This window comes from Tachysurus fulvidraco, chromosome 11 (assembly GCF_022655615.1).
Source record: "Tachysurus fulvidraco isolate hzauxx_2018 chromosome 11, HZAU_PFXX_2.0, whole genome shotgun sequence".
NCBI classification, from domain to species: domain Eukaryota; kingdom Metazoa; phylum Chordata; class Actinopteri; order Siluriformes; family Bagridae; genus Tachysurus; species Tachysurus fulvidraco.
The window spans coordinates 4,739,855-4,811,943 of record NC_062528.1 but is presented as its reverse complement, the minus strand read 5'-3'; the positions used below and the strand labels follow the sequence as shown (position 1 = coordinate 4,811,943).

Below are 72,089 nucleotides of genomic sequence, written 5' to 3'. Positions count from 1 at the left end.
GTGTTGAAGATATAAAAAGTTGTTCCTAGACTCTTTTACTCACACTCAAAGTAAATATGTTTTATTTATCACACTTTTTAAGTCCATTAAGCCAAAGTAAAACTGACTGGAATAAACACCACCCACTCAGTAGTGCTCACGGTCTCCTCACTACGATGGAACTGTTTTTTCTTTTAGAATGGTACCATGTCACTGCTCAATACTGTGCAGAATAACAGAAAAATGTCAGCTGTGTGTCAACTTTATGTGCTGTTTATTAACATTTTTGTGAATGACAATTCAACAATCTTTCCATATTTACTACAAGGCCTATACATATGTTATAGTCAGTAGAAACTCAAAAGTGGAAATTTCAGACAAACAAACAGCACATTATTTGAATTATACATAAACAGGGCTCCCGCAGACTAAGGGCACAATTGACCCAGATCAGCTTTTCTCTGGTTAAACTGTAAATTCTGTCTATTATTATTAGTCACTTCCTGGAGCAAAAATTCCCAACTGTAGTTTTGTAGAAAAAACTGCGTATACACATGGTAACTTTGATTAACTTTGAAAAAGGGAATAAGGTGTACGGTTTGGCTGATTAGGTCCAATGTATTTCAGGGGAATGTATGTAGGTTTATCAATCACCTCTAAGCCAAGGTAAGGCTGCAAAACGTCCGGAACACGTACAGTTCCTTCCTAAAACAGAAAAAAAAAAAAATTCAATTGAATCTTTGCAATTAACTACAACCATATATATATTAATAAAATAATGATCTTATATTTATGTTTTTAATATTTTTAAATTATCTTTTTTTTTATTTTTTACAATACACATTCAAAATAATTCAAAATAACTACATAAATTCACCCAAAGAACGTCCATTCGTGTTATTGTGATTGTGAATACATGAACAATAAACTAATAAACTAAAAAAAAAACCTTAGATTGTGTGTGAGTGTAAAGAATATTAACATCCTCACTTTTGTTTGATGTGTTTCCAAAATTGCAATAATGGTACGTGGTATAGCACAAGCTGTAGCATTCACCTACAATCAAAACAGACATATTGCTGTTATTATTCCTGGGATTCTCTGTGCAGTTAAAGGTGGGGTCTCCGATTTTTGAAAGCCAATGTTGACATACAAAATCACCAAAACAAACACGTCCCTAACCCAAATGGGTCCCACCCCTGTATTGATAGCTCCGCCCACACATACATACGCAACCCAGGCAACTAATGGAAAAAAACATGTCTTTATCATAGCTGAAGGGAAGAACAATACGTTTGCAGATAAACAAACAAGCAAAAATGACACAAGCATAATCATGCAAAGGACGGCATATATTAGTTCTGTGAAACAAAGCAAAACCAACGTTACTCACCTATCGAGAAGGAAAAAAGCGCAGCATATTCACAGATTGGAGTTTCCAGAGTCAATAACTCCTGAGCTAAACGCTGTTACTTGTAGTAACAGCGTTTAGCTCAGGAGTTATTGAGTCGGGAAACTCCAATCTGTGAATATGCGCCAACTTCCTGCTCCTTCAGTTCTCTCCAGCACTGGAAAGCTGATACTATATTAACACGTCCTACTTCTTGCCTTATTGTAAGCCTTTCTTTGCTTTCTTTCTTTGTTTTTATCCTTCATGTCAATGTTAAAACCGCTTTCTGCTAATGTCACACATGCACACTGAACACTCTCTCCGCACATATTGACAAGACCCGCCCCTTTCTGCTCATTGGCTACACGTTTATTTTGTTTTTGGTTTATTTTTCGGCCCGACTCAGTTTTCTGAAGCATTTCTCAAAAATAGTAGGCCCTACCTTTAAGGTATTTCCATCTATTTCAACAAGGCACCATTCTGAAATAACACAATCCCCCAAAAAATATGGATTGTGTGGATTGTGGTATCTTCACTCCGGCTGTGTGAAGGATGTTTGTAATGTTACTGACTGTTGTTTTTGTCTTTTTTTCTACACTATAGCTATTAATGTTTCTGTCATTATTTGTTGATTTTCTTGGCTGTTCAATGTGTGGTTGTTAGTATAACAACGGCCCCAGGTGTTTTCTATTGGCTATGGCAAATGCTTGTGCAATTGACTTGAAAAAATGGCTTGCTCTTCATTCAATCTGTTCTTCAATTCTTTGCTCTTCATGTCGGTTTATCTTTTTTTTTTTTACAGCATTCAAACACATAACTCAGGGTTTAAACCAAAAATAGGCATTTTTAACTATTTTTGTTATACAATTGAACTATCAGGGAACATGTGTGTACCAAGAAACTCCTGGCCATAGTCCATATAGTTTTCCAAAATATGTGATCACTTGCAAAAAATCTAATCTGTTCAGTGCATACAAAAGAATTGCCTTGCTGTTTCAATTCTTTGGGAGGGGACTGTATATCATGCTAACAACACATTATAAATTATACTGTACACATTTCCAATGATGCAATGGCAGCACAAAAATACAGCACTATAGCCTTCATTCAATTCTCAGCAGAGACAGCAAACAGATTTCACTCACTGTGTGAGCATACTTAAAACTGCCATCACTTCTCTCATATAGAATGTTCAGTCGCCGACTCTGGTAGTCAGTGCAGTTTGATGCACTGGAGATCTAATGAAGAGGTAAGAAACAGTTTAAAACAATTTATGATTTGGGAAAACATTAAGACAGAATAAGACAATTATATGTTCCTTACTTCTTAATACTTTTTATTTAATTATTTATACTCCTTTTAAATTTCTATTCTATTTTACATTCTAATTTTCTATCTTTATTCTGTCTAAAAGAGTAGCCAGACATTATTGTTTGATTCTGAAGTTCTGGAAATCATAAAACATTGAATGAGATTTGTTTATAATTTTTTGGATTAAATAAGGTAATCTTTTAAAATGCAAATCTAAATAAAATCCAGAGTTAAATTTGATGCATCAATTATAATTGTTACTATGTCTTACCTCGCCATAACTTTCACGGCCTGGCATCCAAGCTTCAATGTCATACTTCCTGAAGGCTGGTGCCCCCAGCTCCTGAGTGGGCATATCCAAAACTCTTTGAACAAATAGAAAACCTTATTTAAAACCCATTATAAAATTAAGAAATAACTGCTAAATAACTAGAAATATCACAGTTTTCAGTACAGTGGTATCCGTTCATAGCTTGTTTTTTAGTAATGGGTAACATTAGATAACATCAGCAATGCAAGATTTATATTATATGAATAGGGGAAACTCAGCAAATTTGTGGATAAATACAATTTTCTTTCATTTTGTCCTGGTGTGTTTGTTCTTTATAAATGTAGTTTACCAATTTAAAATGTTTTGCCACCATCTCAGCAACCCCCTGCTTTGAACAGACATTCTTTTCCTCTTACCTACAGAAGACTAGAAAAGCCATGATTTATTTTATATTTAATATTAATATATTAATATTAATACATTTTTCTGTGGCAATATTCTTTAATCATGACTTATTTTACCTCATAGGAAAAATCTCTCATGTTCTCTTCTTAAGATAACAAATGGGTTATTAATTTATAATGCTATGTGATCTTTATAATAACTTCAGTTATCACAATATCATACAAAATACAAGTAATAGTAAATATAAAATACTGTATGTTCAGTAATTCAGGATTTAGATGAACATTTATTCTGTGAAAGAAATAACCAAAGGAAACCTTTAGGCAAATTCATGTCACAACAAATATTCAAATACATACAAAATTACTTTAGAACCTGAAATGGAGGTTAAGCGAAGAGAAAATATCCTTCTGCAACAAAACAAATTCTTCCAACAACTGAGAACTCTCCTGGCCAGTTTCATCAGCTGTTACACCAAACATCTCCACCTGAAAGATGAAATAAAAATGAGCTAGTTCTAAGCTTTTAGATACAACAACAATATTAGAAGGAACAAAACATAACATGTATACCAACATAATCAGCTAACGTTAATCAGCTATTAATGGAGAAGAAAAGAAAACGTTTCCTCCTTTCTGTTCAGTACATTTTACCTTATTAAAGTGATGAACCCTGTAGAGACCCCAGGCTTCTCTGCCTGTATCAGTTTCTGCTCTGTAACATGTGCTACAACACACTGTCCTTTAAAATTAAAACAAAACACATGCAAAAAATAAAAAACAATTTTAATCAAATATGAATCATTCAATTTATTTTGAACAGCATTTTACAGCCAAGTACCATGTTATGAATATCAGGACATAGAGGAAAACATTTCTTACCTTACTGGCAGGTCTTTCAAATTCACAGCATGGTCCATAAAGTAACCTTAAACATGCACCAGGAAAACCATAAATTATTATTATATTATTATTAATGTTATTATTACTAATATTCTAATAATCCAGTGTGTTTTAATGGTCAATTATATATTTTTTAAAACGGCAATTCATTGTTCTTTAAAGTAGGATTAAAAATAGATTTCAGAAACTCTACAGATGTCTACAGATGTTACAAGGTAAAAATGATTATCCATGCAATTTTTTTACACAAAGAGTTTTTCAGTTTTTTACCTGCAACTCCAACTTCTCCTGTCCCAGCAAGATTAAGGTTGGGGAAGCGACTCGGATCTAGAGAGTAAACCTGGGAACGGTGAGCATAAGGCTGCATCCCACAACCTTCCTGAGTAAAGAGACAAGAACCAAAAGGGACACAGAGGCTTTAAAAGTTTGAACACAGAGCCTTATAATAGCAAACTCCAGATGAATTTGAATCATCAGCTATTGTGTGTGGCAGTTCTAGGATTGCGTAATCATCCAGAATCAATAGCCTAAAATAGATAGGTTAATGTATTTTTTATTTCACCAATAATAGTGGATCATACTATCACCTTTGTAGTTGGGAGCTGCTTTCTAGCAGTAATATTTGTGAAAACTCTGTAAAATCTTTAAGCAACTTTTTTACATGGATTTTTAAGTGTTTCTGCTGTAACACACTGTCAACATTAAAGGTAGTGCATTTTTAGAATCCTTTATTCTAAACCAAATGTCTGGGTGGTCAATGTTTTTTTTACTGTTTATCTTCTTCTTTACTTTGAAATGAAGAAGAAGAAGAAGAAGAAGAAGAAGAAAAAACAGCCTTTATTTATTTATCACATACTGTATACACTACAACAAGATGAATTGATCTTCCTTTATCCTACATATCCCAGCTTGTTGGGAAGTTAGAGGTTAGAGGACTGGCCAGGATACAGCATCCCTGGAACAGAGAGGGTTAAGGACCTTGCTCAAGGACCCAACAGTAACAGCCTGGTGGTGCTGGAGTTTGAACCATGACTACTCACAGCCATAACTTTAACCGCAAAGGTAGGTCTGGTAATATAATATTACTTTAAATGTTGCTGGATATCATAGCAAATTATGCAAAATAAAAGTGTTTAACAGCAATTAAATCATTATTTTGCAGAAGATTAATGTATTCTGCAATGGTGGGTACAGGTAAAAATTCATTCTTGACAAAAGAGAATTGTTCAAACAAACACAGTATAAACTGTCAAAAATTAAATACAGTAAAACTATATTTTTTAAGAAAGAGATAAAGAGCTACTTACAAACACAGCTCCTCTCAGCATGTCTGGAACAACCATTGGGATAAACCCCTGAAAGGTACACAAAGTATGTTTCCTATGGTTTAGCATAATTAAAGCTTATTAAGCTTGTTATGCCCAAAAAGTCTACTGGTTCTCCATACTACACAGCAGGTTCCACATATTATATATGTAGAGAGCAATTACAACTACACAATCCATATTAGTTTTTGGTGAGGGTGGCACCTTTTACTTTTTTTTCCCCCCGAGTTGAAAAAAAAGGATGGACCTAATGGACCTAAATTTAATGCAATTACCCACATCCCTCTATTTGTTAGTCACTTTTTATTCTGTTGTCACTGATTTATTTCCCCTTCAACAGATGTTATGGTTTTCTGGCATGTTAAAAATGATATGTATACATTTACATATGAAAGTGCCAGCAGCTCAATGCATTAAAGTTCCTGGTAAGTGTATATATTAATGTATATAAATAAAATATATTTTGTGTTCACATGTATTTTGTACCCACTTGTGCCTTAAAGGTTTTAATTAAGTTGTGGGTAAAAGTTTGTAAGTCAAACTAAATTTTTTTGCCAGGTTTAGAAATGCTAATTTTCTTCATACTTGTGTGAATGAAATACATATATGGCACAGCTGATTAGCATTTAGTAAAATAAAAAAAATTATATATACACACATAGTACCAGAGACAATAGGCACTAGGCACAATTGAACTAGGTGAGGTGAAAAGAAAATGGTTTGAAAACAAGGAAAAACCTTGTATATTTACATAAACATAAAAACCTTGGTTTATCCTCTCTCTAGCTCTCTAAGTTTTTTTATTAAAAATACTCAATTCTTATATTCTGAGTACTTAGCATACATCTTATCACAGGCCACACTGACCCTTTTCTGTAGGAGGTCGAGAGCAAAGTTCTGTAATGCAATCTGTAGCTGTGCTCCTGCTCCCCTCAGATAGTATGACCTGTGACCCGACACATGAGCAAGGCGTCTGAACAAGGGAAAAACAAACAGTACAAGAGGAAAGATGAAAAAGCCCATTCAGAATGTACCCTGTGTTCAGGAAAACACATGCAGCATGAAGGCAACAGGTGAGTTAAGATTTTGTCTGTATATGCAAATTAGGTATCTACTTGCCTACAAACCAATTACGTGGTAAGACATTTTTAAATTTTCCCACACACATCCTACCTACAATTAATTTCTATGTTCGATAAAGAAAAACTTTAACCATGATTTAATTTTTTTTATAATATAATATAAAATACAATATCTCATTATCTCAACATCTCATCATTGTAAAGAAACAAACAAAAAAATAATGCTTAGACAGAAAGTCGTATAAATCAGTGGTGTCTGAACTGAAGATCTTGATCTATATATGCATGATTTTTGCATTCTGCTGCTTCTGTAGGATCGGAAAGATGGATAGAGAAAGAGATGGTGAAAGTACATTACCGTTGTCTAATTAGATCCAAACTTTCTCCAATTTCAAGGTGGCCTTTGACTTTGAATTCAAACTCTGTGATAAATAAAACTTATTTGTAACAAAATCCACAATTAAGGCTTTAAAGGCAAGTGATGTGGTTAGCAAAAACCATTAATTATCCTCTCATATTAAAGCAGACACACTCAAATTATCCTGTTCAATTTAACTATTTAAAGGATACATAACCATTGCTGTATGATTGACTGTGGCGACCCCAATGGGAAAAGCCGAAAATAGAAGAAAGAAGAAATACTTAATTTATACACCTGCTTTATGTCCGACCATTTCAATCACCTTCGCCTTGCTCTCATCTCCAATGGGCTGAAAAAAAAAGACTTATTATATAGATGTCAGTCAGCTTTGAAATAAAATCAGTAATATATATATATATATATATATATATATATATATATATATATATATATATATATATATAGTTGGTATCTTTTTTACTAAAATGTTGGGTTCCTAATTTGAGTTGCAGTTATGAAGCATTTAATGTATGCGTACTCTTTCAGACTTTATCCTGATATACATAGTTCAGTGTGATTGGTGAATAAAAATGCAAATTTCTCTTTTCCTACACCTCTGCTAGTTCCACTGAATGACACAGTAAAAACAATTAAAAGAAAAGTTGGCAAAGGCTCTAACATGATTTATCTTGGTTTAATTTTTTACACAACAAAAATCTGCCATTTAAACATAGTACTCTGCAAAAGTTTTAGGCATGTGAGAGAAAAAAAAAGAGAATTCCAAATCAAATTTAGTATTTGGTATGACCACTCTTTTCCTGCAGCATCAATTCTTCTAGGTACTTGCCCCAGTTTTTGAAGGAACTCAGCAGGGGAACTAACCACTGATCTTTTATGGATGTAGGCTGCCCCTTATCTGCCTCTAATGGGATGTGGTAGCCTAGTGGTTAAGGCTTACCGATCGGATAGTCATGAGTTCGACTCCCAGGTCCACCAAGCTGCCACTGCTGGGCCCCTGAGCAAGGCCCTTAACCCTCAATTGCTCAGCTGTATAAATTGAAGTAAAATGTAAGTCACTCATGGATAAAGGTGTCTGCTAAATGCCATAAATGTAGAATGTAATCTTTGTCTCTTCGTGTAATCCCAGACAGACTCAATGATGTTGAGAGCAAGGGTCTGTGGGGACCAAACCATCACTTTCAGAACTTCTTGTTCTTATCAAGGCCGAAGGCAGTTCTTAATGATATGTTCAAGTTCAAGTTTGTTTATATAGCACATTTACAAACAGCCACACGGCTGACCAAAGTGCTTCACAGTGTGCTTGACATAAAATATATATATATATATATGCTGTATATTTGGGGTCATTGTCAGACTGCAGAATAAATTTGGGGCCAATCAGTTGCCTCCTTGATAATATTGCATTATGGATATGTATCTGCCTGCATTTCTCATCATTGAGAAGATCATTAATCCTGACCAAAGCTCCAACTCCGGTTTGCAGAAATGCAGCACCAAACTTGAAGGAACCGCCACCATGATTCACTGTTGCTTGCAAACAGTCATTATTGTCCCGCTCTCCAGCCCTGCTGCAGCCACATATATTTTAAATTTTTACTCATCAATCCAGAACAGTTCCAATGCGTTCATGCATATTTGAGTTGATTAGACTTACTTCCACAACAGAGATATGGCTTTTTGGCTGCAATTCTTTAATGAAGACTACTCCTGGCTAGACTTCTCCAGACAGTAGATGGGTGTACCTGAGTCCTACTAGTATTATTTAAATATTTAAAAAAAAAAGATTTTTTAAAAATTGTCCCAAGAGATCTAAAACATGGCAAACTTTGGCTTACCCAAGGATCCTATATGGTACAACAAATTAGTTTACAATCTATGTTCGAAATTAAATTGCCTTGTGAACCATAATTATTGAAAGATTTATTTTCAAGACATAGTCTCTTATTCCCCTATGGGAACAAAATTGAGCACAGATGATGCATAATTCTTCACTTAAAGGTTATATACATTTATGCTAAATGCATGCCTCTTTCAAATTTAGGGGAACTTATTTAGGGGTTTCACAGCAAAAGAGATGAATAGTTTTTTTGATCATAATTTGTTTATATTGACTAGAAATGTTATTAATTGACCATTTAAGAAAAGCCTTTAATAAACTAATGGTCTAAATCACTGAATTGTTCTGACCCATTTTACCTAAAATGTATAACCTTATTTGGTAATACCACTAACATCCAGTAACACAGTTTGGGTAGTTTCTCTGGAATTTTATTGTAATATTATAACATCATTTCATGTGAATATGTAAAGCCATAAGTACATATTGTGCACTCAAATTCATACAATTTACTTGAACCTTACCACATCAGGATGTGTTCTGTTGGGGAGCCTCAGAGCTAGACAATAATATTCTTCCTCTATGTCACTCTGTCGTGAATACAGCTGACTCAACCTTACTCTGATCTTTCGGCCTTCTTCTCTCAAAGACTTGTATGCCATATGCTGGAAGGAAGTAGACAGAGATGAACAATAAATTAAAAAAGGCTTCCTTAAAAATTCTAATCATTAAGAACTATTTCATTATATTATTTAGGTAGAAAACAGCCAACTCTGATGCATATGAAGTCAAATACACTTACATCAGACAGGTGTTTTTTATCATGCTCCTCCTAAACAGGAAAATAAAATATTTACATCAAATTACACAGGTAAACAGAAACTGGAAATAATCTGCATGACTTCATTTGTCTTTGTCACTGCATATGGAGAACCAGAGATTTGCAAGTGAGCAACCATTTTAATGTTTTGTCACAGAGTGCTGAACATTATCAACCGTTATGGACTTCTTGTGCCCAGGCAACAATTTGAGATGGTAATCCATTCCTTTATTTCATCTCGATTGGATTACTGTAAAGCTTTACTTTATATTTACTTTATATTGACTTTAGCAAGTCTTCTCTGTCTCGCCTTCAATTGGTCCAAAATGCTGCTACACGTCTTTTGACTGGTTCATGGAAGTATGACCATATAACACCAATTTTGGCCTTACTTCACTGGCTGCCAGTGTATTATAGGGTTATAGGGTGTATTAAAGTGCTTTTATTTGTTTTTAAATCTTTAAATGGTCAGATCCTGGCATACCTTACAGAACTGCTTCACTCCTACAGTCCTGCCTGCTCACTTAGGTCAGCTGATCAATTGCCTCTGGACACCAAAAGGTCAAAGAGACAGGCTGACAGGCACCTACCTACACCAGACAGGCACCTACTGTTTCCTTGTTAAATAAACGGTTGTAAATATAAACACATGTGCAGGTCCTTTGTGGTAATAAGCGCACAAACTTGCCCACTGTGTGTAAACTCTGCTGTCAGATTCACTTTAACACTAATAGAGCTGTAATTATTATTAAGTGACGTGACATACGGCTAAGTATGGTGAACCATACTCAGAATACGTTCTCTGCATTTGACCCATCCAAAGTGCACACACACAGCAGTGAACACACACACATACCGTGAACACACACCCGGAGCAGTGGGCAGCCATTTATGCTGCGGCGCCCGGGGAGCAGTTTGGGGGTTCGGTGCCTTGCTTAAGGGCACCTCAGTCGTGGCCGGCCCGAGACTCGAATCCACAACCTTAGGATTACGAGTCAGACTCTCTAACCATTAGGCCACAACTTGCCCCATTATAAAGTGATGCTCTCGGTACCAGCTGATGTATCTGATGTGCTGCACAATAACTGAATGTCACACTGCAGGTTTTCATGATGGTTTAAAAACAAAACTAAAACTGACCACAAGAGCTCGGACTTGATCACTGATAAGTTTCTTCTGTTCCTCCAACTCGTTTATGTCCTTTTCCAGCTCCTGCAGCTGCTTCCACACTGATATCTAACAAACAAGAGCAAAACTTCAGTTCAGTTTAATGTTATAAATAATATCATAGTTTAATGTGCACTGTAAAACTAATGAGCACATGACATTAAACTGGTCCTTACAATAGCTCGGACATCAGATGGCCCTAAATCTCCTTTTCTATTCTCCAACTCACTGATGACTTGTTCGGTGTGTTTACAGATTGTCCTCATGTCCAGCTGTGGTTTATCACTGTAACCCTCTTTAATATGCTCGAACAAACTGCTCCTGTTCTGCACACGGTCCGAGCCACACGAGCTGAAGCGTCTCTGTGTGTTACAAACATAGTTTCTGACGGTGAAAATGACAAGCGACCGAAATCGTGTGAGAGTTCCTATGGAGGACGCCATTTTACTCCAGTGCACGGCTTCAAAATGGCTGCATCCCAAACTACTTTGGGCACTACATAGTGTGCAAAAGCCATTGACTCATATTCACTTAAACTGAGCCTGTTACCGGAGGTGGTTGCCAAATTCACAGCCTCTACCCGGTTTGAACCGCGCTATGCTGTAAACCGCCTACAACACATTTTCTGACTATTCGAGATAACGTGCATTCGACTCACATAGTAAGTGGAATATGGCCATAAAATACTATTATTTATTCACATAAAGTCAAATACAATTTTAATGTGAATGGACAAAATCTGACAATAATAACTGATATGTGAATTTAATATGATTTATTGCAAAATAATACTATTTTATATTGACATTTAAAAAAGATTACACAAAATAGTGTATTCAGATTATAAGCTATGAAATAAATGTTACTAATAATATAACAGAAGTAGTTGTAGTAGGAAAAAAGTCTGGAGACTGATGGTGTAAATCAGAATCAGGTTTATTGGCCAGTTGTGTTGATGTTGACACACACAAGAAATTTAGTTCCAGCTGTTTGTGACTCTCAAACTTACAGACATTAACACTATACTATAAAAGACAAGACAATACAGACTATACAAGACAATGCAGATGTGATACAATAGACAGTAAGAGTATTAAATATGAATACAGAATGCGACAGATCAGTTATGTACATAAAGTGTGAGACGTACACCAGTAGAGCAAATAACAATATTGTGTAATATTATGCTTTTGTACAATATACAGCAGCAGTTGTGTGTAACATATACGGATGATGTGATGACTGACAGTTCTGATAATGCAGTACTTATAGATATGAAGCAGGGAATATAATTATATTAAGTTGTTAATCAGGGTGATTGTCTGGGGAGATTGTCTGTGTCTGTCAGTTTTGGTAAACAAAGCTTTGTAGCGCCTGAGAGAAGTGAGGAGCTGAAGGAGGTTGTGTCCAGGATGTGAAGGGTCACATCGGAAGAAACACAGTAAGAAACACAGTTCTTACCTCATGTCTTTTATATAAAAATAATATGACAAGAATAAAAACAAGTCTCTCTTTTTTAAAAATGGACACAAAAAGAAAGAAAACAACTCAAATTAGTTTAGTTACTTTTTAACAAGCATTTGATGTCATGTCATATTTGATCAGTTTAAATGTGCAATGAAGATTTTGTACCTCCACTGAGATGAGGATGACTCTATGAAAATCCTGAGATCTACAGATCTACCAGCTCCAGTTGGACTCTATGATACCAAGAGGAGATCTGAACTCCATGTGATCTTTACACCAATTAAACACTTGTTTGACTGTATATTTGTAATCTCACCCCCAGTTCCACCCATATGTGGATGGGTTCCCCTTTGAGTCCGGTTCCTCTCAAGGTTTCTTCCTTACCAATTTAAGGGAGTTTTTCCATGCCACTGCTGCCTGAGTCCCCTCAGACTTGCTCATTGGGGATAAATAAATAAATACATACATACATACATACATACATACACACTGTGAACTATATATATCTTAATTTTTTACTATATTAATTCTTTTTTCTCCTTATGTTTAACTTCTGTTCTATGTTTATGTTCTGTAAAGCTGCTTTGAGACGAAGCCCATTGTAAAAAGTGCTATACAAATAAACTTGAATTGAATTGAAATGTCACTTATTATATATTGTTATCAGTGTTGTAATGTATCGAAGTAAAAATACTTCGTTACCGTACTTAAGTAGAAATTTCACGTATCTGTACTTTACTTCGCTATTCAAATTTATGTCCACTTTCACTTTTACTCCACTACATTTCCTAGATAAAATGTATACTTTTACTCCGTTATATTTCCAATAAGCATCTTCGTTACTCGTTACTGCAAAATAAAATCAGTAGAAATGTGTGCGACTGCAATAAGGGAGGTTTGGCGAATCACTGCTCCTAGATTGCATTACGCACGTCCGCACACTGTACGAAGCACAGGCACGCGCAGCGTAGTCAGAGCTGGAGGCATTTATAACGGCAGCAACCAAAAGCAGTGGAATGTCACTATTCTTATTACCAGAGTTGATAGCACAAACAAAATATTAATGCAACATCAATACTAAATAAAAATAAAATTCATTCATTCATTCATTCATTCATTCATTCATTCTCTAACGCTTATCCGAACTTCTCGGGTCAGGGGAGCCTGTGCCTCATGATGTTATCTCAGGTGTCCTCGGGCATCGAGGCAGGATACACCCTGGACGGAGTAATAAAATTTACTGATTTGGTATTTGTCTTGTGAATATTTGTTTATTAATGACTGCATTCATTGGACACACTGTTTGTAGAGAATGCACACATGAACTGATTTGATTTAAGACTGGCATCATTACATCATGCATAAAATTTTGGTGTCCACTTTTGTCATTTAATAATACCATAACTTTTGGCTTACTATGTAGTCATATAATATATAATATAAAACTCTTCTTCTTTTAAATTCTCACTGAGGGCTAAAACCCCTAAAGATGAAACCCTAGAACCGCCCCTGCTCTTATGCCTACCGAAAATCACTGAAATTTTACTTTTTACTTTTACTTCAAATACTTAAGCACATTAAATATCAGAAAATTACTTTTGATACTTAAGTACAGTATATATCAGATACTTTAAGACTTTTACTTGAGTAATATTCTAAAAGGTGACTTTCACTTCTACCAAAGTCTTTTTCTAGTACGATACTTGTACTTTTACTCAAGTATTGCTTTCTAGTACTTTATACAACACTGATTGTTATGGCAGCTATTTCTTTCTCTTTTTAACATCAATACTGATTACTGTTCAATACAGTGTATGTATAGGTGGTGTTTTAGGGAAAATATTCTAGGAGACTAGTCAGAAAATTATTTAACAATGTTTCAGTTCCTCTGAGGTGCTTACTTGACTTTCATTAATCGTGATCTGGAACCACTTTGGGTGCCTCAAGTAGACATTTATTGTTGCGGATTGCCCGCTGTTACTGGTGATTGTGTTATTGACCGCCGCAGAACTCTGGTCAGGGAGTTTGAGTCATCAGATAGAGTTTAACCATTTATTGCGCAAGAATAACATTACACACAGGGTCATGTGTGCGAGGTAGTTTCTAGGAATGAAATAAAGAAACAACTGCTTAACACATAATAACCATAACATGACATGTCTAGCACAAACATTAGCCAACTGGTACAACAGACACCGTACAGAAGCATTACTCTTAACTCTCAATAAGTAACTGAGACCACATACTGCATAGTGCACTGAATTATTAAGAAACAGATGCTTGATACAATCAATAATAAACCATCACAGTAGTTACTGAACACCATTGTACAAATATTACTGATGGAAAGAAACTAGTAGCATGTTTAGCCCGAGCAGCCATACTAATGAACAGCTATGCTAGCGGCTAACCCGGGTATATAACAGGTGCACCAACACAGTTCAAATACAGATTATATATATTTAACATCTTCTAGTCTTCTTTAACAATCTCTAGGACTACAGAGGAACAGTGGAGCACACTTACAGCTTCGCAAACGTTTTCCTGCGCTCTAACATGGCATCACCTGTAATGAATCGAGAGTACCACTGCGCCTCGACTGCGCAATTTGTGCGCCGATGCCTACGTTCAGTGCGCCCGTGTCTGAGAAGCCGCGCTCGCGCGACTTGTGCCGAAAAGAAGAACATTCACAACATTTATATTTGATTTTTTTTATTTCATTAATTTAATTTAATTTTATATTTAAAATTGTTTAATGTTTGTTTTTATTTCTCCTAATCAAAGTACGTTTAGAAATTCCAAGCAACAACAATATGCATAGAATAATGTTGAATAAATAATTATATTGAATGGTCACTACTGTACATTACTTTTTCATGTGTAATACTAATATTGTTATAAATTAAGATATTGCATCTTGACAAAACTGTACAATAAATAAATGTGACAAATATTATGCAACTTATATTTAATTATATTTCATGTATCTCAAAGTCCTTCAGTTCATAGTAATATTTACAAGGGACATTAATAAAGGAATTAATGAGCCCAACACAGCTAAAGGTGACTTGATGCTCTACTTCTTTATGTTGAACAGAAAGTAGGTTTGACTATAAATGCCTATATGTGATCAGTTCATCAGTAAGCTCTTCATCATCTGGAAAAACAAACCTCAGTGTTGTTTCGCGAAATGAGTCTCCTGTAATAACAGAGTTTCTGTGTAGGCTGTTGGTTGGTGGGAAAATGCGTTAGATAGCATTTTCTATATTTATAAACTCTAACTTCACTGGCCAAGAGATGTGTTAATTAAAAAAAGAGATGGGAAGGTATTCACAAATCCATAGTACGTTTTCATGGCACTATTTGTGACATAAAGCTGAACAGTTTTGTATGAATTGTAGTATTTAAAATGTTCTGTTCGTGTTTTTTTAAGGTTACGGGAGAAAACAAAATGTTAGGAGAAACCAGGAAGAACAGAGATTAACATCACGTTTATTTTGGCCTTACGTAAATATTAGATGCTCGGCTTTTAGGCACTTAGCGGTAACAAATCCAAAAGCGGAAACGCGTGCTGAAAAACCAAAATTTATTTAGTACAAAACGAATATAAGTAACAGGAGGAATGCAGAATTCAGGGTATTAATGAGTATTAAAATTAAACGTTTTTATGTGTAAGCTATATTTTACAATGATCAGGTTTAAGATCTGTACTTCTCCAGAGTGAGCAAAAGGACAATCACTCTGGACCCCTCGCATCCAGCACACTCCCTCTTTGAACTCTTTGAACAGAGCCCTGAGCACCAGAACGACCAGACATAGGAATTATTTTTGTTCTTGTACTATATTTTTTGTTTTGTACTATTTGATTGATCTGAAGTAAATAAATAATGTACATTTCTACATTTTCGACTTTTATTTATGTTGCCTAGCAGCTATGGATTTTAATTTTACTATTATATAGGTGAACATATAGGTGCATAATATACGTGCATACATGTACCTATGTAGGTACATGTATGCACGCATATATGCGCGCATATATGTACATATAATATAGGAAAACGGCCAATTTTATATATGTCACATATATCAAAACCTATATTAAAACATATATGTTTATATAGGTTCTTTCCATGTGGGCAGTTTCTTCCCTCAAGCAATCCATCTGTTGAACACTTAACATACGCGGAACACACAACACTATTCTTTCACATTATTACTTAAAACACATACTATTTATATTTCAATTGCACATTTCACACTTGTACATTTGTACATACAAACTGTACATATTGTATATGTCATTCTGTTACACTGTGGAGCTTCTGTCACTAAAACAATTTCCTCGCATGTGAAAACATACCTGGCAATAAAGCTCTTTCTGATTCTGATTCTGATCTAAGTAAAAACCTTTAATCTGCCTCTTATCCTTACAAGGAATTTACCTGCAGTTCCTGAGACAGTGTCAGGAATGCTGAGTTTAGGTAAACTAAATGTTTTTCAAGAAAGCAGATTACTGTGTTCTCCCTTAAGCAGACCCAAAAATTATAATGTAGACATCAGCATATGCATAGGCAACCTAAGACAGATACTATTGTCTGTAGAGATGCGTTTCCCTTACTGAATTAACCATCTGATAATATACATCTATAGAGCAGGGCATAGAAGCCTTTATTATTGCCACATATACATTACAGCACAGTGGAATTCTTTTCTTCACATACCCCAACTGAGGAGGTTGGGGTCAGAGTGCAGGGGCAGCTATGATACAGCACGGAGGGTTGAGGGCCTTGCTCAAGGGCCCAGCAGTGGCAGCTTGGCTGTGCAGGGCCTTGAACCCCGATCCTCCAATCAACAACTCAGAGCCTTAACCAGTTGAGAACACTTTTTCATTTATTAAAAACCATTTTAAAAAAAACAAAGTCATTTTGTATGAAATATATTAATGCTCATGTTATTTTTGTAGTGTTTGATGAGCTGAAGAAACCCCAAACTACCATATTGTTCTGCCTAAGCAAAAGTGGGAAATATTGTTTTTTACATATTCTTATTCTTAACCGTGCTGTACAGGAAACAGTTTTGGCAAATATCTATTAAACAAAATATTGTTCACATTTTTTCGTTTGCTATTTCAGTATCTTTGTAATATGTAGAATGTTTTGTTTGGCATTGCAACATGTATTTTGCATAGCACTGTTGGTCCATAAGCATTTTTGTAATTTTGCTTCTGTACTGTGGGTTTTAAATGAAGCAAATATATTGAAACGTAAGGTCAGTTAACTGTTAAGGGAAAGTTAACTGATATGCAGTTCCTTGGCCAGTTGTGGCATTTACCCTCATCATTTTTAAAAAATAGACACCATTCCAAGTCCTGCACCCTCACAAACAGATACTGAAGAGCCCATTATTTACTGTTGGTTTGTACCTGCCTAGTTTAAACTGCACTGTTAAGAGCTGGGAGTATCAGAGCAACTCTGACAATACGATAGCATCCAAGGCTCTTCACCTGAAACCCATAAACTAAGAAAGAACCCATAAACTCAGGCAAACACATGCTCACCTCCCGTGTACATTCCACAAAATCTTTTAAGCAGTGTATTAATTTACAGCTTCCAAAAGGACAATGACACTTAAAATGGTTTGTAAATATTTTAATATTTTATTTTAACCTTAAATCTATCATAACTGTCAGTTTATTTCTATGCTTTTACTGTTTAACATAATGCAAAATGTCCTGTCAAGTCAAGTCAAGTCAAGTCACCTTTATTGTCACATCATCAGTGAAATTCTTGGGAGCAAGCTCCAGAAATTGCAGAACCATTTACAATAGAAACATAAATAGAACAACCTGCTGTGAGCTGATAGTTTCTCTTCCATATGTTAGTCACAACATTATACCTTCCCCACTAGTTCAAAACATGACGCTTAAGACAACATGACAAAGGATGAGGAGGAGATGATACAAGCGGTTTATTAGGAGCACGACCAGCAGTTTATTAGGAACGGTAAACGAAGCTAATAAAGACACGTGAGGGTAACCACCAATAACAAGACAAGGGTGGAGACACGATAATAACCAAAACAAAACACACGTGGCAATGTAAACAAACAGAGCGATGCGGAAGTGAGCGGTGTTGACTGTAGGTGCAAACTGCGTTGCAACATAGTTCACTTGCGTGTAGAGACGCCCGCAAATCTCCATAAAAGACAGCTGTGGCACAAAATACACTGTCATGTCATGATCGTATAATAATACATTTAATAATAAAGTTCTTAGTTAAAAAAAACAGAATGTTCTATCAGAGGCAGCAAGTCCGGAGACTTTTTCTTACAATAAAACCAAGTTTTTGTTAGATTAAATTAGGCCTCTCATTCAAACATGCCATTATTTCATGTTTTGTGATTCGCACAATATGATTCATGATCATACTGTTTGTACGTAGAGAAGTTGTCTGTTTCAAGCGTTGCAGATTCAATGTGTGTGTCGGGTCTCTCCATGCATTCTTAGAAAAAGACATTCCTGAACAGACATTCCTGAATTGTCACCTGGGCAAATTTCTAATAGTTTGTTATTCAAAAATTAAGCAATAAAATTTTAGGTTTAGACAGTTTGTGTTTGTGATTGTTTTTGTGATTGACTTTGTGTTGTGAGTTTGAATGTGTTTGTGATTGTGTTTGAGTTTGTGAATGTGTTTGTGATTGTGATTGTGTTTGTGACTGTGTTTGGACTGCACAGTACCATAGATCCTGTCTCACAATAATGAATAATGTGTATATAATTTCTTAGAATGAGGAAATGGTTCAACCTAGTATAAGAATGATGAGGAGGATAATCAAAGATTTTGTTCTCATCAACCATCATGGGCTTTGTTAAAGATTGTAATGTTAAAGACGCAGGTTATAAGCCTACCGTTTGAATCTTAATGATTAGCTTATGGCTAAGAATTAAGACACTTTGAAGTGGTTTTGTTTTGTTCATTAACTAAGATTCACATCATCACGTTTGACTCCACAGAATCTGTGACGCGGTCACGCGGTTTCTTCCACAGAACTGGCTGTTTCGTCTGGGATTTACGGTACATTTCAGCGGTATTTTTAGCCATAGGCTGACGCGAGACTTGGAAACTTGCGTGGGAAAGGAAATCAAAAAAGAAAACAGCTATGGCGGCCGAGATTCATTCAAGGCCGCAGAGCTCTAGGCCTATACTCCTGAACAAAATCGAAGGGCATCAGGATTCAGTTACTGCCGCGATTTTAATCCCGAAGGAGGACGGAGTCATCACAGTCAGCGAAGACAGGTAGAACCAGGGCAGCTCTTCAACACCAGTGAAGTCAGATTAGCAGTTAGGCTAACAAGCTAGTTGCGTAAACATTACAGTTACATTCGTGTTCTTTAAAGCGATTCTAAAATAACAACAACAACAACAACAACAACAATAATAATAATAATGAAATGTGTTATTATTTATTAATGTGTTTAGCGGAACTAAAACGTTAGTGAATGTTACATCAAGCAAGTTTTATTTACAGTTCCCTCTTTCACTTACAGTTGATCGTGTTCAGATTTTTTGAAGAATGAATAATGTACACTGTTCTTTAAACATTTCTTATACTGATTTAAATTATACTCAAATTTGAATACGTTTATTTCTTTAGTTATTACAAACCAACCACTATTTACATTGTAAGCCCAATAAAAAGGAAAAAGCCTGGACATAAAGAACATAAAAGATTAAACAGCAGGTTTTTAATTACATTAAAAAACACATGTAATAGGTAACAGTGCATTGTTGCTCAACTAAACATGGAGCATCACTTTCTCAGTAATTAAACACTATTTATTTGCAAACACTGTTTTCAATTTATATCTATATATTTAATGTCACTAAAGCTTTGTGGTTTTGAAATAAAGCTCCTACTTCCCCACATTTCTGTTTCAGGTCTATTCGTGTATGGCTGAAGAGAGACAGTGGACAGTACTGGCCCAGCATTTACCATACTGTGTCCTGTGAGTCCAAAGCATTCATGAATATTATGTTATACTCCCCTAGGTATGAAATTAAACTCTATACAACTATGATCTGAAGCATTCTTTCAAGCAGGTCTGTAAGATTGATGCAGTAATTTCCAAGGAATATTTGCAAAGGCCAAGCTGAGTCTATTGTTTTTGCTATATACTGAAGACATTTTAGTTGACCTCAAAATTGAATACGAGTCTATCGATCAGAATTTCAACTTTCATTCTAGGATATTGTAGACGTGTTAAACAATTTAGAACGTGGCATTTTGGCAGACAATTTTTAGCTGATCCAAAGTATAGGTATGCTTTGATCATGAGTTACAACATTAATAAAGACTAGTGAATCAGTCGTCTAGAAGCAGCCATGCAAGCCCAAGCCATGGCAATAACTCTGCTGGGCCTGACAGAGGATCTTGTATGTTTTAGCTCATGAGGAGTTCCTTTCTTCCTCCACCATTGTTTTGGAAGATGTTTGGAAGAATCTCGCTTTGAGAACTTTTGTGGCTCTCTGTATTTCTCTTATGAATTTTCAATCTAGCCTTTTTACTATTGACAAGTGGTTTTTGTCTTGTGGTATGGCCTCTTTATTTCTGCTCAAAGTTGTCTATTATTGGAGGATTTTGATACCTTCACCCTTGCCCGTGTAGGGTTTTGGTGCTGTTGTTTGTTATTATTTGCTGTTGTTCTCTTTGTTTTTTATCTGGTATAATACACCAGTGCTTTCTTTCTTGTTCAGGACATTTTCAAATTGTTGTATTGGCAATACCCAGTGTTAAAACGGCTTGCTTTTATCACGTAGTCAGTTGTTTGTTCTTCATGTTAATCTTTTTTTAACAACAAATGCAGTCTTCACAGGTGAAACCAAGATTGGATTTAAAGCTATTAACTGTTTAATCAAACCATCAGTCTCCTAATCAGTTCAGTCTAACAGGGCACACCATGGCAGCAAGAAACACTTCATTTACATTTTATTGTATTTTTGATCTTGACAAATCAGAATCAGAATCAGATTTATTGGCCAAGTGTGCTGACACGCACAAGGAATTTGGTTTCAGCTTTTTGTGACTCTCAAAACTACAGACATAAAATAGAACGTACATTTCCTGAAGAAAATGTGAATGGTGCTTGCACGTGGCAAGTTCCCCTCATCGTGCTGAGTGTTTTGATATGTCACATGTCCATGTAGGGCTAAATTTTGATTTTCATGTGATGCCACGTCATGTGACCAGAATACATGTGAGGCAGTTCCTCTCATTGTGCTGAGTGTTTTGATGTCACATGTCCATGTTGTGCAAATTTTTTATTTTCACGTGAAATCACGTGACGTCACGTCACTTCATCAAATTACACGTGAGGAAGTTCCCCTCATTGTTCTGAGTGTTTTGATATGTCACATGTCCATGTTCTAAAAAGTTTTTTGATTTTGCATATTTTGGGGCTGCGGGACAACCGGAAGGCCAGTCGGTACACCAATTTAAACCTTTGTTCAGAGTATCACCCTAAAGGAAAAAAGGCCACTTTGAGACCCGGTACCAGAAGTACCGGTACTTGGATCACTTATAAAAGTCATAGCACACCTCTCCTCAATGAGTCGGTCAATTTGACACCTCATTCATGGGTCTAGGAAGAAAGCTGTGAAACAAGTTACGCACCAAAGTTTTGTCCTGAAGAGTATGCACAATAGTAAGAATGTTGCTTTGCAAGCACCATTAATAACACTATACCAGGTGTCGGCAACCCGCGACTCTGGAGCCGAAAGTGGCTCTTTCATCCCTCTGCTGTGGCTTCCTGTAAATTTGGAAAATAAATATTTAATTTAAATTTATTTTATTTTATTTAGTTAGTTTTATAAAAAAAAAAAAAAATGTTTGTACGAGAGAAGTTGTCTGATTATGATGCTCAATATATGCGTCATAACTACCGACTTGCGAAATCCGATACACAGAAGCAGACTCATTTTTGGTTTGCTGCAGCCGGCAAGTTAAAATGTGGTTAAAATGTCATGAATACGAAAAGGACTCAATTAGACATCGAACATTTTATTTGAAAGTAACCCTCAACCCAGCATCTTTTTTGTTAAGGTTAGTTCAAACTGTTAAATATTTTAGTTTGCCTGCAGAAATAAAACTTTGTTTACTAAGTAGCAGTTCATTGATTTCATAAATGAACACACTGCAGTTTTTCTATACTTTCCATAAATGTAAAAAATGATGTATGCAATGTTATCTTCATTTTAGATGTCAAAAGGGTTTTGTGGCTCCCTGAGTTTTTTTTTTCTGTGGGAAAAGGGACCAATTGGCTCTTTGAATGTTTCAGGTTGCCTACCCCTGCACTATACTATACAAGACAATGCGGGATGGGATACAATATAGACAGAATGAGTATTAAATTTGAATACCGAACATGACTGATCAGTTATGTACATAAAGTGTGGGAGTGCAAATAATAATATTGTGCAATATTATGCTTTTTGTACAATATATAGCAGCAGTAGTGTGTGCAATATATACAGATGATGTGATGACTGACAGTCCTGATAATGGAGTACTTATAGAAATGAAGCAGTGAATATAATTTGGTAAGGGTGATAAGGGTGATTGCCTGGGGAAAGAAACTGTTCCTGTGTCAGGTAGCTTTAGTAAACAAAGTTCTGTAGTGCCTGCCAGAAGGGAGGAGCTGAAAGAGGTTGTGTCTAGGGTGTGAAGGGTCAGTAGTGATTTTCCCTGCCCGGTTTCTGGCTCTTGTGTCGTACAAGTCCTGGGGAGCGGGCAGGGGGCATCCAATTATTTTCTCTGCTGTTTTTACTGTGCATTGCAGTCTATTCCTGTCCTGTTTTGTAGCTGCCCCAAACCAGATGGTGATGGATGTGCACAGGACAGATTCAATGACTGCAGTGTAGAACAGCATCAACAGCTCCTGTGGCAGACCATACTTCCTTAATTTGCGTAGAAAGTACATCCTCTGCTGGGCCTTTTTGATTTATGTTGCACTCCCATTTCAGGTCTGGGGAAATGGTAGTGCCCAGAAACTTGAAGGCCTCCACCGATGACACCGGGCTGTTGGATATTGTGAGGGGGAGTAGTGTTGTGGGGTCTTTCCTAAAGTCCACTATCATCTCCACAGTTTTGAGTGTGTTTAGCTCCAGACTATTCTGACTGCACCATAGCACCAGCTGTTCCACCTCCTGCTGGTATGCAGACTCATCGCCATCTTGGATGAGACCGATGAGCGTGGTATCATCTGCAAATTTCAGGAGTTTTACAGTTTGGTCACTTGAAGTGCAGTCATTAGTGTAGAGGGAGAATAGAAGTGGGGAAAGGATACATCCCTGTGAATCGCCAGTGCTGATTGTGTCCGAATGCTGGAGGTGACACCTCCCAGTCTCACCTGTTGCTTCCTATCTGTCAGGAAGCTGGTGATCCATTGACAGATGGAAGGGGGTATAGTGAGCCTTAAGAGTTTGGAGTGGAGAATTTCCGGAATTATAGTATTAAAGGCTGAACTGAAGTCGACAAACAGAATCCGGGCATATGTCCCTGCGCAGTCCAGGTGTTTCAGAATGTAGTGCAGTCCAATGTTGACTGCGTCGTCCACTGATCTGTTTGCACGGTAGGCAAACTGTAGGGGACCCAGCATCTGTTCTGTTTCAGACTTTAGGTGGGCCAATACCAGCTGTTCAAAGGTCTTCATGACAACATTGTGGAGAGTTTAAAGCAGGGTGGGACTTCACACAGCTCCAGTATGTCACAGTCACAGTGATCTGTTGAAGATATGGGTGAAAATAGGAGCCAGTAGCAGCACATGCTTTGAGACAGGAGGGAGAGACCCCGTCTGGGCAGGGAGCTTTCCTTGTCTTCTGTCTTTGAAAGAGCCGATTCACATTCTCTTCACAAATTGTGAGTGCAACTTGATTGCTGGGAGGAGTTGTTAATGGGGTTCCCAGAGGTGTGATGTCAGTCAGTAAGCCGGGTTGGATGGGAGGCGTGAAGATGTTGTTCTCAAACCTGCAGTAGAAGGTGTTGAGGTCGTCAGCCAGGTCTTTTAATGGCTTGGTTCAAACAAAATCTGTTGTTTAATACTTGTTTAACACCTCTAGATATAAATATCTGGAAATGAAAAATTAAAACTCTGATCTATTGGCCCATATTCTTCATTTATCCAAATGTCTTTGTATAGCAAAAGCAGATTTTAAAAGGATTGCATTTGTTTTTATGGGTATAACAGAGAATTATATGCATTGTGTAAACAAAGCTACAGAATGTTTTACAAAAGCAGGACAATATTTATTCAAGGCTTCTTTATCACTTTCTCTTGGTGAGGACCAGTGATGGCTCATTAAACTGTATTTAAATGCCTCATTTTATGGCTTTCTCCTTTTGTTTTGCCTTGCTTGACTATAGATTTAGTCGTTAGTTTCTGTCTGAAGAACAATTCAAAATCATATGCCACAAAATAAAGCATCAGACTTATATTAATATTTATCCCTGTCTCTTGTCCATTTACATCTATGGCCTCCCCCCAGCTCCATGTTCATGCATGGCATACCACCAAGAAAGCAGGCGGATCTTTGTAGGACAGGATAATGGATCTGTTGTGGTAAATTGGTCTCTGGTCCCTTCTACTGGTCAAATTAAATAGGGAAATTATTCTTTGTGATATAGTGTATATACATTTTTTATAGTGTGTATATATTGGACTTTTTCATTTCTGTAAATTTACTACACATTTTTGCAGGAATTTCTTATTTCTGAAGACTTCAACAAGATGAACCATGTGAAGACTTATCCAGGTAACATTTATTTTAGTTAAAACAGTGTACATAGTCACAAAGCAGTTTCACATAGATGATGTTAATAAGTTAATGTTTATTTTCTCTTTGCTGAATCTAAGACATAGTTTAGAACAAAAATATGATATATACGTTGACTATCTTAATTTAATTTTTATTTCATGGTTATTTAACGATCACAGTTCTGTAACCGTTCTGCTATAGTAACTCTGACAACCACTCTGAGAGTAGAAGTTCATCTCAGAATGCACAATATGATGAACCTTGAGGCAACTCTGCTAAACTGGAGATGCTGTTGGGTTCCATTTCTGTTAGCCAAGAAGATAAATCTAAGGAAAAATAAAAAAAGTGTTCTGGTCTGATGAATCTTTGTTTCTGCTGAGGTACACAGGTGGTAGAGAGAAATTGGTACTAGCAGCATGAATCCATGCATCCAACCTGCCTCGTGTCAACAATACACACTAGTGAAAATGATATAATATTGTGGAGAATGTTTATTGGCACACTTTGCGTCCAGTAATACAAGCAATCATTCTTTGCTTGAATACCCCCATCTATCTGAGTACGGATGGTGATTATGTGCATAAATTCATGGCCATAATTTAAGCATCTTTTAATAGCATCTTCTGGCATGACTGCATCACATCACAAAGCAAACATGGTTTCATGATTTTGAGTACATGTAACAAGTAGTTTTAAATGTGGTAGAATAGGAGGTTTGCAGCATGAAAGTGTACCTGAAAAATCTGTGGGACATGACGTGCATGAATTAATTTTTGGAAAGAATTGTTTTAAGAGAATACTATTCATAGTAAGTGTATATGTACATCATCCCTAGATTTTGTGAAGTTCAGTTCTGTATTTTATAATGAAATAACGCAGTTGTAAGTGTTATAAATAGTTTTTACCTTAAAGTAGTATATTGCAAATTATATTGAACCCATTTCTAATCAGAACTCCATCACTGCAACATCTAATCCACATACTGCCTCACATATCCATGCATTTTTTTGAATACTGTACGGATAAAACTACATGATCAAAAATCTATAAAATCTTTGTGGGGTTTATCAGTTGCTTGCTCTCCGATCCTAACTGCTACTCTAGATGAAATCTTTATTAATGGCAGGTATACTTGGAGGCTAAACCTGTTAAACTTGCGCTTAAATCTGTGCTAGTATTAACTGTAAAGATTTTTTATTTTAGAATATTTAAAGTTAGGTATTTAAACAAAAAAAATTATTTAAAGGAAAGCTTTTCAATGTTAGTATTATGTATGCTTGTTTTCCCATTGTGTTTCAGCTCATCAGGGTCGCGTGTCAGACATCATGTACTCCTTGCTGAGTCAGTGGGTTGTGAGTACAGGTTTTGACAAAAGTGTTAGCTGGATGTGCACCCAGAGTGGCTCCATGCTTGGATGCCACTACTTCAGCTCCTGGGCCTCATGTCTTCAGTATCTTTCAGCCAATGCATGTACAGGATATCTTTGGTCTTCAAGGGATTAAGAATGTCCTGAATCACTTGCTCCTTTTGTGTATGTTTAGATAATGTTTACTCGTTTCATGTGTGCATTTGTAAGCTTTGTGTGTAAATTCTCCTTTGAGCTTCCTTGACTGAATGCCTAGGTATGATGATGATACCCAGCATGCATTTGTTGGTGATTACTCAGGACAAATCACCTTGCTGAAATTGGAAAGACAGACATATTCCACTATAACCACTTTAAAGGGACATGAAGGTAAAGTGCATGTAAACAGATGTATATACATAGCAGATGGAATAGTTATGGGAAGGGTAGAGCCAATTTAATCAGTCACAAATGTTGTAGTTCTCTTGGATAAATACACAAATAAACATTTAAAAAATGCAAAAATGGGTGGCAAAAATATTTTGGTGGTTATTTATATACCTAGATGGCTGACTCAAGTAAAGTTTTTGTGTGTTAATCACTGCTTGTGACTCCATCATCAGATACTGTAAATATGAGATCTGAACAGGTCTAAATAAAAACTGTATTTTTAGGAAGCATAGGAGCTCTGTGGTGGGACCCAGTGAAAAGATGGCTGTTCTCTGGTGCATCAGATCACAGTATAATCATGTGGGACATTGGCGGGAGAAAGGGCCGCACACTACTACTACAGGGACATCAGTGAGTACATGCACACAAACTCACTACACTGCCTTAACACTATACTGTCTTAAATGGTATAATAAACCATTGTTATTTCATTTACTCTACCACAAATCTTTCAGACCTAATTTTCTCATTTAAAATTCTGTTGACTTTTTCTGACCTATTCAGATGAATTTACATTACATTGTCTTAATTTATAAATGAAGACATAGCATGTTGCAATGTTTTAATTCATTTTAATTTAATCTTTTACTACATTTTTATTTTATTTAAATAGATATAACTATGAAAACAGACTTTGTGTTTTGAAATGTTTTATTCCGTTAAGATGCATTTAAATTAACTAATTTAAAAAGTGTACACATTATATTTAGGGGAGTGGTATTTATTATTTTTAAGCATGGAAAAAGCCATCAGCATCACTACATGCAGACAGACAGTGCCTTGTAAAAATCGTCTTAATCTATTTCTCACATTAACCATCATGTCTAGCAATAACCTAAAAAAAAAAAAGAGCAGCTGAATTAAAAAATGGGTCAGTAGTGGGTTTAATTTCCACGATGTTTGTGTGTTTTGCGAGGTCCACCAGGTATATCACATTTACTCTTTTTCAATGGTTCAATATATTGGCTGCTTCATTGCTCTGATATGAGAGATAACTGGACTGTTACTAGTGTAACAGGCGAGAATCATCGGAATCAGAATCAGGTTTATTGGCCAAGTGTGTTGACACACAAGGACTATGGTTCCTTTTCACATTAAATGCTGGTTCAAACACTAATTCACACATTTCTTATTTTGAAACTGTACTATCCATTCTATTCCATGGTGACTGAGTCTCTGTTTATAAGCAGGAATCAGCAATGCTGAAGAGTGGTCTTACTTGTCAAAGTATGGCGAGGAGTCTTATTTGCAGGCAGAGCTGATATCCAACAAAGTCTGGTGATCATATTTATAGACCTACAGTAGATGATTAACACATAATTAGTAAAATGGCCAAAGGGGGTGTGTGTGTGTGTGTGTGTGTGTGTGTGTGTGTGTGTGTGTGTGTGTGTGTGTGTGTGTGTGTGTGTGTGAGAGAGAGAGCCATTGTCACGTTCCTCTAACCATTCCTATTGCAACTATTGCAGTGGGACATGTAAGTCTACTGCTTTGCTTTGCTTTGCTCAACGCCAGAGACTCCTTGCGTTCCTTACGAGCCATATACACCGGACGGCCCTTTTTCTTTTGTTCCAGTCTATTTACATTACATTTACATTTAGACCATTTAGCAGATGCCCCTATCCATAGCGACTTACATTTTTATCTCATAAAAATGAGATGGTGGTATCAATTGGTAGTGGAATTCATGGGGTTGGCGAACCACGGCCAGTCATGTCTGTAAGAGGGGAACAGGGAGATATGGGATAAGGCCGATGAGGAGCGGCCACTCCCCTGCTTTGCTCCGGATCTTAACCTGTGCGATAGGGAGCAAACGGGCATTGCCATGGATACATGAGACCGTGAGAGTCCCCACCGAGGGGAGTATGGCCTGGGCCAGCATGACCGAACTCCCCGGATCTAAGAGCATGGACACTGGGTAGCCATTTACTTCCATGGTAAGGCGGGGGCCCTTTGGAATGGCAAGGGTGTGCAGGCCGCAACTCGCTAGCCATTGTTTGTAGGCCTGGGTCTTCTGTGGTGCTCCTCACACTTTGGGCCAGCTCTTGGGTCACCCTGTGCTGATGGAGGCTGGCCTGCAAAAGATGCTGTAGCATCTGTGCCACAGTGGGTACGGGAGCTTCTTTCGTGTCCGGTGCCCGCATTCTCCACCATTTTTCGTCCATGAAATTGTGGCGGTGCACATACCGCCATCACAATATGTATATATGTATACATATTGTGTGTGTGTGTGTGTGTGTGTGTGTGTATATATATATATGTTTTAGCAATAGAATATATATGTTTTAGCAATAGTTTTGAGAGAAATATTGGCCTGTTTTGTATTTCCTTGCCAGTTCACAGAGCTAATCAATCCAGTTATAAATGGTGAAATCTTCTTAATGTAGGCATTCGATTTTGTAGTTAAGATGAAGTGGTGCCTCATGCCAAGTGGTATTGAATGTTTTTTTTTTTTTTTTTTTCCTTTTAGTGAAAAGGTGCAGACTCTGCATTATCTGCAGTTGTCTAAGCAGTTGGTCTCTTGCTCTGCCGATGGAGCTATTGCAGTGTGGAACATGGATGTGCCACGGCAGGAGGTAGATACGCATCACCTTTTTATATGGAATAAAAAAATATACCTTAGTGTAAAATAATTTTTGATAATAAAAAACTATTTAAATTGTGCCTTTTTGTCAAACCCAGGGTTACCTTACAAAATGTATAAGTAAGGAAATCTATTATTAAACATGAGTCAGAGATATAGTGCATATTATTAAGAAATAACAGAGATATGATCAAATCTGACAGAATAATGATTGGCAAAAATTGCATTAGATGTCACAAAATAAACTATGGGTTAAAGAGACAAGACAAAACCATAAGAGAATATATGTTTTATTAGGTAGCTAGCATGAACCTGTAGGCCACTGTTTTATGTGCTGTGTGGCTATATATTTGTTCAGTTTTCTTGTTTAAAAAAAAATTTAGATGGCAAATAATTGTGTCCCCAGTACAGAGGAACATGTCAGACAGTGGTAAAATACCATTTTTTTCTGATACTGACAATGAAACCTTGAGTATTATGACGTGTTACTTACTAGATTTTTTTTTCATCTTAAAAAGGCACTAAAATATATATTGGAGAAAATAGCGCTAAAGCTGTAGCTTTCACGCAACCATTCCTGAACAACTTTTGCAGAGAGGCATATATATACACATACATATATATAAAAAAATATGATAACTATAAAGTATAAGTAATTAATATAATTAGAAGAATACAGGCAAACAATACAGGAAGAGATGCAACCTTGATTGGAGGATTACCAGTGCTGTTTAAATATTGTGTTTGGGTTAAAACTCAGTGCGATCTCACTGAAATGTGGTAGTGGTTGATAAGGTGTTGGTCTACCAATCAGAAGGTTGTGAGTTCGAATCCCTGCTGAATGCAAATATTTTTAATTACTGAGGGCAAGCAATTTCAGTCCAGCTTAAGGGGACAAGAGGGCAGAAACCATGCTGGCAATATGCCCACAAACCTTGAATATAAACGCTACATCAGTACCTAAATACATTCGATCAACTTGCTTTTATGGGTGTTGGAATGACACAAGAATCCTTAGAGGAATTATTATTATTATTATTATCTGTTATTATTAGACACAGGTACATAGAATTTTTAAAGATTTAAAAATGTAAAACATTTTTTTAGATATTGGACTGATTATTGTATGTCACTATCATTCTTGTGTTTGTGTTGTTTATGTTTTGTTTTTTTGTGTCTTCTATGTTTGTAAAGTTGTTGGATGTTAATGTGGCTTCCTTGAGTGCAAAAGAAATTCCCTTTGGGGCAATAAAGGTTTTCAATTACCAACCACATGGTCACCTGTACAGTCTTAAACACTAGCTGTCAACTAATGAATTTTTGAGAGTTTTGATGATATTTTGCTGTTTTCTCACTCTGCACACAGGCCCCACAGTGGTTGGATAGTGACTCATGTCAGAAGTGTGAGCAGCCATTTTTTTGGAACATTAAGCAAATGTGGGACACTAAGACCCTTGGTCTCCGACAAGTATGTTGCTAAGAGTACTATGTCTAAGAATGTATGCACATAAAGATCCCCATGTTTTAATTTTGCTTTTTTTTTTTTTTTTTTGCTGTTTTAAACAAAAATTTTTAATTTTAGCAAAATTAAATATTTATTTTCAATATTTTATCAACTTAGCGGAAGCCCATTTTGTTGCGTGTAAGTGTTGTTGAACTGATTTCATACCATCGTTTGGTTTTAGTGTGAGATTGGCTCATAATTTCAGAGTGCAGAAAACAAAACTGTTATGATCATTTTACAAGAGAATGAAATGTTATTAGAACTATGTGCATGACAACCAAAATATATGTAGATAGCTCATGTTTTCTTGTTTACTTGTTGAATGTGATACAAGTATTTAACCATGGTTATGTCGTACTAACTTTCTTAAGACAGTAATGTAAATGTTTTTGTGTGCTGCTCTCTTAATTTTTCTTTGTTGTAGCACCATTGCAGGAAATGTGGAAAGGCAATTTGTGGGAAGTGTAGCTCTAAGCATTCAACCTACCCCATCATGGGCTTTGAGTTGCAGGTGCGAATGTGTGATGACTGCTACAACACAATCAAAGAGGAAGAGTGAGTATAAAAAATACCACCACCATTTAATCCAATACACACACCCCATCATGTTTCAAACACCTCTTGTGTGTGTGTGTGTGTGTGCACACGTGTGTGTGTATTTTTGCAGTCGAATACCTATGGCTATGTTTCATGAAGGGAAACACAACATATCTCACATGGATATTGACAGATCTAGAGGCCTTATGGTAACCTGCGGGAGCGACCGTATTGTTAAGGTAGCGACTATATTTTTAAGATGTGATTGGGATTATTTATAGTGGGGTTATATTTATTATACTGGGGTTGTTGTTGTCTGTAATTGCCCATCACACAGAATAATATACAGCAGAATAAAGAAATATTGGCCCAGCTTTACGTATCTGTTTTATTATTTCCACAGATATGGGATATGATCCAGGTGGTTGGCATTTCAACAGGCTTTCACTGAGTAATAGAAACACTACAGGCACATTACAGGAGCTCTTCATGTATGAATCCACATACCTGGCCCTGTAGTTATATTTCTGTATGCCTTTGTTATTCTAATACTTTTTGCAGTCAGTGTTGTCTGAATCTTGCTTATTCCCCTCTCACTCACTCTCTCCCTCTTACACTGTCTCTCCCATTCCTTGCCTTATTCAACTCAGGTGAAGAACTACCAGTTCTCTTCAGACTCTAAGTGACCCATAAAGAGGTTTCAGAGAGAGTATCCATAGTATGCAAAAGCAAAGAATGCAAGGCACAAAGCATCTTGTCCAATTTAATGAGACTTTGGTTATGTTTGGTAAAAGTTAAATGTAAGGTTTGGCATTGATGGAGCTTTCTCTGGGATTAAACAATGCAATTAGATGGTATTAGATAGTCCTTACAGTGACTGGCAACATTGATAGGAAAAACTATTTTAGTGAGAACAGGTAGATGAGAATCACTGGTGTATTGTTGGTTTTCCATTTCATCCAAACGGTTTTTAGTAGACTTGAGGTCAGGGCTTTGTGCAGGCCCCGTTATTTTGCTCTAAATTTGCTCATTGGAGGATTTTTGGATGCCAAAATAGCAGGAGTAGTTTCTTAATTTCTCAAATCTGCCTCTTAACCATACCATGGTCAAAGTCTGAACTCAAACTGAGATTACACTTTTCTTCATTCTGTTGTTGACATTCATCTTAGCCCTTGATCTCTATCTGCATGATGTTATGCACTTTGTTGCTGCCACATGAGTGAATGATAATTGTATGAATGATTTACAGGTGCTAATAATAAAGTGCCCAGTGAGTATATATGATGCAGTTCCCACAATTTCCTCTTGTTGCATAATTTTTTATTTCCTGTTTCATTTGCGTGTGTGCAGGTGCATGTTATTTCTTAAATCATTTTTGTTCTGTAATTATGTTTCTGAAAAAGCTGCACACAATCTTTATATAGTAGTAAGCAGTTTATTAACCCAGCAATCATAGGACTTGTTTTGATATTTTCTGGTCGTGACTTTATGTGGGCTTGATCACACTGATTACCCTAGGAAATTTTGTTAACTTTAGATATGGCATATGCAGTCATTCCAAGGTGTTTGCTATGAGCTTAGTACAGTACCCCACATTGGTTTAAAATTTAAATTGTTTGTTGCAGCCTAAAGATTTTATAGTTTCATTGTCAGAAAAAAAGCTTCTTGTTATATTAAACACTAATTGATCAGCTTTGATATTTGACTCAGTTTATTTACAGCAGATTAGTTGGCAACCACCCCTGTATAATAGCTAAAATCCATCAGCAAATTACTATAGGAAACTAGTTGGACCCAGGTACACCCATCTACTGTCCGGAGAAATTTGGCCAGAAGTATTCTTTATGGAAGAACTGTGACTAAAAAGCCATACCTCCAACGTAGAAACAAGGCTAAATGACTTAACTGTGCACAAAAAAATGGGAACTGAGGTGCTAAAAATGGCATCAGGTGCTCTGGATTGACAAGTGAAAATTTTAAATACTTTGCTGTAACTAGAGATGTGTTGTTTGCAGAATGGCTGTAGAGTGGTACAATACTACACACATGGATACAGTTGGTAATCTTTTATTAATGAAAGAAAAACTGGTCACTGAAATAACTTGAAACTGACACAACTAATAAATAAAAATGTACTGAAAATTTATTAATGTAAATAAGACATTCCTTTTGAATTGTGGTTCAACAAAAGCATTAAAAAATTATGATCCTTTGACCGAAGGGACATGTGGACAGGACATTTGTCCTTTTATTAGCATCATAGGTGTCAGTATACAGTCAATTTGATTAAGATCTACAGTATAAAGTTACAAAGTAACTACCAAACTAACTAACAAAAAATCTCAACCTCATTGAGTCCGTCTGGGATTGCATGATGCATGAAGAGATCAAAGGATTTGAGGCAGCCTTCATCCACAGAGGATCTGTGGTTAGATCTCCAAAATGTTTAGAACAATCTACCTGCTGAGTTCCTTCAAAAATTGTGAGTTGGTTGACCTAGAAGAATTGATGCTGTTTTGCAGGCAAAGGGTTGTCATACCAAATATTGATCTGGAGTTCTCTTTCATCCAGTACATTTACTTTACTTCTGTACATTTGCTTTCCATTTTGTGTTGTGATAAACTAATAAACTGTTAACACTTCTATTAACACGCATTATTACTTTACAGATTTTTTTGCATTTTTCACACCTACCTTAAAACTTTTGCATATATATAAAACTCATTATTATTATTATTATTATTATTATTATTATTATTATTATTATTATTATTATTAGGGGTCAAGCCCCGAAGTGGCATAGACACCTATTGTTATCGTTCGTGTTCATATTATTATTCTTCCTCTTCTGCCATTGAAGTCAATGGCAGCCCATAGAACCGTCCGTAGGAAAGTTATGAAATTTGGCACACATGTAGAGGCCAGTCTTATAAGTTACTATAGCAACTTTGGTGTGTCTAGCTCAAACCCTCTAGCTCCACCAGTCCAAACAATTTGGGGGCAGGTTGGCACACAATATGTATTGGGTGCTAATATCAGAACCAGCATCAGAATCAGCACCACAGTGACACACACAGACATTTCGCAACGTTTTGTGACAGCGCTACCTAGTGGCCACGAGATTTTCACGTTAAATCCAGTATTTTACGAACGCAACGCCATATCGCTACGAAACTTGGTATGGTTCATCAGCGACATGTTCTGAGCGCATCTGATCGGCTTTACCCCGGAATCGCTGCTTGCAGCTATATTTATTATTATTATTATTATTATTATTATTATTATTATTATTATTATTATTATAAATAATGGCAAGTAATGTACAGCATGAGGAGTTTTAGCAGTCACTGAAAGCTTGCTGTGTGGATGGAGTAATTTTAGCCTTTGTTTGGGATGAACCCCGCCCCTTTTTAGCTGATGCAGTTTCCACTTTAACAAACCCATCTTTAAGGTGCTTGCAAAGCACATTCTTATTCTCTTGCATACTTATTATTATTATTAATGTGCTTGCAAAGCACATTCTTATTCTCTTGCATACTTATTAATGTGCTTGCAAAACACATTCTTATTCTCTTGCATTCTTCTTCTTCTTCTTCTTCTTCTTCTTCTTCTTATTATTATTATTATTATTATTATTATTATTATTATTATTATTATTATTATTATTAATTATTATTATGCTTCTTCGTCTGCTTCTTCTTCCGGACACTTGAATGGGGAATTCTTAAAATCTCCTGTAAATGTGCTAACATCCAAAAGAGGGCAGCAGACACCAGTGAATCTGTCAGATCACACAACGTGGAAGTAAACAACCGGAAGTACATTTTTCGGTCAGAAACGCGTTTTGGATTAAAAGGCTTACATATTCCAGTTCCGTAGACTCTTGTGGATTTTTACAAGCATTTGTTTTGGAAAATATTACCCCAGTGAAAAAAGGGAAGCGTTTTGAAGGTAAGCGCTAGTTCAGGTGACTATCAAATTGGATTAAATTAGTATGATGGCTATAAATCATATTGTGCTTTGTGAGTGGGCTTAATAAAATCCTGAGAGTCTAAGCTTTCAAACAATATAACATTTAACTGTGTATTTAGAGGATTTAATGCTTAAAACTAGTGGTGGTTTGCCGTGGACGGCACTGCGGTCACATATGTTGTTGTTTCTGCCATTTGTATAACCTTTTGTTGTTTTCAACTATCAGTGTAGTTTTTATAATTTTTTATTTCACTTTAAACTAATGTCCTTTTAAGAACAGCAACGGCTCTTTTAAGAGCCACCCATTAATTAAAATTAAGCGCATTTTTTTCTTTGTCTCCTCACATTACATAATTATTTTTTAAACATATGACACGTATATCACAAAGAATGATAAGAATGACTGTAATATAGTAAAGCTTGGGTATTGTTAGAAGCGCCATTCTTCACATTAGTGAATTAATACATAAACCCGCAAAGGCTTTCCCGTCTTCCTGGATGGCTTAGTGGATAGCGAATCCGTTTAGCATGCAGAGATTCGGGGTTCGAATCTACCCTTGCACAGTTTTTTTTCTAAAACTTTACAATAAAGGTTCATTAGTTGACATTAGTTACCACATTACTTAACATGAACTAATAATGAACTGCACTTCTACAGCATTTATTCATTTTGTTCATGTTAATTTCAACATTTACTAATACATTATTAACACCGTGTTAACATTACTTAATTATACTGTGAACTAACATGAACAAAGAATAAACTTTATTTTAACAAAGATTACTACCAAAATAAGCGAAATAAAAATTTAGCACAACATGGACATGTGACATATCAAAACACTCAGCACAATGAGGGGAACTTGCCACGTGCAAGCACATTCACATTTTCTTTAGGAATTGTACCGTTCTAGTTATCCTTGCTGTGTTATGCTTTAAGTTACAGGTCCCATACGCCTGTGGCTGCAACACGAAACTGCTGAACAGTTGTATTGCTACCTCTAAAGAAAATAGTGCGCTCCACCTCTACGGTAAGAATCCTGTGTGTCCATGGCAACACTCTGTTTTTCATGGCAACGGTGTGTTATAGTTAGCAGCGGTCTGTTATCAAGAAATAAAATAGTGTGTGCGTAGAAAGAATTCGTCCACACGACGCTCAAAAAAAAAAAAAAAATCCTGAGCGCAAGTCCACCGTCTAGGCGGTTTTTTGTGTTAAATGATATTTCCTGTCGCTGCGTAGGCGCTTTTATTGTACATAACAGCTTATGTCCTGATGACCGGTCTTTGCATTACGATTAAAAGCAGTATCAGTAAAGTAAAAAAATGTGATGTGCAATCAAGTTCGAGTGTATGCACTGTAGCGATTTTGGCTCGCGAAGCAAGGTAAATATTTATAAGTAACTATAACGTATTATAGTGACTTCTAAATACTTTAATCTAAGTTGAAATTAACGGTAATGGAATTAACGTTACACTTATTTGGTCTGTTCGTCCGGCGAACAGGCCGTGTAACCTTTATTAATTCTATGAAGGCGATATTTTCCCAGCCAAGAAAGATTCGCTTCCCTTTTACTTTATACCGTAATTTAAATTAAATAAACTTAATAGAGCATGTAGTTCAGACCAGATGTTGCAGGTACCTTAATTTGTGAGCGATACTCAGAGACAATCACTTGTAGCGCAAAAATATGACATTTAATGAATGAGACAAACACAACATAAAACTAACTACACAAACAAACAAAAGAAATAGGGAAAACAAAGATGCAAATAAAATAAAACAAAAGAAATTAAAATTGGGGAAGGGGAGGAAGAGACTGGAAAGAAGATACTAGAGAAAGGAAGGAAAGGAATGGCAAGCTTAGACTCAAAAATTAATCACACCCTAACTGGGAAATCGTCACAGAAACTTAAATTCACCTTAAGATTCAATGAAAGCTTCCTACTTAAAAATACGCATCTAAATTGGTTGGTAAAGGAAACGGTTACTTGCATTGGCTTACTGCACAACAGTCCGGATGCAACAGAGAAATTTCTGAAGAGTCAGTTAGGGTGGGGTCAGACGTTCTTCCAAGTTCTCCTGAAGGTCAGAGCAGTTGTCGTTCTTGGAAGTGAAGCTTGCTGGAACTTCTTTGAAGGAAGATGGAGTCGTCTTGAAGCTGTTCCGAAAGTCTGACCACGGATTAGTGGTGTTTGTGACAATTTAAAGGTCGCGAACTCCACCCATCTTTGGGGAGATGACCAATACTTTGGTCAGGATATTTGGAGGGAAAAACTCCCTTTGTTTCAGGTGTCTGTGGGCGTGGTTTAGCTATCAAACTTTTAGATGACTTTAAAGTTTGATCCAGGGTGTATTAAGACGGTATGGCGCTTTTCGTGTTCAAATAAAATACACCGTTGTTTAAAAAACGAGTAACTGATCATTTTGTGGTCATTTGGATACTAAACATGAAGGGTAATGACGGTATAAAGGCAGCAGTACATTACATACACAGATCAGTAATCGAAGGGTAACTGATGTTAATACGATATTGTGTTCTTATAAAGGCAAAGAAACAAAAATGAAACATAACACAAGATGCACTTTCATTAGGGAAGTAAAAAGAAAATGATAGCTTTGTATAAATTCTGACATTAGACCTTAAAGGGGCATACAGCATTAGAACAGGTATACATTAACATGCCATGATCAATAATTAGAGTATAACTGATGTTAAATACAATGTTGTTTTCTGACGCATTAATAAAATACACCCTTGTCAGGAAATTAAGGAGCAAATAATTTTAAGTCAAGCAAGCCCCAAAAGAAGGACACATTACAAAAAGGGTTATAAGACTGAGAACCTTAGAGTACCTTATCTTCGGGTTTTATTAGTAAAAGGAATGTCTCATTGTGTTGTGTGTGTGTGTTGTTCTGGTTTAGGGCCCCTATGAGTTCAATCGGAGAAGCCGCATGGGGTTATCTGGTCTTTGTGTAGGCTCCAGACATTCTGGAGCCAGTTGTGGGTGTAGCCCTCAATAAAATCGTAAAACTGAGTGGTCATCGGTTAATTGAGGAGTAGATGTTGAAATTTAGGGTGCCTGGGACATGAAATCTAAAATGACCGGTACCAGATGCTTCAGCACTGTTTAAACGAGTGTTCTCAACTTCTCACTGATACTTTTTGATTCGCGGAGTTTTGACAAGTTTTATAGCCTTGATATTGTTTCTTATTCAAAAGTGGTGACAGAAAAAACTCAGCACCCCCAACCTGAAACCTCTTCCCAAGTCACAATCACATCATAATCAAAATTAATAATTAGGCTTAAAAGCAAATGGGAAATATCACCAAAAGTGGTGTGTGCAATACCATGTATAACTTGCATTTAAGTTGGTAATTTACCTTTTTCAAAGGTCTTTTAGCTTAGTTATTATTGATTATTTTTGTCTTGATTAATGATATGTATATATAATGTATTTCAAATTAAATATACAATACAGTAAAGTGTGCAGTGCAAAATGTGATGAGTCTATATACTCTTTAAAGTGTACATACAATATCTATTAATAATATTCCTGATCTACTAATTCCACTACTCACTCTTTGTCTGACTGACTTCTTTATTCTCCATTATTTCAGACCCACTGAATGTCAGGTTTATTCATGTAAGAATTTATTAATTATGAAGAAAAACATGGATCATAGAACATTTTACAGTTCAGTTATAACACTTATTTCAAAGTTACTAGCTGATTATATTATAGTGAAACCTTAAATATTACATTACTAATTTTGCATATTAGGTGTCTGGAAAAAAATCCTGCAAATTCAGGTACTGTAGTGTTTCAGACAGAATGCACTTGAAATCAGGTCACTGGGAAAATGTCTAGAAAATGAGACAGTGATTTTGGTCTGAGCAGGTTCCCACCTGGTCAACCAGATCAGCAAATGTCACTGTGCATAACTGGAAACCCATCACTAGACCAATGAGACAACATAAAGAGCAAGCAACAAATGCTGTACCAACAGGGACAAAAGGTTTTAGTGTGAGTTCAAATGAACACGTCATATATTTACTGGAAGCATTATCTGTTTTGCTTGCTGAAATTAATGCCTTCACAGTAGCAAGTAAGTCCTTGTGGAAACACAACATTTATAATAAACATATTGATTAGCTAACAGATTCCATGTGTTAATATGTTAAAATTGTAGATCTATTATTTTTATTATTTTCCTTCCTACTCTGTAGAAGTGTATCTGTGTTACTCAAAATCATTTTGGATAGACTGATTTCTGGGTTTTGAGTGTATTTGGCCAACATGGGTGTTGAAGTACTCTTTGTGAGAACAGATTCTCATAACCTGTTTCTCTTTGAATGTTCAGTGAGGTTGAAAACCTTTTGCCATCTCCTCCATGACACTCATGAACTTATCATCTTCTAGCTGGGAACTGTGTGTCCAGGCTAGTGGCAGATGGGCTGATACCATTCTCCGATCTATAACATGCACAAAAGAGAATTAAGACATTAGTTAATTAAGAAGCATTTTTAACCCAAAATGTAAGGGATGAGCATTATTAAGCTAAATAAATGTGTAATTCTAAACAACTACTTATATATATATATATATATATATATATATTTTGTGATGTCATATCTGCTTTCTGTCCACATTAAGCTTTAAGAAACTACAGCTCCCTCTTTCCCCACACATTTGCAATGATTTGGAGTATGTCTTTGCCCAATCACTCTGGTTCTTTTTCAATCAGAATTGTGAGTGTTTAGTATGATCTCTAAAATTATCCTCATAAGAAATGAGGCAGTTTATCTCCTTTCTTGATTTGAATTGTGGCTGTTTCTGTTTTCACACCAAGACAATGCATCTGCAGTCTGCATCCATACATTCCAGACAAAGGTCCTTCAACAGTTGTGGCAAACTAACCCAACATTCATTCGTTATCACTAGGGATGTACTGATCCGATATTTTGGATAGATATCGGCGACGATCAAACCCTGGTCATGGATGTCGGAACCATTATAGGTTGGTGGGACAGGACCCAACCACTTTTTAAGACCAATAATATTCGCCCCACCCCAGGGCCGGTTCTAGACAGGCACATATGGGGGGCAGTCAGAAATGTGTACACATCATGTTCGAGCACTGCTTTTTCCCCTGTGCTTAGAACTACAGTGTGGGGCGGCAATTAGACATTTATTTGAGGGGGCGCTGCCCCCTGTTGCCCCTGCATAGAGCCGGCCCTGACCCACCCACTTTTACCGTCTCTATTCAGCATATGTCTTTTTTTTTATTACTTTTCTGTGGGCCTCCAGTCGAATCCATTCTGCTTGAGGAATTCCCTAATAGATTAAACTCCATTCCGCGTTTTACCTACAGCATTGACCACGCTGCTGCTGCTTCCTGAAATCCATGGGCGAACTATTATACCTGTGTGGGACAGGACACACCCATTTTTTATTTACTTCCGACGCCCATGCCCGTGGTGGTTGATTAATGAACAGCAAACATCATAGACTATTGCTTAAAATTATTAGAAAAATACACTTATATATTAAATTGCATTAATGAAAATAAATATAATACATTTTATGGGTAATATGTTGCACAACCGCCTGCGATAGACAGGCAAGTTTAGCAGGCGCCCTTTCCATTTACCTCAGCGCGTTAAACATCGCTCATTTGGGTGCAAGGTTTACTTTAATACATTTTGCATTGTGTTTCAAGAGTTCTAATTTAATATTCACTTTAAAATATTGCCTTTTCTTTACTGCATTAATATTTTTTAAGGTTTCTTGTGTTTTAATTTTTCATCCAGTAATGGGCATTTTTGTATTTCTTTGCCAGAAACAAATAAATCTTAATAACTAAGCGAGTTGTATACATTATTTAGTTTTAAAGGTAGAAAAGAACACAGATATCGGATCGGAAGAGAAAAAGTGGTATCGGTACATCCCTAATTAGCACCTTGTGACTCCCATTCACACCAGCCTGTGAGTACACCCCTGCTTCCAGTTGTCGAATGAGATTTCTACATGTTAGACTTCATGGGAATCCAACATTTTTAATGAAAAAAATTAAGCTTCCCATACTTAAGTTGAGTGTAAATAATGGAATGTAAGACTCTTCGTAATGGGTGTATGCATGGTAAAACACGGCTCAATGAAACTGTCACTGTTGTATATGCCAAGCATGAAGATTTTCTTTTTACTAATTAGGTCACTAGAATCTGCATTTATCATTTTTCTTTCTATTAAGTGTTTTGCATTATAATGTGATCTTTTTTATTATAGTGTGATCTTTTTTTATGGAAGTTCTTTCCTCACTATGATAAAGTATACATTCATTATATCAAGATGCTGTGGGGATTTATTTTCTTCAATAGCAGTTGTTTTAACATCATGATATTAAGTGATACCATGATATCAAGTGATTATTTGAGTTACTAGCATGGTGTTTCTCCTATGATCTCTCTGGGTTTTTTTTTTTGGTCCACCAAAATGCTGCTCAATGAACATTTTTTTATACAGTTATCTGTAAAATCCAGAGCCTACTTTGTCTGAACATTCCATAAATTCTGAGGTTGCCTGTCTGTCTGTTTGTCTTTAAACTTGGTTTAACTATGGTGTGAATTTAGGTGTGCATTCTTTTTCATTAAATTGATGTCTACATGTATATACAATTATGCATTGTATGCATATTGTTCATACCTTGAAAGAATCTTCCACTGGGATTTGCCACAGCAGCCTCAGACACTGCAAGCCACACCAGTGTGTCAGCACCCTGTTCTGGTGTTCGCAAACGCTCCTTCATTGAGCGGTAGAAGTCAGGCATAGCATTTGCAATCACTAGTAACAGCGAGATGAAAAAAGAGATGAAAAAGAGCTGTCATTGATAGAACTAGCTCAGACTATTTCAAGTATTTGCAATCTCTTATTATCAAGAGTGTAATTACTTGGTGTGTCCACCCAACCAGGATGCATTACTGAAAAGTGAATGCTGGTGTGAGCTTTAGCAAACTGTTCTGTCATCACCACTTGCTGCCTCTGGAAAAAAACAAAAAAAACTAAATCATACTAAATAAAATATAAATGCTGTTCATTACCATAAACAAGCTCAGAATACTAGTGCCAAACAAATATACTTTGTGCTGTGGGGCTGTTTTAATTGGAATGTGGGTATATAATTTTTTACATTTTTTTCCCACAGATGTATTCCAGTGCTATTGATTTGTATACCTTGTTTTGTGCATACACCATAGTGCCATCATATCTGCCTCTCTGGGACTGCAAATTTCCTGTGCGCAGTTTCTGGACCAACATCCCCCCAGATGTCACTGTGATCTGAGAGACATTACTGCAGTCAGAAAGACAGATATTTTTCTAGACCCATGTATCTGTGTTCTAAGAGACAAAACACACACTTACCACTCTGGGGTCAGGGCTCTTTTCCAACATGGGAATTAGGCTCTTGATGAGAATGTACATGGCTGGGGAAACAGATATTTTCAGAGGGCAGGAGAATAATACACGGAAATACATTAAAATGAAAATACTTGTGAGTATATGAAGCAGAGCGTAAACAATGATATATTTAGCAAAAAAGCAGATTTTCATATACATTTTTTATGGCACAACTGTTGTATTAGTTAAATCACATGCTATAAGAAAAGGACGACTTTTATACCACCCACGCCAGTCATACTTCACTCACCAAGTGAGTTAATGGCAAAACTCTTCTCAATGCCCTCTGCATTCACTTCTCTCTTAGTCATCATACAACCTGCATTATTGATCTGCAGATAAAAAACAGTTTATAAGCAGTCAGTCCATTTCTGCATTAATTACATTCCTTATTCCTGTAATGGGCTGAAGGAAAGATCACTCACCAGTACATTAAGGGTTTTGTGTCTTTTTTTAAATCCCTCTGCAAACTCCCATACCTTCTTGGTCTCAGATAGGTCCAGGATGTGCACATAAACTTCCTGAAGTAACACACTCAGAATCAGCAGCATCATATTTTCACAACAACCTTTGTTACATGCACCAAACAAGCAGTATTCTTAAGAGGGAATAAAAAATAAAACATGGGTCAAATCGGTAAATTGTATTGGTGAACAGTGACTGAACAGTTTTGTAAAATAAGTGATTAATTAAATAAAACAAGAATTCAGGCCACCTTCTCTGAGATTTTTTTGTGAACTCCATGTGATTGTGAACTCCATGTGATCTTTTGCATCTATACAACATCTGTTAGACTGTATATTTATAATCACACCCTCCAGTGTCACCCATATGAGGATGGTTTCCCCTTGAGCCTGGTTCCTCTCAAGGTTTCTTCCTTACCATCTAAGGGAGTTTTTCCTTGCCACTGCTGCCTGAGTCACCTCAGACTTGCTCATTGGGGATATATACATACACATTGTGAACTAAATCTAATATTAATCTTGAATTTTGTATTCTATTAATCTTTATATTATTCTTATAATAACCCTTTGTTCTATGTTTATTTTCTCTAAAGCTGCTTTGAGACAATGTCAATTGTAAAAAGCTCTATACAAATAAAATTGAATTGAATTGAACATTACACTCTGTCCATGCACAGGTCACCTTCAAGATTATTATCTGCATGTCATTTAAAGAGGATGTCAAGATAAATGAAACGTGTCAATCTGAAATAAGTGGAAATCCGAGTGGTGCACAATGAATAATAAGTGCACTGTAGTATATTTTATGCTCTAGTTGTACCCATCAACCACTGCCTGTGATTTCCTCTCTAAAAATAAAATAAAATAATATTTTTAACAAAAAAGTTTTTGTTGTTCTTTCTTCATTTCTAATACGAATAATGACCTGGTACTGATGCACTGGAAGATTATTTATTTAAATAATAGAGCTTTTTGCCTTTTGCTTTTACAATGAAGCTTTTTTGGCAGCTTCTTTTGGTCCAACATTATAAAAAGGCTAATATCTATAATAAATATAATATTTTGATTTGCCTTCTTATTTGTTTAATTTGTATTTATGTGTGAATGTAAAATGGGAAAAATCGAAACACAGTAGTGCACCCATACAACCTGTTTGCTAATTCCTGAAGCTCATAACCAAGAACAGTTATAAATGCCTGCTACAATTAAAATTCATTTAACTAAGTAGCAATGTGGATACTTCATATGAAAGTTCATCAATTTGGCACATTTGCTAAACTTTTTTGCAGATTGATGATAAAAATGAAGAATCCACGTATTAAATGTGTGACACCTCTGACTATGATGGTGTTTCAGCCCTGGCTGATCAGAACTAGCATAACAATGTTTTACAAGTAGATTTTTATTTGTGTAAATAATGTTCTGTATGGTCTGTATAGATTTAGTGTGTATATGGAGAAAAACAGCATTATTGCACAGCTGGAAGTTATATGATCTCACTTTGTTTCCAGACTCCTTGATAATCTCAGCTCTGGATTCCTCTGCCTTATCCTTGTTTCTACAGACCATGTGAATTGTACCACCTGAAATGTCGGGAGCACAAAATGTCAACATGTAAATAGTAAACTAAATGCAGAATCAACCACTAATACAAATATCAAATCACACCTCAGTACAGCCTCTTGTACAGGGAAGCTCTATCTAGATTTTTAGTACTGTATAATATATTTAGATTTGTACTACAAACTACACACACTTTTGTACCTTTTTTTGCAATAGCCATGGCCAATGCTTTGCCAATGCCACTGTTAGCTCCAGTGATCAAGAATGATCGGCCTGCCACAGACACTTCTACATCTTTTTCTATAAAGTGTTTTGATGCAGACTCAAAAGCTGCCCTGGAACAAACACACAACATTTTTTTTAAAGGCTGGTACACAAATATATCCCAATTGAGAATTCTATTCTATAGTTAAAGCTGTAGCAAAATACACTTTTATTTTTAAAAACCTATTATACATTTCCCCTGCTTTCTTGATGTTAATGCTAAAGCCATCACACAATAAAACATTGTTTGATATTATAATTAAATATTCCAAAGGTTATTAAATGATTACATTTAATTAATTAAATGACATCTATACTAAATAACAGAATAAGCACAAGTAAAAACTGGGATGTCACTTAGCTAACAAGCACAAGTCAGGACATCTCTGTGATGCCACTCAAAGAATGAATATGTTGCTTTGTCCACTCAACTGAGAGTCACCGGGTGGAGGGACAGAGGGCACGAGGTGGCACTGGGACGCTAGCTCCACTCAGTAAATGAGCACACTGTTAAAGTGTTAAACAGTGTCTTCTGAGACATATTGGGTTGCTGTGTGTCATCGCAGTAGAGTAAAATTCAAACAAAAGGGATATTTAGATAGAGACAGTAAAAAAAAAAATTCTGGAAAAACAGCAATTACTGGAGATGTAGAATGAGATGAGCAGTGTTTGCTCATCCATGGGACAGGTGGAGCAGATCCCAACCATATATACCAGCCATATAACAACTGCTAATTTTAAATATACAAAATGAACACTTCCATCCACAGGTGGAAGGTACCTACTTTCAATTCTTTCCCTGATCAGAAACAATGTAAAGTTTACACTGTTATCTCACTGATTAAACAGTCAAGCTTTTAATATGTTTTAGATTGTAATTACAAGCAAACAGAAAAAAATATACTTGCTTCTAAAATTAGAGCAATCAGTAAAGATATGGTTAAAAATGATGTGCATCTGAAAAACAAGTAATTTAAATGGGGCATAATCAACACTGAGGTGCTATGTAATAGATGTTCAGGTTAGTCAACAAAATTGCCTGACTTTTTGTTAGGCGCAGTAGATATAATAAGAAAGTGTACACACCCTACAAACCAAATGTCATATGACTTTCTCCACAGTAAATGTGGCATAGCAGACAACAAAATTCAAGGAAAAAAATAAAACACTTACCATAATGTGATTGCACAAATGTACACACCTTTTATAATGTGTAAAGTAACCAATAGTATTGAAACTTGTGTTTGGAAGTGATTATAATACATCTGAATGAAGTGATTCTGATTAGAGCAAAATAGAATTTTAAGTGTTGTTTCTGTAGAGTTGATATCTCGTAGCTGCTGTTGTCTGAAACCAAGGTTTACAATAAGTAGAACACCATAAAGAACACCATCAGCAAGTGAAGAAAATGAGGCACCACAGTGTTATTACAAAGAATACAATGTCCCTCCAAAACTGATGAGGACAAATATTTTTTGTAACCTTAGTAACCCTGTTTGTATTTGTTTTACACTTGACGTTTATTGGGTATTATATCAAAAAACAATCTGACATGATTTATTTTGGCTTAAATTTCACATTACAAAACTATTTTAACAGGTGAATGTAAAGGTAATGTGTAGTAGCCTATTCTGTACTTTAATAAACTGAAGTTCATTCATTCATCCATCTGTCTTTCTTATTGACCTGATCCCAATAGCACTGGTCAAAAGCACACGAAAGGAATTCTAGTTCATTGCAGAGCAACAATACCACATACACATTCCTGGGAGGTGGGAGGAAACAAGGACGCAGAGGAAGCCCTCATGAACATGCAATGACATGTACAAACCAACTTCCTATTAAGCTGGGATATGTAATAAAAGAATTTTACTGTGCAGAATATGTATGAATTTGTGACAAAGCTTCTTCAAATCTGGAGCTATGAGGCAGCATTCATCTCCACCATGAACAGCACTGTTACTCCTCAACTTATTTTATTTTCTGCAGTTTTCTGCAATACAGACTACAAAAAAATTCAAAATCAATACAGACTAAACACTAAAGACAAATTATGCATTTTACAAATATTTTCAGATAGAAAATAGAATTTGAATCTCTGCTGATACATATGGCAGCTTTCCCAAACTTTGCGCAACCAGCAGCTTTTCCCAAACTCATATACGCTCAGCTTTCCTTCATTCTTTTAAATTTTCTATTTCCATTTCCATTTTCACTCTTATTTTTTTCCTCTTTCCATTTTGTCTATACATATTTTGTGGTTCCGTGCTTATGAAAAATCAAAAAAATTCATAAACAGCTGCAGTTTACACAACAATATCCTAGGTGAAAAGAACGCTGAACGATTTCGGGTACATTACTTAAGTATGAATTTCAGACAACGTTTAACAACATATTTCTGATTTTCATTTACAGGGGGAAAACAAAGTGACTGTGAGGGTGACATTGATAATAGTAGTAATTATTAGTGACCATAGGTTAAAGGTGTGTCTCTTAGCTGGGCAAGAAGAATTCTATTTAAGGCCTATTTTCACACAATAATAAATTGTTAAACTATTTATCCTACGAACGGGAATCCATTATAACTATACAAATTTCTGTATATTAATATTTGAATACGTTCAGCAGTATACGTGTAAAAGATGCAACAGTTTTGTTTCTTACTTGGTAAATTCGATGCATCCTTTCAGAAACCACGCTGAGTTACGGTACAAAGACATAGTTAATAACAACGCAATCCGCTGCCGTGCTGTTCCGTTGCCTGTCTGTCAATCGCTCCAACACTCTGCGCACGATGGCTTTCTTTTTAAAGGGTCTTCACATGAGCGCGCATGGAGACGCGCCATTTGTCGTCAGCCGCCGTCTAGTGGCAAGAAATCAAGTCTATTGACAAAAACTGCTTCACAATTCGTTTTGTCCTGAATTGTATAGTCCACATATTGACGTCATCAATAGGTTACGAAACGAGTCAAAATTAAAAGTGAATACAAAACAGACTATAAAGTCACTGATTCTTTCCTAGAATGGCAAACGATAAAAGAACATTTACAAGAAAGGTTTATCCTTTCTAATAACAAACCCAGTCTTTTGAGGGGGAATCTATGGCTCAAACATATTGCACATAAATATAAATATACTTTAAAACCGAAAAGTCTATTATTACATACTTATTTTTGATATCCAGCACAAATGCCTTTTTGGATACCAAAAAATGTACACATTTCAATGCAATTGTTTCTGTTAAAAACGAGGACCCCTTGTTTTTCACTAAGCACACAGTTTGACAATGTTGAAAGAAAAGCGCTAGAGCGCTGAGACTTCGGCAGACGGCTTTTCAGCTCACTTTCGTACATGCATTCACTCAAAACCCATGCTGATACCTAAGATTGCATGAAAATGTTCATACCACACACAAATCATTAGCTTTTCGAGTGTAAATCATATTTTTATCAACATATTGGCCTTTAATATGAACTATTATATTTTTTATTATTTAGCATAAAATAATGTTATAAAAAAAGCTTTTTTTCCCGAGATTTCTGACATAAACACACTGCATGTTTCATGGAAACAAGGTGAAACAGCCCATGTCAAGCTTGTCAGATGTGTGCTTATATAAGGTTTCACGAAAAAAGCATGAAAGAAAGGCGCTAGAGCGCTGACACTGCGGCAAACGGCTTTTCAGCTCCTGATAAGCACTTTTGTACATGTGTGACATGTGCAATATCTTTTTAGGTTTGGTTTTTATTTTGATGGGGGGATTCCCGGTCCGGAGACACGCCCACTGCTGCTGAGCTACGCATCGACATGGAGCACACCTGTGCCACATAATTAGTGCAGCATGCTAGTGGCTTTATAAAAAGCACATTGGAGTGGGGCTGTTAAATTTCTCTTCCGTGTGCATCTTGTGTGGGCAGAAAAGGCCTTTTGGCTATATTTTCCTGTCGCTTTCCCCTGGTGCGGCCAAAGAGCGCTAGCTGCTGTTTTATTACGGCTATTTCCTTAGTTGCTGGTTCTAGCTGCCGTTTTAAGCTGCCGTTTTATTACGTCTATTTTCTTAGTTGCTGTTCTGATTATTGCTGTTTGTTTTATGTACATTTTTCAGAGCTGTTTTAAACTTGACTCATTATTGGGTTACAGTCGGCATAGTGCGGACGTTGCAGCGGTGAACACTAGATCTTGAATACTGGGATGATACGTCAGTACTGCATTGCCGTATATTTATTCTGAGTACAAATTTATCGAATTAACCGGTTTTGTATTTCTTTCTTTCAAGCCGTTTTGGTGCTCTTTAAATTAATCTGTTTTTACCGGTTATCACTGGACTGTCATTTGTATTGTTTTTTGTTTTTTTTTTTTCTTTTGCGTCTTTTGTTTGAGTGTATGTTTACCGCATATATATCCACCTCTGACTATCGGACAACGAACTGTGATTAGTGAGGCTTAACAGAGGGAGTGTATGTTTGTCGTCCTTTTGGTTTATCCCTTTTTTCCCTTGGTTTATCAGTGTTAATTATTATGCACTGCTTTGTTGTGTGTTTGTCCCTCTTTGTTAAGGCGGACCTAGTCTAGTCGTTTTCTCCATTGTTGGTAACTAATCGGTAAACTGTACACTTGTATCTAAATGTTTTTAAGAGCAAATGGTTTTCCTTTTTCTTGTTTTTGTAAAATAAAGTTGTACTCATTTTTTTGGAAAGTCCCGTCTCTGTCTTCAATCCCATTAGAACCAGCAGGGTCCTTCATATTATTGTAACTTATTTTTGGTTTAACTTATTTTCCTGGGTAACCCAGGTGGCGTAGTCGGTTCTTTTTCTATTCTTAATGCCTTAACCAGGAAGGTTACATAAGGTTTCACGAAAAAGCATGAAAGAAAGGCGCTAGAGCGCTGAGACTGCGGCAAACAACACGTTCTCACTCCCAACTCGTCACATATGGACGCTTGGTCAGAATCCCCCGGAGTCACATTTTGACGCACTGGGTATCCCTTTAGCGTCATTTTTCAACGTGCAGGGGTTCCCATAGACGTCTGTAGACGGGATCGGGACTACGATAAATAAGAATAAAAAAAATAGCTTGCTATGAATCAATTATGGCAGGGCTACTCAATCCAGGTCATGTTTTTATTCACGCCTCTAAAACTGCCTCTTTCTCACCACGCATGTCTTCCTTACCTGCATGTCTTCCCTCACCACGTTTATTTATTATTTTATTTTTTTTATTTATTTGTATTAGGGTTTTTTAAAATTATTTGTTTGTTTTATTAGAATTAATTCATTGATTGATTAATTGATTAATTTATTAATAAATTCATCAGTGGTGCTGACGTCATTGTACGGAGATCCCATGCTCCATTGCGATTTTCCACTCGGTAAGTAGAACAGTTCATTAATATAATTGGGGACAATACCTATAATTTACGGAACAAAAACTGTTCAATCAGGTGAAGAAGTTGTGTTTAGAAGCTGTAGAAGTGAAAGGTAGCAGTTTCGTGATGCAGACATTATAAAAATATAACTTGCTGCACCAAATGTGTAGTAGGCAGGCTAATATAGCTAATTACATTCAAGTTTGTTTATTTATTTTTCCACATTTAATCATGCAAGGAAATAGAGGAGATTGTATGATATTTGGAAATTGTGTGTTTTAAGTAAGTTACCAAACTGGCAGTAGCACTTTAATACGTTAGCCATTTATAAATGTTCAGATGAGGAACAGTGTTGCCAGAAAATAATGATAAATATGTAAGGTGTTCATTTCTGAATTCTAAATCTTTCTTTTTTGTCTCATTAGGTCTTTTAGATTTGCCAGCTTCAAACATTCCTCTTTTATTTTAATCCCCTTATCTCACTCTCGCTCTCTCTCTCACACACACACACACACACACACACACACACAAAATAGCAAAAGGCACTTTTAAGAGCCACATCTTTGTTATTCTGCTCTCCCTCTCACCCTCTCTCTCTCTGTCTCTTTCTCTCTCACTGTTTACATCTGTTGTTGTTTTATCTGTTTGTCTTTCTGTCTGTTTCTGTTTCTGCCCCTCACCATGAGTGATTCAGAACTACAAGAACAGTTTATGCTGCTGGATAACCTGGTTGAGCATCAAGAAATCAATGATGAGCTCCAAAGTCTTGATGGCTTACTTCAAGAGCTGCAGGGAGAGGAGGAAGCAGCACCAGTAAAAACACCTGAACCAAGGGTACATTGGAGAAAGAGAGATGATGGAAACATTGTCTATACAAGACCAAGATCAAGCAGGAATCAGTCAAACAAGGGTCAGTATAATTTTTCATTCAAGATATATTGAACACCTGGATTGTTTAGGCACTTATGAATGTATCAGACAAGGAATATGATGGAAACAATCAAACCAGAAGCACTGATTTTTAACATGAAAATAAATTGTATTTGTGTAATGAAGTATAAACTTCACTAAATGATTGGACTTGGTAAGGTTTGTTTGAAGCAGTTTGTTCTGAGTGTGTTGTCAGTTTTTTTTTATGATCTGCTTCTACAGCAAGCATTTTTTTTTTTTTGCTTTACATATCTGTTTGACAACTTATATACAGATAACTGCAAGCAACTGAACTGTCTACATTTGGGTTTGGGAAATAAATAGTCTGCTATTCCTCTCGAGTAAATGTTAAACAGTGAGTTGGGACCAATTTACACTGGTAATAAGGGAGATAAAATAGTGGGACAAGTTGTAAATGTTCTGAATGTTGTTCTTTATTGTTTTTAGGTGGTACAGCTGATCACATTCGGAAAACTGATGCTCACTTCAATAATCCTGACAATAACTGTGAGGTGACCTTTTCTCCAGAGACTGTTGGTGTGTACTTCATTCTGTAAATTACTATATATATATATATATATATATATATATATATTACATCTCACTCACTCATTTTCTACCGCATTTTTATTATATATAATGTAATTTACAGAATGAAGTATGTTTGAGTCTATGTGTGTGTGTTTTAATATTCCATACTATTTTAACAGAGTGTTTCATGCAAGATCTCCAGCACTCACTGAGCGATTCTTTAGATGATGATGCATCAGCTCTTGGAACCTCAAGAGATCATCTCCTAGTTTCCTCAAACTGGAGTACAAGACAAAGTCTCATTTCAGAGAAGTGGAGGGCAGAGACCTCTCGCCTGGTGAACACAGCTGTGGCACGAGAAAATGTGGTAACACACATCTGCCAACTGTGTGGAAGCAAACCAGCTGCTGTCCGGTGTTGACTGTCGACCACGCCCCTTCTTTTGTGCTGGATGTGACGTCATCATGCACACCAGACATGTTCTCCATAACCGAGATGCCATGACTCCTGGATTCTACCAGCCATTGCCTCCAACAACTTTTGTTGTAGATAAGGCTCTTTCCCATTGTGGTAAGTTCTTGTTTGTGTCTGGACAACATAAATATCATTCTAGGAATTGTAAGTCCTCATAAGCTTTACTATTTAAATATGCCTTTTTGTCTCTTGTTGTTTGATATTGAATTTATGTGTACACTTCATGTCAGTCAGCTTTTTGAGCATCTCTGTTTACTTTTTCAGCATTGTACAATATACCTTAGAATCGTTCCAATGTTATATTACTCAGTCAATCCAGATGAGCTTAATTCAGCTTTGATCTTATTCAGTGCGCCATGTGCCTGTGGAGGTTCCTGACAAAATTTGCGGTTTTTCACCAGTGTCGTTGAGGGTCAGCCCAGGGAAGACTGTTGCTGTGATCACAATGAATGGTAAGCGTGTGAAGGTAAAAATCTATACCTGCTCTACCTCCATAAGTTTGGCCATAAGTTTCTTTAGATGATGGATCAGCGCTTGGAACCTGAAGAGATCCTCTCCTTTGTAACATCCTCTCCATTGTAAGAGCTACAAATGACTAATGTTTTACAAGTATACAAAGTCATGTAAAAAAAAAAGGTTGAAATAATTCAAAACCTGATTAATCACTTAAGGTTTAGGACGATATGATCTAAGCATGCCTGAGTTGATTTGTGAGGCATGCCAAGCGACTTGGGCTGCTGGAGTGGTCGAGCTAAATCGAAGTGACTACTGGCCTGCAACCCTTAACTTTGCCACAATTTATGCCACAGATGTCTTTTTTCATTTGAAGAAATGAAGATGGCAGCACCAGGACTGTCCTGTCAAGCTTTTTCAAGAATGCTGGATCAGCGAACTGTCCACTTTGGTCGTGTGAGTATTACATTTATTTATCCTACAGTATTGGTTCTTTCTGTATTCTGGGTTGAATGGTGTTTGATGCTAATGCAATTGTTTTACATTATTATCTGTTGGTTTCTTTACTTTTAATAGACTGGCAAGATCTCCACAGACAGTTTTCAGAAAAGCTTTTTTGAGTGGGAGGCTGTCCGTTTTGAGATGGACAAAATCTGCAAGGAAGAGCCTTTCATCTGTCCTGCATGCACCCCAGATATTCTGGCAGTTTCAGTAGATGGAAACCGCAAGCTTTACCGTTTCAAGAATGCAGCTAGGTATACCAAAACTCGGTATAATGTCACACTGTTGAAACAATATTAATAAGAAAAAATATCCATTTAATGTGCACACTAAAGTTAAATTAGATTACAATGCATTATTAACTTTTGTGTACCTGTTCGTTTTTTTTGTATAGATCTGAAGAACAGGCGTCTTTATATCTTTGAAGACGTCTTTATAGCTAAGGATGAAGATGTGACAAGATTTGTGGACTACATTCACAAAGCATCCAGACATGTACTGTAAAATTGCAGATGATTAGACTTTATACAGGAGTACAATTGCCTCCAACTACAAATTTTCTATATTATAGGTCAGTGGAAGAGGTGTTTGTGGAGGGGAGTGGTCAGCAGCCAGAGAGACCTCCCAAAGATCTGCTAGCAAGGTAGACGAGGAGGGACTGGAGCTTGCGGTGTGTCGGCATGGAGTGCTACTCTGTGCATTAAATATGTACGGGGGGAAATTTTTGCTTATCCCCTGTACCTGCAAAAATGGCTGGCTAGTAGGCAAATCACTTTTTTTGTATGGATGTGACCTGCAAATATTGGCCTTACCTCCAAAGAATTGCAAAAAGCTGCCCAGAGCTCCAGCACCTTCTTAACATGAAGCCCTTTCTTTCAGTATTCCATGCCAAAGCACATGATTTTAAGTGCAAAGTAGGTGAACTTTGCTATGAGATTAATAAAATCTGCAAATGAATATCAAAACTTGTAATATATTTTTATTTTTCATTCCTAATCAGGTAAAATGGAGTGGAGCATATCAGGATGGGGCTGGTTTAACACTAGGAGTAGAGGTGGAACAGTGCAATGCTTTCCTCTCCAGGATTGCAGTGACCACAAAACACATGTCTAAAGCAGGTAAAATGACCTTCTACTGCACTTGTTACATCATTACAGGGGGAATATGGTAACATGATATTTTCTGTGTTTGCAGGACGCACAGACATGCTGACTCTCTTGGCCATGCGCTGGAATAAACAAACGTTCAACAATTTGGCCACCGCACTGAGCCGTCGATATCAGAAGGTAATAATTAAATTAAAAAAATTAGTTTTAGATGCTCAGTAATGAATGTCGTTCATTTTTGAAGCTGTACAGGGTTATTCAAAACGAATGAACCGATATCATGACGCATTGCTTCAGTTCTCAAGCATTGTCATGGAATGAGTCAGTGACCGTGAGTATTCTAAGTTGATAATACTCGTGACTTGGCTGGAGTTTTCTTTTTTTAATTAACACTGTATTATGAAGATTTCTTTGTTTTTATACTATCTGTGATTTCTTGTCATTTCAGACCACAAAAGCTCTGCAAAGCCAGTTGCAAAACCCCATGAAGGTCGAACTGACAGTGACAGAGAGCCAATTGGAAGACTGGGTCAATGATGTAAAGGAGTGGGCACACGGTGAGGAAATGACTAGTGTGTGTATACTGTGTATATTTATGTTACTAGCAATACATTTAGTTGTAATTAATTGTAACTCTTGTTGTAATTTCTTCTCAGCAACAACAACCACCACCACAAGTGATGTTGATGCTTTGGCCAGCAGAATTGAGGTGCTGGTGGCGAGTATCAAGAGGCGTTCCCAGCGTCTCTATAAAGATACAGATGGCAACAAAGGTCGTGCCAGGATCCGCCGCAAGATCAGGGAAGAGAAGGGGATCCTGACATCGGTTGTGGAGAAATACAACATAATGGTTCCAAAAACAGAAACTCTGTGCTTGGAAACCATTTTGTCTGGTGAGACAGCTTGGCCATGGCAGCTACCACCACACAGTGGTATGTACACTAGTCTGACGATTCTTTTACATAATGACACATCAGCCACAATGCAACAAATGTCAATCTGCAACCCCATATGATGTAATTTTTTCTCATGCATTCTAGACACTGTTGATTTAAGGACAAAAAGAAAGGAAATTGTTTTTTTCTGGAAAATGAACTGAAAAACAGTTCCAGTTCCATAGCTGAGAAATAATGTTATAAGTTTAGTTATCCAGCCATCACAACTGTAAGCTTACAGTATCTTTATTTTACTGTTAGTAAGAGTCTGACTGTTTTGACTAGTGCATATTCTTATAACTACATAGGACATGTCCTGTATAACCATAAACGTAAAAAGCCCTAATAGGCATACACAACAATGATGATTTTTTATAAGGCTTAATGTTATTTTGTTTTTCTTTTTAAGATTCACAATGTGGCGAAGTGAAGTAGGTTTAAAAGGTCTGCAGAGCATCATCCACAGAAAGCAACATAAAATCAGAGATATGAGGGTGCAAGCAAGAGACTGTTACCTGCATGTTTTGTCTGGAGCTGAGAGCATCAACTTTTTAAACAAATCGTCAGCTGATGACTGACGATGACAACAGTGACTTTGAAAATTCTGATGATGAACTGTAATGTAAAAGCATTTTTTTTTCTTGATAGTGAACCAGTGATTTTAACCATGAATCTAAATTGTGTAATAAAATCAGCTTTTTGTCATTTTATAAATATAACCAAAGTGTAGTCTTTTTTTTTCACATACATATAAATACAAGCAGTCAGTGATGGAAATGAAGTGCGTTATTGTAAAGCTAAGCACTATACTGTACTAAAGTATAGATTTCAAGTACTTATACTCTAGATGATTTGTTACTTCTCATGGCTCTTTGTAGTTGTAAAGAACTAGGCTGCAAAATACTTTTTACTGAGCTTATAAAATACGGCATTTTGGTATGATTAAACTACTCAGTAGTTTACTCATATAAAATATATACAGCCAAAAGAATTAGTTAATATGCCAAGAAAAAAAAATTTGCCAACAAAGATTTATAACTTCTTGTACAGTAATACAGTTGTCTACAAAATAGTTCAAAATGACCTCCACCAACTACAACACTAAATAATCATGAGTTTAATGAGTAATAATAATTTGAGTCACATTAGAAATATGGAGAGTTTAGGTGCAAAAGCCTCTAATCCATTTGGATTTTTTTAAATAAAATGAGCAATTTTCTTAGCTGCTAATGTTTATGTTCAGATTATTATTCAGAAAATTAATCTGTTTCATGCAATTAAAGTGAAATTAATGGACAGAACAAAGGAGCCTGAGGAAATGCCTTGACAGGATGCCACCTGTGCAATAAGTTCAGTCATGAAATTTCCTCACTACTAAATATTCCACAGTAAACTATTAAAGGTGTTATAAAAAAAAGTGGAAGTGATTGGGAACGACAGCAACTCAGCCGAGTGAGAGAACATGTAAAACCACAGAGCGGGTTAGAGGATGCTGAGACACATAGTGCACAGCGGTCATCAATTTTCTGCAGCGTCAATAGCGACAGTCCTCCAAACTTCATGTGGCCTTCAGATTAGCTCAAGAACAGTGCACATCGAGCTTCATGGTCGAGCAGCTGCATCTAAGCCTTACATCAGCAAGTGCAATGCAAAGCATTGGATGCAGTGGTGTAAAGCACGGCGCCACTGGACTCACAGTGAAGACTTGTTCTCTGGAGTGACTTATTACGCTTCACTGTCTGGCAATCCTATAGACAAGCCTGGTTTGGGGGTTACCAGGGGACCAGTACTTGTCTGCATTGTGCCGAGTGTAAAGTTTGGTGGAGGGGGATTATTATGTGGGGTTGTGTTTAAGTACTGTAGTTGGGCTCTGCCCCTTAGCTCTAGCGAAAGGAACATTTAATTCTTCAGCATACAGGCTGTCCAGCATTTTGGACAGTTTCATGCTACGTACTTTGTCGGAGCAGATTGGGAACGGCCTGTTCCTGTTCCAACATGACTGAGCACAAATGCAGAAAGCAAGATCCATAAAGACATGGATGAGTGAGTTTAGTGTGGAAGAACTCGACTGTCCTGCACAAGAGTTTTGACTTCAACCCTATAGAACCCATTTGGGATGAATTAGATCAGAGGCTGTAATCCAGGCCTTCATGTCCAACATCAGTGTCCGAACTCACAAATGCGCTTCTGGAGAAATGGTCAAGAATTCTCTCAAACACGTTTCATGTTTCATGGAAACAAGGTGAACCAGCCCATGTCAAGCTTGTCAGATGTGTGCTTATTTATATAGGATTCACGAAAAAGCATGAAAGAAACGCGCTAGAGCGCTAAAAATGCGGCAAACGGCTTTTCAGCTCCTGAGAAGCACTTTTGTAAATGCATGCAGGGATTCACTCAAAACCCATGCTGATACAAAAGATTGCATAAACATGATCATACCACACACAAATCATCAGATTTTCGAGTGTAAATCATATTTTTATTAATATATTGGCCTTTAATATGAACTATTATATTTTATATTGTTTAGCATAAAATAATGTAAAAAAGCTTTTTTTCAGAGATTTCTGACATAAACACACTGTGTCCTATCATGTTTCATGGAAACAAGGTGAAACAGCCCATGTTAAGCTTGTCAGATGTGTGCTTTATGAGGTTTCACGAAAAAGCATGAAAGAAAGGCGCTAGAGCATTGAGAATACGGCAAACGGCTTTTCAGCTCCTGAGAAGCACTTTTGTACATGCATGCAGGGATTCACTCAAAACCCATGCTGATACCTAAGATTGCATGAAAATGATCATACCACACACAAATTATCAGATTTCCGAGTGTAAATCATATTTTTATCAACATATTGGCCTTTAATATGAACTATTATATTTTATATTGTTTAGCATTAAATAATGTAAAAAAGCTTTTTTTCAGAGATTTCTGACATAAACACACTGTTTCATGGAAACAAGGTGAAACAGCCCATGTTAAGCTTGTCAGATGTGTGCTTTATGCGGTTTCACGAAAAAGCATGAAAGAAAGGCGTTAGTGCGCTGAGAATACGGCAAACGGCTTTTCAGCTCCTGAGAAGCACTTTTGTACATGCATGCAGGGATTCACTCAAAACCCATGCTGATACCTAAGATTGCATGAACATGATCATACCACACACAAATCATCAGATTATCGAGTGTAAATCATATTTTTATCAACATATTGGCCTTTTATATGAACTATTATATTTTATATTGTTTAGCATAATATAATGTAAAAAAGGTTTTTTTCAGAGATTTCTGACATAAACACACTGTGTCCTATCATGTTTCATGGAAACAAGGTGAAACAGCCCATGTTAAGCTTGTCAGATGTGTGCTTTATGAGGTTTCACGAAAAAGCATGAAAGAAAGGCGTTAGTGCGCTGAGAATACGGCAAACGGCTTTTCAGCTCCTGAGAAGCACTTTTGTACATGCATGCAGGGATTCACTCAAAACCCATGCTGATACAAAAGATTGCATAAACATAATCATACCACACACAAATCATCAGATTATCGAGTGTAAATCATATTTTTATTAATATATTGGCCTTTAATATGAACTATTATATTTTATATTGTTTAGCATAAAATAATGTAAAAAAGCTTTTTTTCAGAGATTTCTGACATAAACACACTGTGTCCTATCATGTTTCATGGAAACAAGGTGAAACAGCCCATGTTAAGCTTGTCAGATGTGTGCTTTATGAGGTTTCACGAAAAAGCATGAAAGAAAGGCGCTAGAGCATTGAGAATACGGCAAACGGCTTTTCAGCTCCTGAGAAGCACTTTTGTACATGCATGCAGGGATTCACTCAAAACCCATGCTGATACCTAAGATTGCATGAAAATGATCATACCACACACAAATTATCAGATTTCCGAGTGTAAATCATATTTTTATCAACATATTGGCCTTTAATATGAACTATTATATTTTATATTGTTTAGCATTAAATAATGTAAAAAAGCTTTTTTTCAGAGATTTCTGACATAAACACACTGTTTCATGGAAACAAGGTGAAACAGCCCATGTTAAGCTTGTCAGATGTGTGCTTTATGCGGTTTCACGAAAAAGCATGAAAGAAAGGCGTTAGTGCGCTGAGAATACGGCAAACGGCTTTTCAGCTCCTGAGAAGCACTTTTGTACATGCATGCAGGGATTCACTCAAAACCCATGCTGATACCTAAGATTGCATGAACATGATCATACCACACACAAATCATCAGATTTTCGAGTGTAAATCATATTTTTATCAACATATTGGCCTTTTATATGAACTATTATATTTTATATTGTTTAGCATAATATAATGTAAAAAAGGTTTTTTTCAGAGATTTCTGACATAAACACACTGTGTCCTATCATGTTTCATGGAAACAAGGTGAAACAGCCCATGTTAAGCTTGTCAGATGTGTGCTTTATGAGGTTTCACGAAAAAGCATGAAAGAAAGGCGCTAGAGCATTGAGAATACGGCAAACGGCTTTTCAGCTCCTGAGAAGCACTTTTGTACATGCATGCAGGGATTCACTCAAAACCCATGCTGATATCTTAGATTGCATGAAAATGATCATATCACACACAAATCATCAGATTTTCGAGTGTAAATCATATTTTTATCAACATATTGGCCTTTAATATGATCTATTATATTTTATAGTATTTAGCATAAAATAATGTAAAAAGCTTTTTTTCAGAGATTTCTGACATAGACACACTCTTTCATGGAAACAGGGTGAAACAGCCCATGTTAAGCTTGTCAGATGTGTGCTTTATGAGGTTTCACGAAAAAGCATGAAAGAAAGGCGCTAGAGCATTGAGAATACGGCAAACGGCTTTTCAGCTCCTGAGAAGCACTTTTGTACATGCATGCAGGGATTCACTCAAAACCCATGCTGATACCTAAGATTGCATGAACATGATCATACCACACACAAATCATCAGATTATCGAGTGTAAATCATATTTTTATCAACATATTGGCCTTTAATATGAACTATTATATTTTATATTGTTTAGCATAATATAATGTAAAAAAGGTTTTTTTCAGAGATTTCTGACATAAACACACTGTGTCATATCATGTTTCATGGAAACAAGGGGAAACAGCCCATGTTAAGCTTGTCAGATGTGTGCTTATGTAAGGTTTAACGAAAACGCATAAAAGAAAGGCGCTAGAGCACTGAGAATGCGGCAAACGGCTTTTCAGCTCCTGAGAAGCACTTTTGTACATGCATGCAGGGATTCACTCAAAACCCATGCTGATACCTAAGATTGCATGAACATGATCATACCACACACAAATCATCAGATTTTCGAGTGTAAATCATATTTTTATCAACATATTGGCCTTTTATATGAACTATTTTACATTGTTTAGCATAATATAATGTAAAAAAGGTTTTTTTCAGAGATTTCTGACATAAACACACTGTGTCCTATCATGTTTCATGGAAACAAGGTGAAACAGCCCATGTTAAGCTTGTCAGATGTGTGCTTTATGAGGTTTCACGAAAAAGCATGAAAGAAAGGCGTTAGTGCGCTGAGAATACGGCAAACGGCTTTTCAGCTCCTGAGAAGCACTTTTGTACATGCATGCAGGGATTCACTCAAAACCCATGCTGATATCTTAGATTGCATGAAAATGATCATATCACACACAAATCATCAGATTTTCGAGTGTAAATCATATTTTTATCAACATATTGGCCTTTAATATGAACTATTATATTTTATATTGTTTAGCATTAAATAATGTAAAAAAGCTTTTTTTCAGAGATTTCTGACATAAACACACTGTTTCATGGAAACAAGGTGAAACATCCCATGTTAAGCTTGTCAGATGTGTGCTTTATGAGGTTTTACGAAAAAGCATGAAAGAAAGACTAGTGTACGCTGAGACAATGGCAAACGGCTTTTCAGCTCCTGAGAAGCACTTTTGCACATGCATGCAGGGATTCCCTCAAAACCCATGCTGATACCTACGATTGCATGAACATGATCATACCACACACAAATTATCAGATTTCCGAGTATAAATCATATTTTTATCAACATATTGGCCTTTAATATGAACTATTATATTTTGTATTGTTTAGCATAAAATAATGTAAAAAGGTTTTTTTCAGAGATTTCTGACATAAACACACTGTGTCCTATCATGTTTCATGGAAACAAGGTGAAACAGCCCATGTTAAGCTTGTCAGATGTGTGCTTTATGAGGTTTCACGAAAAAGCATGAAAGAAAGGCGCTAGAGCATTGAGAATACGGCAAACGGCTTTTCAGCTCCTGAGAAGCACTTTTGTACATGCATGCAGGGATTCACTCAAAACCCATGCTGATATCTTAGATTGCATGAAAATGATCATATCACACACAAATCATCAGATTTTCGAGTGTAAATCATATTTTTATCAACATATTGGCCTTTAATATGATCTATTATATTTTATAGTATTTAGCATAAAATAATGTAAAAAGCTTTTTTTCAGAGATTTCTGACATAGACACACTCTTTCATGGAAACAGGGTGAAACAGCCCATGTTAAGCTTGTCAGATGTGTGCTTTATGAGGTTTTACGAAAAAGCATGAAAGAAAGGCACTAGTACGCTGAGACGGTGGCAAACGGCTTTTCAGCTCCTGAGAAGCACTTTTGTACATGCATGCAGGGATTCACTCAAAACCCATGCTGATACCTAAGATTGCATGAACATGATCATACCACACACAAATCATCAGATTATCGAGTGTAAATCATATTTTTATCAACATATTGGCCTTTATATGAACTATTATTTATATTGTTTAGCATAATATAATGTAAAAAAGGTTTTTTTCAGAGATTTCTGACATAAACACACTGTGTCCTATCATGTTTCATGGAAACAAGGTGAAACAGCCCATGTTAAGCTTGTCAGATGTGTGCTTTATGAGGTTTCACGAAAAAGCATGAAAGAAAGGCGTTAGTGCGCTGAGAATACGGCAAACGGCTTTTCAGCTCCTGAGAAGCACTTTTGTACATGCATGCAGGGATTCACTCAAAACCCATGCTGATATCTTAGATTGCATGAAAATGATCATATCACACACAAATCATCAGATTTTCGAGTGTAAATCATATTTTTATCAACATATTGGCCTTTAATATGAACTATTATATTTTATATTGTTTAGCATTAAATAATGTAAAAAAGCTTTTTTTCAGAGATTTCTGACATAAACACACTGTTTCATGGAAACAAGGTGAAACATCCCATGTTAAGCTTGTCAGATGTGTGCTTTATGAGGTTTTACGAAAAAGCATGAAAGAAAGACTAGTGTACGCTGAGACAATGGCAAACGGCTTTTCAGCTCCTGAGAAGCACTTTTGCACATGCATGCAGGGATTCCCTCAAAACCCATGCTGATACCTACGATTGCATGAACATGATCATACCACACACAAATTATCAGATTTCCGAGTATAAATCATATTTTTATCAACATATTGGCCTTTAATATGAACTATTATATTTTGTATTGTTTAGCATAAAATAATGTAAAAAGGTTTTTTTCAGAGATTTCTGACATAAACACACTGTGTCCTATCATGTTTCATGGAAACAAGGTGAAACAGCCCATGTTAAGCTTGTCAGATGTGTGCTTTATGAGGTTTCACGAAAAAGCATGAAAGAAAGGCGCTAGAGCATTGAGAATACGGCAAACGGCTTTTCAGCTCCTGAGAAGCACTTTTGTACATGCATGCAGGGATTCACTCAAAACCCATGCTGATATCTTAGATTGCATGAAAATGATCATATCACACACAAATCATCAGATTTTCGAGTGTAAATCATATTTTTATCAACATATTGGCCTTTAATATGATCTATTATATTTTATAGTATTTAGCATAAAATAATGTAAAAAGCTTTTTTTCAGAGATTTCTGACATAGACACACTCTTTCATGGAAACAGGGTGAAACAGCCCATGTTAAGCTTGTCAGATGTGTGCTTTATGAGGTTTTACGAAAAAGCATGAAAGAAAGGCACTAGTACGCATGAGACTGTGGCAAACGGCTTTTCAGCTCCTGAGAAGCACTTTTGTACATGCATGCAGGGATTCACTCAAAACCCATGCTGATACCTAAGATTGCATGAACATGATCATACCACACACAAATCATCAGATTATCGAGTGTAAATCATATTTTTATCAACATATTGGCCTTTTAATATGAACTATATTTTATATTGTTTAGCATAATATAATGTAAAAAAGGTTTTTTTCAGAGATTTCTGACATAAACACACTGTGTCCTATCATGTTTCATGGAAACAAGGTGAAACAGCCCATGTTAAGCTTGTCAGATGTGTGCTTTATGAGGTTTCACGAAAAAGCATGAAAGAAAGGCGTTAGTGCGCTGAGAATACGGCAAACGGCTTTTCAGCTCCTGAGAAGCACTTTTGTACATGCATGCAGGGATTCACTCAAAACCCATGCTGATATCTTAGATTGCATGAAAATGATCATATCACACACAAATCATCAGATTTTCGAGTGTAAATCATATTTTTATCAACATATTGGCCTTTAATATGAACTATTATATTTTATATTGTTTAGCATTAAATAATGTAAAAAAGCTTTTTTTCAGAGATTTCTGACATAAACACACTGTTTCATGGAAACAAGGTGAAACATCCCATGTTAAGCTTGTCAGATGTGTGCTTTATGAGGTTTTACGAAAAAGCATGAAAGAAAGACTAGTGTACGCTGAGACAATGGCAAACGGCTTTTCAGCTCCTGAGAAGCACTTTTGCACATGCATGCAGGGATTCCCTCAAAACCCATGCTGATACCTACGATTGCATGAACATGATCATACCACACACAAATTATCAGATTTCCGAGTATAAATCATATTTTTATCAACATATTGGCCTTTAATATGAACTATTATATTTTGTATTGTTTAGCATAAAATAATGTAAAAAGGTTTTTTTCAGAGATTTCTGACATAAACACACTGTGTCCTATCATGTTTCATGGAAACAAGGTGAAACAGCCCATGTTAAGCTTGTCAGATGTGTGCTTTATGAGGTTTCACGAAAAAGCATGAAAGAAAGGCGCTAGAGCATTGAGAATACGGCAAACGGCTTTTCAGCTCCTGAGAAGCACTTTTGTACATGCATGCAGGGATTCACTCAAAACCCATGCTGATATCTTAGATTGCATGAAAATGATCATATCACACACAAATCATCAGATTTTCGAGTGTAAATCATATTTTTATCAACATATTGGCCTTTAATATGATCTATTATATTTTATAGTATTTAGCATAAAATAATGTAAAAAGCTTTTTTTCAGAGATTTCTGACATAGACACACTCTTTCATGGAAACAGGGTGAAACAGCCCATGTTAAGCTTGTCAGATGTGTGCTTTATGAGGTTTTACGAAAAAGCATGAAAGAAAGGCACTAGTACGCTGAGACGGTGGCAAACGACTTTTCAGCTCCTGAGAAGCACTTTTGCACATGCATGCAGGGATTCACTCAAAACCCATGCTGATACCTAAGATTGCATGAACATGATCATACCACACACAAATCATCAGATTATCGAGTGTAAATCATATTTTTATCAACATATTGGCCTTTATATGAACTATTATTTATATTGTTTAGCATAATATAATGTAAAAAAGGTTTTTTTCAGAGATTTCTGACATAAACACACTGTGTCTTATCAGGTTTCATAGAAACAAGGTGAAACAGCCCACGTCAAGCTTGTCAGATGTGTGCTTATATAAGGTTTCACGAAAAAGCATGAAAGAAAGGCGCTAGAGCGTTGAGAATACGGCAAACGGCTTTTCAGCTCCTGAGAAGCACTTTTTGTACATGCATGCAGGGATTCACTCAAAACCCATGCTGATAGCTAAGATTGCATGAAAATGATCATAACACACACAAATCATCAGATTTTCGAGTGTAAATCATATTTTTATCAACATATTGGTCTTTAATATGAACTATTATATTTTATGTTGTTTAGCATTAATATAATGTAAAAAAGCTTTTTTTCAGAGATTTCTGACATAAACACACTGTGTCCTATCATGTTTCATGGAAACAAGGTGAAACAGCCCATGTTAAGCTTGTCAGATGTGTGCTTTATGAGGTTTCACGAAAAAGCATGAAAGAAAGACTAGTGTACGCTGAGACAATGGCAAACGGCTTTTCAGCTCCTGAGAAGCACTTTTGCACATGCATGCAGGGATTCACTCAAAACCCATGCTGATATCTTAGATTGCATGAAAATGATCATATCACACACAAATCATCAGATTTTCGAGTGTAAATCATATTTTTATCAACATATTGGCCTTTAATATGAACTATTATATTTTGTATTGTTTAGCATAAAATAATGTAAAAAGGTTTTTTTCAGAGATTTCTGACATAAACACACTGTGTCCTATCATGTTTCATGGAAACAAGGTGAAACAGCCCATGTTAAGCTTGTCAGATGTGTGCTTTATGAGGTTTCACGAAAAAGCATGAAAGAAAGGCGCTAGAGCATTGAGAATACGGCAAACGGCTTTTCAGCTCCTGAGAAGCACTTTTGTACATGCATGCAGGGATTCACTCAAAACCCATGCTGATATCTTAGATTGCATGAAAATGATCATATCACACACAAATCATCAGATTTTCGAGTGTAAATCATATTTTTATCAACATATTGGCCTTTAATATGATCTATTATATTTTATAGTATTTAGCATAAAATAATGTAAAAAGCTTTTTTTCAGAGATTTCTGACATAGACACACTCTTTCATGGAAACAGGGTGAAACAGCCCATGTTAAGCTTGTCAGATGTGTGCTTTATGAGGTTTTACGAAAAAGCATGAAAGAAAGGCACTAGTACGCTGAGACGGTGGCAAACGGCTTTTCAGCTCCTGAGAAGCACTTTTGTACATGCATGCAGGGATTCACTCAAAACCCATGCTGATACCTAAGATTGCATGAACATGATCATACCACACACAAATCATCAGATTATCGAGTGTAAATCATATTTTTATCAACATATTGGCCTTTTATATGAACTATTTTATATTGTTTAGCATAATATAATGTAAAAAAGGTTTTTTTCAGAGATTTCTGACATAAACACACTGTGTCCTATCATGTTTCATGGAAACAAGGTGAAACAGCCCATGTTAAGCTTGTCAGATGTGTGCTTTATGAGGTTTCACGAAAAAGCATGAAAGAAAGGCGTTAGTGCGCTGAGAATACGGCAAACGGCTTTTCAGCTCCTGAGAAGCACTTTTGTACATGCATGCAGGGATTCACTCAAAACCCATGCTGATATCTTAGATTGCATGAAAATGATCATATCACACACAAATCATCAGATTTTCGAGTGTAAATCATATTTTTATCAACATATTGGCCTTTAATATGAACTATTATATTTTATATTGTTTAGCATTAAATAATGTAAAAAAGCTTTTTTTCAGAGATTTCTGACATAAACACACTGTTTCATGGAAACAAGGTGAAACATCCCATGTTAAGCTTGTCAGATGTGTGCTTTATGAGGTTTTACGAAAAAGCATGAAAGAAAGACTAGTGTACGCTGAGACAATGGCAAACGGCTTTTCAGCTCCTGAGAAGCACTTTTGCACATGCATGCAGGGATTCCCTCAAAACCCATGCTGATACCTACGATTGCATGAACATGATCATACCACACACAAATTATCAGATTTCCGAGTATAAATCATATTTTTATCAACATATTGGCCTTTAATATGAACTATTATATTTTGTATTGTTTAGCATAAAATAATGTAAAAAGGTTTTTTTCAGAGATTTCTGACATAAACACACTGTGTCCTATCATGTTTCATGGAAACAAGGTGAAACAGCCCATGTTAAGCTTGTCAGATGTGTGCTTTATGAGGTTTCACGAAAAAGCATGAAAGAAAGGCGCTAGAGCATTGAGAATACGGCAAACGGCTTTTCAGCTCCTGAGAAGCACTTTTGTACATGCATGCAGGGATTCACTCAAAACCCATGCTGATATCTTAGATTGCATGAAAATGATCATATCACACACAAATCATCAGATTTTCGAGTGTAAATCATATTTTTATCAACATATTGGCCTTTAATATGATCTATTATATTTTATAGTATTTAGCATAAAATAATGTAAAAAGCTTTTTTTCAGAGATTTCTGACATAGACACACTCTTTCATGGAAACAGGGTGAAACAGCCCATGTTAAGCTTGTCAGATGTGTGCTTTATGAGGTTTTACGAAAAAGCATGAAAGAAAGGCACTAGTACGCTGAGACGGTGGCAAACGGCTTTTCAGCTCCTGAGAAGCACTTTTGTACATGCATGCAGGGATTCACTCAAAACCCATGCTGATACCTAAGATTGCATGAACATGATCATACCACACACAAATCATCAGATTATCGAGTGTAAATCATATTTTTATCAACATATTGGCCTTTAATATGAACTATTATATTTTATATTGTTTAGCATAATATAATGTAAAAAAGGTTTTTTTCAGAGATTTCTGACATAAACACACTGTGTCATATCATGTTTCATGGAAACAAGGGGAAACAGCCCATGTTAAGCTTGTCAGATGTGTGCTTATGTAAGGTTTAACGAAAACGCATAAAGAAAGGCGCTAGAGCACTGAGAATGCGGCAAACGGCTTTTCAGCTCCTGAGAAGCACTTTTGTACATGCATGCAGGGATTCACTCAAAACCCATGCTGATACCTAAGATTGCATGAAAATGATCATACCACACACAAATTATCAGATTTCCGAGTGTAAATTATATTTTTATCAACATATTGGCCTTTAATATGAACTATTATATTTTGTATTGTTTAGCATAAAATAATGTAAAAAGCTTTTTTTCAGAGATTTCTGACATAAACACACTGTGTCCTATCATGTTTCATGGAAACAAGGTGAAACAGCCCATGTTAAGCTTGTCAGATGTGTGCTTTATGAGGTTTCACGAAAAAGCATGAAAGAAAGGCGCTAGAGCATTGAGAATACGGCAAACGGCTTTTCAGCTCCTGAGAAGCACTTTTGTACATGCATGCAGGGATTCACTCAAAACCCATGCTGATATCTTAGATTGCATGAAAATGATCATATCACACACAAATCATCAGATTTTCGAGTGTAAATCATATTTTTATCAACATATTGGCCTTTAATATGATCTATTATATTTTATAGTATTTAGCATAAAATAATGTAAAAAGCTTTTTTTCAGAGATTTCTGACATAGACACACTCTTTCATGGAAACAGGGTGAAACAGCCCATGTTAAGCTTGTCAGATGTGTGCTTTATGAGGTTTTCACGAAAAAGCATGAAAGAAAGGCGCTAGAGCATTGAGAATACGGCAAACGGCTTTTCAGCTCCTGAGAAGCACTTTTGTACATGCATGCAGGGATTCACTCAAAACCCATGCTGATACCTAAGATTGCATGAACATGATCATACCACACACAAATCATCAGATTATCGAGTGTAAATCATATTTTTATCAACATATTGGCCTTTAATATGAACTATTATATTTTATATTGTTTAGCATAATATAATGTAAAAAAGGTTTTTTTCAGAGATTTCTGACATAAACACACTGTGTCATATCATGTTTCATGGAAACAAGGGGAAACAGCCCATGTTAAGCTTGTCAGATGTGTGCTTATGTAAGGTTTAACGAAAACGCATAAAAGAAAGGCGCTAGAGCACTGAGAATGCGGCAAACGGCTTTTCAGCTCCTGAGAAGCACTTTTGTACATGCATGCAGGGATTCACTCAAAACCCATGCTGATACCTAAGATTGCATGAACATGATCATACCACACACAAATCATCAGATTTTCGAGTGTAAATCATATTTTTATCAACATATTGGCCTTTTATATGAACTATTATATTTTATATTGTTTAGCATAATATAATGTAAAAAAGGTTTTTTTCAGAGATTTCTGACATAAACACACTGTGTCCTATCATGTTTCATGGAAACAAGGTGAAACAGCCCATGTTAAGCTTGTCAGATGTGTGCTTTATGAGGTTTCACGAAAAAGCATGAAAGAAAGGCGTTAGTGCGCTGAGAATACGGCAAACGGCTTTTCAGCTCCTGAGAAGCACTTTTGTACATGCATGCAGGGATTCACTCAAAACCCATGCTGATACAAAAGATTGCATAAACATAATCATACCACACACAAATCATCAGATTATCGAGTGTAAATCATATTTTTATCAACATATTGGCCTTTAATATGAACTATTATATTTTGTATTGTTTAGCATAAAATAATGTAAAAAGGTTTTTTTCAGAGATTTCTGACATAAACACACTGTGTCCTATCATGTTTCATGGAAACAAGGTGAAACAGCCCATGTTAAGCTTGTCAGATGTGTGCTTTATGAGGTTTCACGAAAAAGCATGAAAGAAAGGCGCTAGAGCATTGAGAATACGGCAAACGGCTTTTCAGCTCCTGAGAAGCACTTTTGTACATGCATGCAGGGATTCACTCAAAACCCATGCTGATATCTTAGATTGCATGAAAATGATCATATCACACACAAATCATCAGATTTTCGAGTGTAAATCATATTTTTATCAACATATTGGCCTTTAATATGATCTATTATATTTTATAGTATTTAGCATAAAATAATGTAAAAAGCTTTTTTTCAGAGATTTCTGACATAGACACACTCTTTCATGGAAACAGGGTGAAACAGCCCATGTTAAGCTTGTCAGATGTGTGCTTTATGAGGTTTTACGAAAAAGCATGAAAGAAAGGCACTAGTACGCTGAGACGGTGGCAAACGGCTTTTCAGCTCCTGAGAAGCACTTTTGTACATGCATGCAGGGATTCACTCAAAACCCATGCTGATACCTAAGATTGCATGAACATGATCATACCACACACAAATCATCAGATTATCGAGTGTAAATCATATTTTTATCAACATATTGGCCTTTTATATGAACTATTTTATATTGTTTAGCATAATATAATGTAAAAAAGGTTTTTTTCAGAGATTTCTGACATAAACACACTGTGTCCTATCATGTTTCATGGAAACAAGGTGAAACAGCCCATGTTAAGCTTGTCAGATGTGTGCTTTATGAGGTTTCACGAAAAAGCATGAAAGAAAGGCGTTAGTGCGCTGAGAATACGGCAAACGGCTTTTCAGCTCCTGAGAAGCACTTTTGTACATGCATGCAGGGATTCACTCAAAACCCATGCTGATATCTTAGATTGCATGAAAATGATCATATCACACACAAATCATCAGATTTTCGAGTGTAAATCATATTTTTATCAACATATTGGCCTTTAATATGAACTATTATATTTTATATTGTTTAGCATTAAATAATGTAAAAAAGCTTTTTTTCAGAGATTTCTGACATAAACACACTGTTTCATGGAAACAAGGTGAAACATCCCATGTTAAGCTTGTCAGATGTGTGCTTTATGAGGTTTTACGAAAAAGCATGAAAGAAAGACTAGTGTACGCTGAGACAATGGCAAACGGCTTTTCAGCTCCTGAGAAGCACTTTTGCACATGCATGCAGGGATTCCCTCAAAACCCATGCTGATACCTACGATTGCATGAACATGATCATACCACACACAAATTATCAGATTTCCGAGTATAAATCATATTTTTATCAACATATTGGCCTTTAATATGAACTATTATATTTTGTATTGTTTAGCATAAAATAATGTAAAAAGGTTTTTTTCAGAGATTTCTGACATAAACACACTGTGTCCTATCATGTTTCATGGAAACAAGGTGAAACAGCCCATGTTAAGCTTGTCAGATGTGTGCTTTATGAGGTTTCACGAAAAAGCATGAAAGAAAGGCGCTAGAGCATTGAGAATACGGCAAACGGCTTTTCAGCTCCTGAGAAGCACTTTTGTACATGCATGCAGGGATTCACTCAAAACCCATGCTGATATCTTAGATTGCATGAAAATGATCATATCACACACAAATCATCAGATTTTCGAGTGTAAATCATATTTTTATCAACATATTGGCCTTTAATATGATCTATTATATTTTATAGTATTTAGCATAAAATAATGTAAAAAGCTTTTTTTCAGAGATTTCTGACATAGACACACTCTTTCATGGAAACAGGGTGAAACAGCCCATGTTAAGCTTGTCAGATGTGTGCTTTATGAGGTTTTACGAAAAAGCATGAAAGAAAGGCACTAGTACGCTGAGACGGTGGCAAACGGCTTTTCAGCTCCTGAGAAGCACTTTTGTACATGCATGCAGGGATTCACTCAAAACCCATGCTGATACCTAAGATTGCATGAACATGATCATACCACACACAAATCATCAGATTATCGAGTGTAAATCATATTTTTATCAACATATTGGCCT

The 72,089-nt window shown here is 36.2% G+C and overlaps 4 protein-coding genes across 12 annotated transcripts; 2 read left to right on the top strand and 2 right to left on the bottom strand.

Moving 5' to 3' along the window:
• Positions 1-236: 236 nt before the first annotated feature.
• On the bottom strand, positions 237-11,551 carry sars2 (seryl-tRNA synthetase 2, mitochondrial). The gene is made up of 17 exons (XM_027138885.2): positions 11,530-11,551; positions 11,048-11,391; positions 10,845-10,940; positions 9,687-9,716; positions 9,409-9,549; positions 7,321-7,375; positions 7,024-7,087; positions 6,451-6,556; positions 5,566-5,613; positions 4,529-4,637; positions 4,238-4,283; positions 4,010-4,097; positions 3,732-3,844; positions 2,952-3,045; positions 2,515-2,607; positions 970-1,035; positions 237-684 (listed from the first exon to the last, which is right to left on the bottom strand). Exons 1-17 carry the CDS (start codon positions 11,549-11,551, stop codon positions 547-549), a joined length of 1,653 nt encoding a protein of 550 aa, XP_026994686.2. The 3' UTR covers positions 237-546.
• Positions 11,552-19,392: 7,841 nt separating this feature from the next.
• On the top strand, positions 19,393-33,258 carry wdfy1 (WD repeat and FYVE domain containing 1). The gene is made up of 12 exons (XM_027138836.2): positions 19,393-19,636; positions 20,279-20,346; positions 24,881-24,954; positions 25,093-25,147; positions 26,450-26,600; positions 26,773-26,885; positions 27,170-27,296; positions 29,413-29,518; positions 30,893-30,994; positions 31,455-31,585; positions 31,698-31,806; positions 31,971-33,258. Exons 1-12 carry the CDS (start codon positions 19,500-19,502, stop codon positions 32,016-32,018), a joined length of 1,221 nt encoding a protein of 406 aa, XP_026994637.1. The 5' UTR covers positions 19,393-19,499; the 3' UTR covers positions 32,019-33,258.
• A 5,892-nt stretch (positions 33,259-39,150) lies between these two features.
• dhrs12la (dehydrogenase/reductase 12-like a) lies at positions 39,151-48,127 on the bottom strand. 2 transcript variants are annotated; one of them, XM_027138715.2, is made up of 10 exons: positions 47,954-48,127; positions 45,227-45,360; positions 44,963-45,045; positions 43,424-43,519; positions 43,249-43,330; positions 42,963-43,024; positions 42,774-42,878; positions 42,491-42,581; positions 42,246-42,383; positions 39,156-40,015 (listed from the first exon to the last, which is right to left on the bottom strand). In XM_027138715.2, exons 1-10 carry the CDS (start codon positions 48,007-48,009, stop codon positions 39,900-39,902), a joined length of 963 nt encoding a protein of 320 aa, XP_026994516.1. In that variant the 5' UTR covers positions 48,010-48,127; the 3' UTR covers positions 39,156-39,899. The 2 variants fall into 2 exon arrangements, with proteins under 2 accessions (XP_047676957.1, XP_026994516.1); XM_047821001.1 differs by lacking the exon at positions 45,227-45,360 and having other exon boundaries at positions 39,151-40,015; positions 47,954-48,090.
• An 861-nt stretch (positions 48,128-48,988) lies between these two features.
• On the top strand, positions 48,989-56,272 carry LOC113637839. Of its 8 annotated transcripts, XM_047820257.1 has the most exons (14): positions 48,997-49,246; positions 49,395-51,564; positions 52,032-52,121; positions 52,295-52,685; positions 52,940-53,041; positions 53,399-53,498; positions 53,619-53,797; positions 53,938-54,038; positions 54,115-54,186; positions 54,544-54,661; positions 54,738-54,829; positions 55,098-55,206; positions 55,306-55,581; positions 55,994-56,272. In XM_047820257.1, the coding sequence occupies exons 7-14, from the start codon at positions 53,758-53,760 to the stop codon at positions 56,017-56,019; spliced, it is 834 nt and encodes a 277-aa protein (XP_047676213.1). In that variant the 5' UTR covers positions 48,997-49,246; positions 49,395-51,564; positions 52,032-52,121; positions 52,295-52,685; positions 52,940-53,041; positions 53,399-53,498; positions 53,619-53,757; the 3' UTR covers positions 56,020-56,272. The 8 variants fall into 8 exon arrangements, with proteins under 8 accessions (XP_047676214.1, XP_047676213.1, XP_026994538.2 ...); XM_047820258.1 differs by having other exon boundaries at positions 48,989-51,564; positions 55,306-55,542; XM_027138737.2 differs by having other exon boundaries at positions 48,997-51,564; positions 52,991-53,041; positions 53,419-53,498.
• Positions 56,273-72,089: the final 15,817 nt, after the last annotated feature.

What these genes read in the sequence shown, in the direction of transcription:
- LOC113637839 (XM_047820257.1), top strand. Translation starts at nt 53,758, where the DNA reads ATGGAAACCGCAAGCTTTACCGTTTCAAGAATGCAGCTAG. An exon ending in TTCACAAAGCATCCAGACAT is followed by an intron (nt 54,039 to 54,114) that starts GTACTGTAAAAT and finishes TCTATATTATAG; the next exon opens with GTCAGTGGAAGAGGTGTTTG. An exon ending in CCCAAAGATCTGCTAGCAAG is followed by an intron (nt 54,187 to 54,543) that starts GTAGACGAGGAG and finishes ATTCCTAATCAG; the next exon opens with GTAAAATGGAGTGGAGCATA.
- sars2 (XM_027138885.2), bottom strand. Translation starts at nt 11,551, where the DNA reads ATGGCCATATTCCACTTACTAT. An exon ending in AGGAGAAGTTGGAGTTGCAG is followed by an intron (nt 4,284 to 4,528) that starts GTAAAAAACTGA and finishes TGCATGTTTAAG; the next exon opens with GTTACTTTATGGACCATGCT. An exon ending in TCGCTTAACCTCCATTTCAG is followed by an intron (nt 3,046 to 3,731) that starts GTTCTAAAGTAA and finishes ATTTGTTCAAAG; the next exon opens with AGTTTTGGATATGCCCACTC.
- dhrs12la (XM_027138715.2), bottom strand. Translation starts at nt 48,009, where the DNA reads ATGTCTTTGTACCGTAACTCAGCGTGGTTTCTGAAAGGATGCATCGAA. An exon ending in AGAGCCCTGACCCCAGAGTG is followed by an intron (nt 42,879 to 42,962) that starts GTAAGTGTGTGT and finishes AATGTCTCTCAG; the next exon opens with ATCACAGTGACATCTGGGGG. An exon ending in TGGTGTATGCACAAAACAAG is followed by an intron (nt 42,582 to 42,773) that starts GTATACAAATCA and finishes GTTTTTTTCCAG; the next exon opens with AGGCAGCAAGTGGTGATGAC.
- wdfy1 (XM_027138836.2), top strand. Translation starts at nt 19,500, where the DNA reads ATGGCGGCCGAGATTCATTCAAGGCCGCAGAGCTCTAGGCCTATACTC. An exon ending in CTACTACTACAGGGACATCA is followed by an intron (nt 27,297 to 29,412) that starts GTGAGTACATGC and finishes TTTTCCTTTTAG; the next exon opens with TGAAAAGGTGCAGACTCTGC. An exon ending in GGAGCGACCGTATTGTTAAG is followed by an intron (nt 31,807 to 31,970) that starts GTAGCGACTATA and finishes TTATTTCCACAG; the next exon opens with ATATGGGATATGATCCAGGT.